Source organism: Haemorhous mexicanus, chromosome 13, assembly GCF_027477595.1.
Source record: "Haemorhous mexicanus isolate bHaeMex1 chromosome 13, bHaeMex1.pri, whole genome shotgun sequence".
NCBI classification, from domain to species: Eukaryota; Metazoa; Chordata; class Aves; order Passeriformes; family Fringillidae; genus Haemorhous; species Haemorhous mexicanus.
In genome coordinates, this window is record NC_082353.1 from 4,112,692 (window position 1) to 4,183,071 (window position 70,380).

Consider the following 70,380-nt stretch of genomic DNA (forward strand, 5'->3'; position numbering starts at 1 on the left):
GGGACAGGGGGACAGCGAACCCCGGCCTCGGCCGTGCCCGGAGGCTCGGGTATGAGGGATCCCCTGCTGGGGGGGGACATTGAGGGCTGGGGACATCCCTGAGGGTTGGGGACATCCCTGAGTGTCCCTGTCCCCTCCTGCCCACCCCGGACCATCCCAGGGATCCCACAGACGGACTGGGGATGTCCCTGAGTGTACCTGTCCCCTTCGCACCCACCCATGGGTCCTTCCTGCCCACCCTGGACCATCCCAGTCCCCAGAGGGTTGGGGACATCCCAGGGAGGGTTGGAGACATCCCAGGGAGGGTTGGGGACATGCCGAGTGTCGCTGTCCCCTCCCGCCCACCCCGGACCATCCCGGGGACAGCTGGGGACCCCCCGAGTGTCGCTGTCCCCTCCCTCCCACCCCGGACCATCCCGGGGACAGCTGGGGACCCCCGAGTGTCGCTGTCCCCCCGCACCCACCCGCGGCTCTCTCCGCGCTCCTGTCCCGCAGCAGCAGCCGCTCCATGGCCTCGATCACCTGGGCACAGGGCACCGCTGTCCCCGTGTCCCCAGCGCCGTGCCAGGCCTCCGCGCCCAGCCCGCGCAGGGCTGGGGGGCCGGGCGGTGTCCCCAAACGCGTCCTTGTCACCCGAGGCGCGTCACCTTGTCCTGCTGCCGCAGCGCCCGCTGCAGCGCCCCGGCCTCGGCCGCCCTGTCCCGGCACCGCCTCAGGGCCAGCTGCCGCTGCTGCCGCTGCCGCCTCTGGAGCAGCACCAGCTCCTTCTCGCGGTCGTTCTTCTGCGGGAGAAGCCCCGGCAGTGCCGGGCACGGCCCCGAGCCCCGCGGCAGCCCCGGGGTGCCCGCCGTGCCCGCGGGGCCGTACCCGGATCAGCTCGTTCTGCAGCCGCTGCACCCGGTCCCGCAGCGCCCGCAGCTCCGCCGCGCCCGCCGCCAGCTCGCGGGACAGGGTGGCTGCGGGGACAGCCCTGTCAGCACCCGCGGTGGCTGCGGGGACAGCCCTGTCACCACCCGCGGTGGCTGCGGGGACAGCCCTGTCAGCACCCGCGGTGGCTGCAGGGACAGCCCTGTCAGTGCCCAGCATGGCCCTTCCCAGCCCCACGGTGACATGCCATGTCTCGGTCACCCACTCGGGGTGGCAGTGCCCAGCATGGCCCTGCCTGTCCCCAAGGTGACACACCACATCCCGGTCACCCACCCAGGGTGGCAGTGCCCATCTCACACCCCAGGGTGGCTGTAAGGAAGCACTGTGTCCCTGTCACCCCGTCACTGTCACCCACTCGGGGTGGCAGTGCCCAGCATGGCCCTGCCCGTGCCCAGGGTGACATGCCATGTCCCTGTCACCAGGCAGGGTGGCAGTGTCCCGCGTGCCCTGCCCGTGCCCGGCACACACCCAGCCTGTCCAGCAGCTCCTCCCGGGTCAGCACGTCCAGGTCACCCTGGAGGTGGCACTGAGTGTCCCAAAGAGGTGGCACTGGGTGTCCCATGGAGGTGGCACTGAGTGTCCCATGGAGGTGGCACTGCTGTGCCCGGTGTCCCCATGGAGATGGCACTGGGTGTCCCATGGAGGTGGCACTGGGTGTCCCATGGAGGTGGCACTGCTGTGCCCGGTGTCCCCATGGAGGTGGCCCGCGGTGGCAGTCACCGAGCGGGGCTGGCTGTGACAAGGCAGTGCCACCACCAGGTGTCTCCTTCGCACAGCGGCTCGCGGGCTGGCGCTGCTCTGGGGACACTGGCACTGTGACACCGACACTGTGACACTGAAGCTTGTGACATTGGTGACACGCTGACCCTGTGACATTGGAGACACTGACACGGGGACACCGGCACTGTGACACTGACATTGGTGACATTGGGGACATTGGGGACCTTGACACTGTGATACTGTGACACTGACCCTGTGACACTGACACGTGTGACACGGTGACACTGACACGGTGGCGCTGACCCTACGACACCGACTCTACGACACTGACATGGTGACACGGTGACACTGTGACACTGTGACACTCACACGGTGACACCGGGGACACGGACACGGTGTCACTGCCATTGTCACACTGCCATTGGTCACGCGCCCACCCGGCCCCCCGGCGTGTCCCCCCCAAATGTCCCTCGGTTCCCCCCCGGGTGGGGGGAGGGGAGGGGGAGCGATCCCAAAGGATCAGGGCGTTACTCCCGATCCCACAGCAGCGATCCCAAAGGATCCAGGATGTTATTCCCGATCCCACAGCAGTGATCCCAAAGGATCAGGACGTTATTCCCAATCCCACAGCAGTGATCCCAAAGGATCAGGGCGTTATTCCCAATCCCACAGCAGTGATCCCAAAAGATCCAGGACGTTATTCCCACAGTCCCAGGCTCTGGGATCAGGATTGGATTTCCCTGCCCCGATCCTGCCCCTGAGCTCATCCATCCCAAAAAAAGGGGCTGGAACTTCCAGGGGAGCAGAACAGCTCCCAAAAACCCCAAATCCTGGAGAAAGGGGTCTAAAAATTCCACAAAAACCCCACTGTCCCAAATCTCCCTTCCGTGCCAGGAAAATCCCATTTTCCAGGGGTTTTTGGGGCCGTGAATGGCTCTGCTGGAATGACGCTGATGATCCCGATGGGATGTGATCAATAATTCCCAACCCCATCAATCAATTCCCAAACCAAGGCTGGGAAAGGGGAGCCAGGAGAGGGAGTGAGGAGTGGGATGGGAACATCATGGGAAAAATCTGGTGTGGGGATGGAAACGGATCTGTGCCCTCCATGGATCCATCCATCCATCCATCCATCCATCCATCCATCATCCATCCATCCATCCATCATCCATCCATCCATCCATCCATCATCCATTCATCATCCATCCATCCATCCATCCATCCATCATCCATCATCCATCCATCCATCCATCCATCCATCCATCCATCCATCCATCATCCATCCATCCATCATCCATCCATCCATCCATCCATCCATCCATCCATCCATCCATCCATCCATCATCCATCCATCATCCATCCATCCATCCATCATACATCCATCCATCCATCCCTCCATCCATCCATCATCCATCCATCCATCCATCCATCCATCCATCCATCCATCATCCATCATCCATCCATCCATCCATCCATCCATCCATCCATCCATCCATCCATCCATCCATCCATCCATCCATCCATCCATCCATCCATCCATTATCCATCATCCATCCATCCATCCATCCATCCATCCATCCATCATCCATCCATCCATCATCCATCCATCCATCCATCCATCCATCCATCCATCCATCCATCCATCATCCATCCATCCATCCATCCATCATCCATCCATCATCCATCCATCCATCCATCCATCCACCATCCATCCACCATCCATCCCTCCATCCATCCATCCATCCATCCATCCATCCATCCATCCATCCATCCATCCTTCCATCCATCCATCATCCATCCATCATCCATCCATCCATCCATCATCCATCCATCCATCCATCCATCCATCCATCATCCATCCATCCATCCATCCCTCCATCCATCCATCCCTGGGAACTGCCGGCAGGCACAGCTCGGGGCGTGGCCGCTCTCTGTCGCGACTCAGCCGTGTCGGCGACACCGGCAGGAGCCGCTCGCCCTCCCAGTCCCCGCCGAGCCCCCCCGGCCCTGGCCGCTGCCCGCGGGGCGGGGACGGCGGGACGGGGCTCGGGAGCGGGAAAGGCGGGCGGGGGAGGCGGGGATCGATCCCTGCCCGATCGATGGCTCCTGCCCGGGCCTCGGGGCACACCGCGCTCCCCCGATCCCGCTTTTCCGCGGCGGGAACGCTCCGGGAGCGGGATGCGGGAGCAGCGTCCCCCCCACTTCGGTGCCCGTCCTCCCTCGGGGCTCAAGGCGCGCTGAGCGCCCGCACGGGCCGGCATCGCCCTGGAATTCCCGCGTGGATCGGGAATAGCGGCGCGGGAGTCTCCCACCTGCTTTTCCTCCATCCTCCGAGGGATGCGCGGGCAGGACGGGGGGAGCCGCGCCCCGACGGCATCGCCGCCGCTCCGGGGGAGCCGCTAAGCAGCGGCGGAGCGGCGGAGAACGCCCGCGGGCCGAGCAGCACCGGCGCCTCCGCTTTTTTGGGGGGATATTTCTGTATTTTCGGGGATAGCGGCGGTGCGGGAGCGGCCGCGGGCGGCGCCGGCCGGGTGGGTGGGTGGGTGGTGGGCTGGGAGAAGGAAGGGGGTGGCGGGCGGGCGGCGGGGGAGGCTGGCAGAAATGCAAATCGCTGCCTCTCGCTGTGCCTCGGCAGCCCAGAGCCCGCACGGCCCCGCCGCCGCTCGCAGCTCGGCCTCGGCAGGCGCGGGGGCAACGGGCGGGGTCCCCCCGGTCCCCCCGCCCCTCGGCCGGCTGGCAGGAGGAGGATGAGGAGCGCCGGGAAGGGCTGAGGGGTGGCGGAGAGGCACCTAGGAGAGGGTGAGTGGCGGGAGACAGGGGGACAGGAGAGGGGGAATAGGGCGGGGATGAAGTAGGGAGACGGGGGAGAGAGGGAGGGGAGAGCTGGAGGGAAGGGAGAGGAGAGGGAAGCGAAAGAAATAATTGGGGAAGGAGAGATGAAAGCAGAGGATAAAGAAAATGGAGGTTAATTAGTTGGTTATTTAGCGGGGGGCGGGGGGAGTGAGGGAGGAAAAGCCTGATAGAGCCGGGAAAAAGAAAGTGAGAAGGGTGGGAAGAGCGGGCTGGGAAAGAGGGAAAGAAAAACCTGATCGAGACGAGAAATAGAGAGTGAGAAGGGTGGGAAGAACCGGCCAGGGGAGAGGAAAGGAAAACCTGATCCAGCCGGGAAATAGAGAGTGAGAAGGGTGGGAAGGGGAGAAGGAAAAACCTGATTGAGCCGGGAAATAGAGAGTGAGAAGGGTGGGAAGAGCCGGCCGGGGAGGAGGGAAGGAAAACCTGATCGAACCTAGAAATAGAGAGTGAGAAGGGTGGGAAGAGCCGGGCAGGGAAGGAGAGAAGGAAAAACCTGACCGAGCCGAGAAAAAGAGAGCGAGGAGGGTGGGAAGAGCCAGCAGGAAGGGGAGGAAAGCGGGGGAGAGGGCGAGGAGGGGATGCGCGGGAGGCAGCGGGCGGCAGCCGGGGGGAGCCGGGCACAGACAATGGGGCGCGGCCCCGCCGCCTCCACCTCCCGCCGCCGGGCGGGGCCGGGGCGCGCTGGCGCTGAGCCCCGCGCTGTCCCCTGCCAGGGGGACATGGCCCCACTGCTGGCGCTGCTGCTGGCGGCCCTGCTGGGCTCGGGCCGGGCGTGCCCGGAGCCGTGCGCTTGCGTGGACAAGTAGCAGGTCGTGCCCGCGGGGCTGCCCTCCAACGTGACCACCCTGAGCCTGTCGGCCAACAAGATCAGCTCGCTGCCGCGCGGCGCCTTCGCCGAGGTGACCCAGGTGAGCTCGCTGTGGCTGGCGCACAACGAGATCGCCACCATCGAGCCCGGCGCGCTGGCCGTGCTGGCGCAGCTCAAGAACCTGGACGTCAGCCACAACCAGATCGTGGAGTTCCCCTGGCGGGACCTGCGCAACCTGAGCGCGCTGCAGCTGCTCAAGATGAACAACAACCGCATGGCAATGGTGCCGCCCGACGCCTTCCGCACGCTCAAGGACCTGCGCTCGCTGCGCATCAACAACAACCGCTTCGCCACGCTGGCCGAGGGCATCTTCGACTCGCTGGGCTCGCTGTCGCACCTGCAGATCTACAACAACCCCTTCGAGTGCTCCTGCGCGCTGCAGTGGCTGAAGCGCTGGATGGAGAGCACGCTCATCTCCATCCCCGAGAAGGACTCCATCGCCTGCGCGCTGCCCGAGCGCCTGCGCGGCGTGCCGCTGGCCAAGCTGCCCGAGCTGCGCTGCGCCGCGCCCGCCGTCAGCATCGGCTTCTCGCCCGACCTGGACGCGGCCGAGCTGCCCGACGGCCTCACGCTGAGCCTGCACTGCGCCGCCAGCGGCTCGCCGCCGCCCGAGCTGCGCTGGAAGATCCGCACGGCCGGCCAGAGCCTGGAGCTGGGCGGGAGCGGCCCGGAGAGCGCGGCCAAGGAGGAGCCGCGGCCGGAGCCAGAGCGCTTCGTGGCGTTCAAGAACGGCACCTTGGTGATCCCGCGCCTGAGCAAGCGCGAGGAGGGCACCTACACCTGCGTGGCCACCAACGAGGTGGGCAGCAACCACTCCTCGGTCAGCGTGGCGGTGGCGGGCCCGCAGAAGTACCCGCCGGCGCCCGGAGGAGACCCGCTGGGAGGAAAGGGGCAGGCGGGCGACAAGAAACCCGACGCCGAGGCGGCCAAGAACAGCGTGCTGACCCCGGAGGAGAGGGGCAAAGGGCTGGGCCCCACCCGGCAGAGCCGGCCCGGCTCGGCGGCGGGGCCGGAGCCTGAGGGCCGGGGCCGGGTCCCGTTGGAGCCGCCGGGGCTGGAGAAGAAGTGCGGGGCCTCGGCGGGCGGCTCCAAGTACATCTCCAACCACGCCTTCAACCAGAGCGGCGATTTCAAGCGGCACAGCTTCGAGCTGGGCGTCATCGCCCTGGACGTGGCCGAGCGCGACGCCCGCGTGCAGCTGACGCCCACCCAGCCCGGCGGGGGCCACCTGGGCGTGCTCTACCTGTGCCAGCAGGGCCGCCAGGGCCACGCCCTGCTGCAGTGGTCGCAGATCGAGGCCGGCGTGAACTCGTACTGGTTCCAGGGCCTGAGCCCCGGCACCAACTACTCGGTGTGCCTGAGCTCGCCGGGCGAGGAGTGCCGGGTGCAGGTGGTGTTCACCACCAAGAAGGAGATCCCGTCGCTCATCATCATCGTGGTGGTCAGCATCTTCCTGCTGCTGCTGGCCACGCTGCCGCTGCTGGGCGCCACGTGGTGCCACCTGCTCGCCAAGCTGCAGGCCAAGCCCTACAAGCTGATCATGAAGGCGCAGAACCCCGATCAGATGGAGAAGCGCATGGCCGCCGACTTCGACCCCCGCGCCTCCTACCTGGAGTCCGAGAAGAACTTCGGTCCCGGCGAGGCCGAGGCCGAGGAGGAGGAGGAAGAGGAGGAGGAGGAGGCGGGGGATGAAGAAGGAGCGCGGTGGCGGCGCGGGAGGGAGGGGGAAGGCGCGGCGGAGCTGGAGCGGGAGGAGAGCGTGGCCGCCAGCTCCATGGCGGAGTCGCAGTCCAAGGGAGGCGCCGAGGAGTTCGAGGTGCGCTCCGAGTACAGCGACAAGCTGCCGCTGGGCGCCGAGGCCGTCACCATCTCCCCGGAGATCAACGGCAACTACCGGCAGCGGCCCCGCTGAGCCCCCAAATCCCCCTGCCCCCGCTCCCACCCCCCGCTCCGCCCGGGGAAAAGCCTCCGGGAGCGAGCGGAGCCGCCCCCGCCTCTCCTCCCCCTCCTCCTCCTCCCCCCACTTCTCCTTCTCGCCCGGTGCCGCCGGGATGAGCCTCCCACGATTTCGTTTCCATTTCGGGCACCGGCGGTGCTCGCTGCCGGCTCGGCGGCGACAACGATTCCCTCTCCCCCGCCTCCCTCCGCCGCCCGCCAGCCCCGGGTTCGCTTTCCCCTCCGAGGAAAAAAACGAAAAAAACCCCGAGAAAACGGCTAAAAGCAAAAAGCCCGATAGCCCCAAATTCTCTTTGCTGGAATCGGTTCAGTCCGCGCCGCTCCTCGGTGCCCGGTGAGTCCCCTTTGCTCCCCGGTTCTCTCCTGTCGAGCCCGGAGCTGTCCCCGCCGAGCCGGGAGCGGTCCCCGCCGAGCCCCACCGAGCTCGGACCTGTCCCCACCGAGCCCGGAGTGTCCCCACCGAGCCCGGAGCTGTCCCCGCCGCTCTCCGGTGGGTGCCCACCACGCTCCGGCACATCCCGATTTTCCCCGGCGGGTGCAGACATTCCAGGTCCCCTCCACTCCCGGGCGTTTTTCCCCCCTCCTTGATGGATCCTGGGGCTCCTCGGTCCCCGCCACTCCTGGGCTGTTCTCTCCAGCCCCCGATGGATATTGGTGCTCCCCGGTCCCCGCCACTCCCGTTCCCGGTGGGTCCCGGTGCTCCCAGGTCCCCGCCACTCCGGGGAGCTGATCCCCGGTCCCCGCCCTCCCGTTCCCGGTGGGTCCCGCTCTCCCCGTTCAGCACCGGGCTCGCCGGGACAGCTCCGCGCCCCCGAGGCGCCCGGGGCTCCCCGATCCCCGATTCCCGGTCCCCCATCTCCGGTTCCCGGTCCCGTCCCCTCCCCTCGGTGTGTTTTGGGTAGAGTAGCCTTGTAGCCAAGTGTGTGTGCCGCAGACGCGCCCGGAGCCCGCGGCCGAGGTGGCCACGGTGGCCACGGTGGCCACCAGCCCCGGTGCCGCTGGCGCCGGTGCCGCGGAGAGCCGCGGGCGCTTTCTCTGCGCGCTTCTGTCCGTGACGAGTCAATAAAAGGGATTGAAAGTGGAGCCGCCTCCGTGCTTGGGGGGAAAAACCGGGATTTTGTCCCCAGGGCGGTGAGGGGACAGCCAGGAGGTGGCACCGCCACGGCCGCCGCCTTTTATGTGTGCTACGCATTTTTTTTAATATCGTGAAAACATCAATTCATTTTTTCCGGCCATAAAGCAGGCACGGAAACCGCGTTTGCGTGCGAACGGAATCGCCCAAATCCATTAAATCTTCCCTATAAATTCACTCCGGAGAGGAAAAAAAAAGGAATTCCATTTTCCCCCGGTGAGCGTCGGAATCCGCTGGAGCAAGGAAACATCCCACGGATGTGTGTTTTCCATCGTTTTATGGACCATTTTCTGTCGTTTTCCAGATAATTCTCTATCATTTTAATTATAATTTCCACCGTTTTTATGTAATTTCAGATGTGCTTTCCATCATTTTAGGTATGTTTTTATCATTTTAGGTATGATTTCTGTCATTTTAGGTGTCTTTTATTTATCATTTTATCTGTAGCGCATTTAATTTTTGATGGAATTCCTGCAATCCCACCTCTCTTTTCTTTTAAAAACCACCCCAAACCTCGCGCTTTTTTGCCTTTTTCTCCCCAAACTCCCTTCCCTGCTGGTGCCACCTCTGTCCCCAAGGGCTCCCAGCCCTCATCCCAAAATTCCCGCTGGATTTCTGCTCCCAATCCCATCCCACCGATGAAATCCCCCCCCCCCCGGCAATCCAACATTCCTTTCTCCAGGGGCAAATATTCCCCAAATCCCTCCTGAATCCCCCCAGATTCCCCCCAAATCCCGGGAGCCCGAGACTGCCCCAGGTGGTCGGATCCTCCTGGCAGAGCCTCGATATTCCCATCATAGTTGACATTCCCATCATTGTTGCCATTCCCATAATTAATTGCGGATATTCCCGCAATTGTTGCCATTCCCATAATTAATTATGGATATTCTCATGATTGCCGGCGTTCCCATAATTGTTGATATTTCCATAATTGTGAATATTCCCATAATTGCTGATATTCCCATAATTGAGCGCGGTGCTCGGGAGTCACGGCGGGAACGGGAAAAGAACAATCAGTCCGGCTGCCTTTAATTAGGGAACCGCGGATTCCTGGGAATCCGGAATGAGCCCGGGATTTGCTGCTCTCCAGGAGGCCACAAATAAACGGGGGGGAGGGGGGGGGGTGGGGATTTGCATTTTTCCTGGAAAAAATTCCTGCTGGGAATGGTTAAAGTATCCACGGAGTGCTCGGAATTCCCAAAAATCCTCTGGTTTTATCTCCACGGCTGGAATGAGCGGAGAGTTCCCCAGGGAATCCCAGCCCTGCAGCGAGAATGGCCCAGTTTGACCAGATGGGAATGTCCCAGTTTGACCAGTTGGGAATGTCCCAGTTTAACCAGTCAGGAATTCCCAGTTTGAGCAGCTGGAATGTCCCAGTTTGAGCAGTTGGGAATGTCCCAGTTTGAGCAGTCGGGAATGTCCCAGTTTAACCAGTCAGGAATTCCCAGTTTGAGCAGCTGGAATGTCCCAGTTTGAGCAGCTGGGAATGTCCCAGTTTGAGCAGTTGGGAATTCCCAGTTTCAGCAGTCAGGAATGTCCCAGTTTGAGCAGTTGGAATGTCCCAGTTTGACCAGTTGGGAATGTCCCAGTTTGAGCAGTTGGGAATGTCCCAGTTTGACCAGTCAGGAATGTCCCAGTTTGAGTAGTCGGGAATGTCCCAGTTTGAGCAGTTGGGAATGTCCCAGTTTAACCAGTCAGGAATGTCCCAGTTTGAGTAGTCGGGAATGTCCCAGTTTGAGTAGTCGGGAATGTCCCAGTTTGACCAGTTGGGAATTCCCAGTTTGACCACTTGGGAATTCCCAGTTTGAGCAGTTGGGAGTTCCCAGTCTGACCAGTTTGGGGTGGACAGGGACCGTTCCCATTCCCATTCCCGTGTGGGATCTGCAGGATGAAATCCCCACAATCCCAATCTTCCGACCTTTTCCCAGGAATTCTCATCAGGGATATGAGGAGGTGGTGCCATCCCTGGTGCCATCCCCTGGTGCCATCCCCGGTGCCATCCCTGGTGCCATCCCTGGTGCCATCCCCTGGTGCCATCCCCAGTGCCATCCCCATTGCCATCCCTGGTGCCATCCCCTGGTGCCATCCCCATTGCCATCCCTGGTGCCATCCCCTGTGCCATCCCCATTGCCATCCCTGGTGCCATCCCCAGTGCCATCTCCAGCGCCATCTCCAGTGCCATCTCCAGTGCCATCCCTGATGCCATCCCCTGGTGCCATCCCCGGTGCCATTCCTGGTGCCATCCCTGGTGCCATCCCCGGTGCCATCCCCGGTGCCATCCCTGGTGCCATCCCCGGTGCCATCCCTGGTGCCATCCCCTGGTGCCATCCCTGGATTTGGGAATTTTCTCCTCCCTCCTGACCCAGCCCTGGCCCCACAACCCCTCTGTGGGGTCACCCCACCACCCTGTGTCCCCAAACCCTGTCCCCAAAGACTGACACCTCTCCCTGTCCCCAAACCTTGTCCCCTCTCCCTGTCCCCAAACCTTGTCCCCTCTCCCTGTCCCCAAACCGTGTCCCCAAACCCTGTCCCCAAACCCTGTCCCCACTCCCTGTCCCCACTCCCTGACCCCAAACCCTGTCCCCAAACCTTGTCCCCAGTCCCTGTCCCCAAACCCTGTCCCCACTCCCTGTCCCCAAACCCTGTCCCCACTTCCTGTCCCCAATTCCTGACCCCAAACCCTGTCCCCAAACCCTGTCCCCTCTCCCTGTCCCCAAACCCTGTCCCCAAACCTTGTCCCCAAACCCTGTCCCCTCTCCCTGTCCCCAAACCTTGTCCCCAAACCCTGTCCCCTCTCCCTGTCCCCAAACCCTGTCCCCAGTCCCTGTCCCCACTCCCTGACCCCAAACCTTGTCCCTAAACCTTGTCCCCAAACCCTGTCCCCAAACGGGGGATTTTTGGGGGATTTTTGGGGTCAAGGGTTTGGAAGGGGGACAAGATTTTAGGGGATTTGGGGCTCAGGGGTGTGGGGGGAGAGGTTTGGGGGGATTTGGGGGAGCAGGGGTGTGAGGTGTGGGGTTTTAGGGGATTTTTGGGGGAGCAGGGGTGTGAGGTGTGGGGTTTTAGGGGATTTGGGGTGCAGGGCTGTGAGGTGTGGGGTTTTAGGGGATTTGGGGGTGCAGGGCTGTGAGGTGTGGGGTTTTAGGGGATTTGGGGTGCAGGGGTGTGAGGTGTGGGGTTTTTAGGGATTTGGGGGAGCAGGGGTGTGAGATGTGGGGTTTTAGGGGATTTGGGGAGCAGGGGTGTGAGGTGTGGGGTTTTAGGGGATTTGGGGGAGCAGGGCTGTGAGGTGTGGGGTTTTAGGGGATTTGGGGTGCAGGGGTGTGAGGTGTGGGGTTTTAGGGGATTTGGGGTGCAGGGGTGTGAGGTGTGGGGTTTTTAGGGATTTGGGGGAGCAGGGGTGTGAGATGTGGGGTTTTAGGGGATTTGGGGGGAGCAGGGGTGTGAGGTGTGGGGTTTTAGGGGATTTGGGGTGCAGGGCTGTGAGGTGTGGGGTTTTAGGGGATTTGGGGTGCAGGGGTGTGAGGTGTGGGGTTTTAGGGGATTTGGGGTGCAGGGGTGTGAGGTGTGGGGTTTGGGGGGATTTGGGGTGCAGGGGTGTGAGGTGTGGGGTTTTAGGGAATTTGGGGTGCAGGGGTGTGAGGTGTGGGGTTTTTAGGGATTTGGGGTGCAGGGGTGTGAGGTGTGGGGTTTTTAGGGATTTGGGGGAGCAGGGGTGTGAGATGTGGGGTTTTAGGGGATTTGGGGGGAGCAGGGGTGTGAGGTGTGGGGTTTTAGGGGATTTGGGGTGCAGGGCTGTGAGGTGTGGGGTTTTAGGGGATTTGGGGTGCAGGGGTGTGAGGTGTGGGGTTTTAGGGGATTTGGGGTGCAGGGGTGTGAGGTGTGGGGTTTTAGGGGATTTGGGGGAGCAGGGGTGTGAGGTGTGGGGTTTTAGGGGATTTGGGGTGCAGGGGTGTGAGGTGTGGGGTTTTAGGGGATTTGGGGGAGCAGGAGTGTGAGGTGTGGGGTTTTAGGGGATTTGGGGTGCAGGGGTGTGAGGTGTGGGGTTTTAGGGGATTTGGGGTGCAGGGGTGTGAGGTGTGGGGTTTTAGGGGATTTTTGGGGGTGCAGGGGTGTGAGGTGTGGGGTTTTAGGGGATTTGGGGTGCAGAGTTGTGAGGTGTGGGGTTTTAGGGGATTTTTGGGGGTGCAGGGCTGTGAGGTGTGGGGTTTTAGGGGATTTGGGGGAGCAGGGGTGTGAGGTGTGGGGTTTTAGGGGATTTGGGGGAGCAGGGGTGTGAGGTGTGGGGTTTTAGGGGATTTGGGGTGCAGAGGTGTGAGGTGTGGGGTTTTTAGAGGATTTGGGGGGAGCAGGGGTGTGAGGTGTGGGGTTTTAGGGGATTTGGGGTGCAGGGGTGTGAGGTGTGGGGTTTTAGGGGATTTGGGGTGCAGGGGTGTGAGGTGTGGGGTTTTAGGGGATTTGGGGTGCAGAGTTGTGGGTGGAAGGGGTTTTAGGGGATTTTTGGGGGTAGGGGCATGGGGGGAGAGGTTTTGGGGGATTTTGGGGAGCAGGGCTGTGACATGATGGGGTTTTGGGGATCAGAGGGGTCGAGTTACAGGGATTTGGGGGATTTGGGGGGGCAGGGGTGTGGGGGGGAAGCTGTTCTGGGGGATTTGGGGGGTGGAAGTGTGGGGCAACAAAGTTTTTTGGGGATTTTGGGTGACAGGGATTTGGGGTGATGGGGTTTTAGAGGATTTTGGGGGACAAGGAATTGTGGTAATGGGATTTTAGGGGATTTTGGGGGTCAGCGGTGTAGGGTGATGGGGTTTTACAGCATTTTGGGGGACAGGGATTTGGGATAAGGGTTTTTTAGAGGATTTTGGGGCTCACGGATGTGGGGTAATGGGTTTTAGGGGATTTTGGGGAGCAGGGAATCGTGGTAACAGGCTTTTAGGGGATTTTGGGGGGCAGAGATTTGGGGTGATGGTTTTTTAGGGGATTTTGGGCTCAGGGGTTTGGGGTGATGGTTTTTAGGGGATTTTGGGCTCAGGGGTTTGGGGTGATGGTTTTTTAGGGGATTTTTGGCTCAGGGGTTTGGGGTGATGGTTTTTTAGGGGATTTTGGGTTCAGGGGTTTGGGGTGATGGTTTTTTAGGGGATTTTGGGCTCAGGGGTTTGGGGTGATGGTTTTTAGGGGATTTTGGGCTCAGGGGTTTGGGGTGATGGTTTTTTAGGGGATTTTGGGCTCAGGGGTTTGGGGTGATGGTTTTTTAGGGGATTTTGGGCTCAGGGGTTTGGGGTGATGGTTTTTTAGGGGATTTTGGGCTCAGGGGTTTGGGGTGATGGTTTTTTAGGGGATTTTGGGCTCAGGGGTTTGGGGTGTTGGTTTTTTAGGGGATTTTGGGCTCAGGGGTTTGGGGTGATGGTTTTTTAGGGGATTTTGGGCTCAGGGGTTTGGGGTGATGGTTTTTTAGGGGATTTTGGTCTCAGGGGTTTGGGGTGATGGTTTTTTAGGGGATTTTGGGCTCAGGGGTTTGGGGTGATGGTTTTTAGGGGATTTTGGGCTCAGGGGTTTGGGGTGTTGGTTTTTTAGGGGATTTTGGGCTCAGGGGTTTGGGGTGATGGTTTTTTAGGGGATTTTGGGCTCAGGGGTTTGGGGTGATGGTTTTTTAGGGGATTTTGGTCTCAGGGGTTTGGGGTGATGGTTTTTTAGGGGATTTTGGGCTCAGGCGGTTGGGGTGATGGTTTTTTAGGGGATTTTGGGCTCAGGGGTTTGGGGTGATGGTTTTTTAGGGGATTTTGGGCTCAGAGGTTTGGGGTGATGGTTTTTTAGGGGATTTTGGGCTCAGGGGTGCGCGCTAACGGGTTGGAGGGGATTTTGGAGGAGCCGAGGACGGGCCCCGCGGGCGGGCGCGGGTCGGTGCCATGGAAAACAATCCCGGCCCGGGGGACGGGGAGGGGACGGGACGGGAGGAGGAGGAGGAGGAGGAGGAGGAGGAGGAGGAGGAGAAGCCGAGGAGGGCCCGGGAGCGGCGGGGCCGAGTCCAGCGGAGCGGGGACACCGGGGCTCCACCGGCGGTGACGGGGCGGGGGGCGCGGGCTCGGGGAGCGGGGCTAGAGCGGGGAAAACCGGGGAAAAGTGGAGAAAAAAACTCCGGGAAAGGAGGGAAGGAAGGAAGGAAGGAGGCAGGGCGGTTATTCACGGCCCTGGAATGCGCCGGGAGGCGGCGGGGGAGCCCCGGGGGGCTCTGGAAAAGGGGTGGGATGCCACCCGGAGCTCCAGGAGGGACAAAATTCCGGGATTGCCCTCCCCAGTCGCCGGGAGATGGGGTCTGTCCCTCCCTGGGCACCCCGAAATGTCACCTGGAGCTCCCCCAGAGCCAGCGGGGCGCCTTTGCCACCCCTCAGATGCCGATGGGGTTTATTCCCGAGAAATTCCCGCTGGGCATGGCATGGCTGGGAATGGAGGGCAGGGCAATTCAGACAGAGGGGTCTGGCTGCCAGCTGCTGGGAATTCCGAGCAGGAACGAACCTCTGGAGTGCCCTGGAAAAGTCACCGAGAGGGGAATGAGGAGTTAAGTGGGGAAAAATTCCCTTCCCGAGAATTCCAGCGGCCACGGGGACCCCGCAGCCCCTGGCTGAGAGAAGGGGCCGGGTTTTTTCCATGACACGGTCTGCGAGCCCGCTGGAAATCCCGAAAATTCCGTGATTTATGGGAGGGCCGGTTGGGTAAGAGCTGCGGTGGCTCCGTTCCTCCTCAGCCCAGCGGGAGGAACCCGGAACCCCCCGGCTCCCGCTCCTCGTCCCAAACAAGGTTTCATCCCAAACCCGGAAAAGGTTTTCCAGAGGGGGAAGGACGAGCTCGAGGGGGAGAGGGAGAGCTCCCCTGCTGGGGCCGGGATTTAGGGAATCTCCCGAACGGCTTTTGCCAGCTGGAATTGCTTCCCATCCCGGCTGTTTGGCCGGGCTCATTCCCATCTCTGTCCCCGGCAGGACGCGAGGATGAGGCCGCTGCTGGGCGTCCTGGCGCTGGTGACACTCCTGTCCCCGGGCCTGGCCTGTCCCACGCCGTGCTCCTGCTCCACCAAGAAGAACGGGCGGCTGCTGGCCGAGTGCGCCTACCGCGAGCTGCGGGACGTCCCGCGGGGCCTGTCCCCGAATGTCACCATCCTCACGCTCTCCGCCAACCGCCTGGGCCGCCTGGGCCGCGCCTCGCTGGCCGAGGTGCCCGAGCTGCAGTCGCTGTGGCTGGGCTACAACCACATCTCCTCGGTGGAGCCCGGCGCCTTCGCGGCCCTGCCGCACCTCAAGAACCTGGACCTGAGCCACAACCGGCTGGCGGATTTCCCCTGGCAGGACCTGCGCAACCTCAGCGCCCTGCAGATCCTCAAGCTCAGCAACAACCGGCTGGCGGCCGTGCCGCGGGGCGCGCTGGCCGGCCTGCGGGAGCTGCGCTCGCTCTGGCTCAACGACAACGAGCTGGCCACGCTGGCCCGCGGCACCTTCGAGGGGCTGCCGGCGCTGGCGCAGCTGCAGCTCTTCCACAACCCCTTCAACTGCTCCTGCAAGCTCTTCTGGCTCAAGGAGTGGGCGCACGACACCTCGGTGGTCCTCTCCAGGGCCGGCTCCACGCTGTGCGCCGCGCCGGCTCGGCTGCGGGGCCGGCCGGTCACCGACATCCCTGGCGCGCTCTGCGTGCCGCCCTCGGCCCAGCTGACCTACCTGTCCGGCCCGGCCGCGGCCGGCCCCCGGGACGGGCCGACGCTGACCCTGCACTGCAGCGTGGCCGGCAGCCCCCCGCCGGAGATCCGCTGGCAGATCCGCACGGCCGGCCGCCGCGTGGACATCCGCGGGCCCACGGTGGCGCGGGACGGCGGCGCCAAGGCCGGCCGGCAGCGCTTCCTGGCCTTCAAGAACGGCACCATGGCCATCCCCGACTTCGGCAAGGAGGACGAGGGCACCTACACCTGCGTGGCCGTCAACGACGTGGGGACCCGCGACGTGTCCGTCAACGTGGCGCTGGCCGGCTCGGCCAACCCGGCCGAGGAGCTGCCCCGCGACGACCCCCAGGCCGGGCACCCCGGCGGGCACAGCTGCGCCAAGGGGGACGAGCTGGACCCGTCCGGCATGGGCGAGAAGTTGGTCATCGTCTACCGCGTGTCCGGCCAGGCCCGGAGCGGCGCGGGAGCCCGGGAATTCCGCCTGGGAATCCTGCCGCTGGCTCTGGGGCTGCTGCTCTGGTGAAGGGCGAGCGGCGCCTCGGGATTCCCGTTTTTCCGTAGTTTTTCCTCTCGTAGTGCCTTTGCTGAGCTTCTGGCATCCGGGAGCGCTCCGGAGCCCGACGGGGCCGCGGCAGGCCCGGGGCGGGTGCTCCAGCCCTCGTCGTTCCCGTTCCTAGAGGAGCTCAGGGAACGTGGGGCGGATCCAGCCGGGATCTGCCACCGATTCCTGGCTGTCCCCGCTTCCCGCTCTTCTCCCTGCCCAGATCTGAGGCGGCCACAGGAGGTGACAGTGGTGACAATCCCACCCCAGAGCCACCACAACTGCCACCGGGGAGGGATCCAGGGATAAAACTCCGGGGAATGGGGTGCTGGGGGACACGGATGGGACAGAGGTTTGGGATGGACCCACAGCCTTGGATCAGGAAGAATTTCCTGGGTTTTATCCCTGTAGGAGCATTCCGAGCACCTCCAAGGCCTTGGAATGCCGCAGGAATCCCCAAAACCCCCTGAGCGCCATCCCAAAAACCCCTCTGGGCTGGGCCCACCAGGCTTGAGCCAAAGATTCCCAAACGTTCCCAGCGGGAATGGGGTAAAGATTGGGAACAGCAGAGAAGCTGAGCTGCCTTGAAGCCATACACATTCCCTGAGTGCTCCAGAATTCCTGGTGGGACAAATATTCCTTCTCCAGGTGTCCCGGGAAACCCCCGGGGGATTTTGGGAATGTCCATGGACCCCGGACTGGGACACAGCTCCGGAATTCCCAGTGGGATCTGGGCACGCCCTGCAGCCCCCTGCCCTTGTAACGCCCTGTAGGGACAGCAATAAATGCCTTTAATTAATGCCTTTAATTAAGAAATACCCATCATAAACACCTGTCATAAAGAAACAATTTTAATAAATACCTTGAATTAATAATTACTTTTTTATAAACACCTTGAATAAACTCTTTTTTTTTACCTAAACCAGCCGGGGTTCGCTTGGTCTGTGCATCCCAAAATCCCAAAACCCCCCCGAGCCGGCGGCTCCTGGGCTCCCCCAGATTGTCCCCAACCCTCCTGGATCAGGGGACACTTCCGTCATTCCCAGCTATCCCAAATCCTTCCCAGCGCTGGAGAATACCCAAATCCTTCCCAATTCCGGAGCACCCCAAGAATCCCCCAAATTTCCCTGTTCCCCCTCACCTCAAACCTGGAAGGAACCCCCAAAATCCTGGGATACCCCAAAATCCCCCCCTGCAGCAGCTGGGAATGGAAGTGACCCCAAAAGCAGAGCCTGGAGCTCTCCAGCGCCAAAATTCCTTATCCAGAGGGATTTTAGGGAAAGGGCAGCCGAGGTCTCTGTGGGGAGCTCCTGGATTCCCATAAATTATTCCCACCTTGGGATAAAAACCGTGGCCCCAGTGGAAGTGTTGGGTTTGTTTCGCAGGATCTGACTTTTAAACTCCATTTTATCCCTGGGAATAGCGAGATCCAGGATTATTCCTGAAATTCCAGCTGGGAAAGGGGCGATGAGGATGCAGATTTGGGGTTTCCAGCCATATGCACCAGGAAGGGGAAGAAATTCCCAAATCCCGCCCAGGGCGCTGCTGCTGTCCCAAAAACCACACGAATTCCAAGGATCTCCAGGGAGCCTTGGGTGGGGCTGTGGAAACTGATCCCGAAATTCAGCCCCGCCTGTGGAACGGAACTGCCACAGATTTTAGGGATTTTTAAAGGGATTTTAGAGATTTTTTGGGATTTTTAAAAGAGATTGTTGGGATTTTAAAAGGGATTTTAGGGATTTTTGAAGGGGTTTGAGGCTGCCTTTGGAGCTGCAGGGGTCGGGATGGGCCGGGAGGGAATCCTGGGAAAAGGGAGGGGACTTCTCAAGGAAACCCCAAAACATGGGAATCACCCCCAGTGCCCCCAAACCACCCTGAGGGTGCCAAGAATATTCCAGAGGGAGGGAATGGGGTCCCTGGGATCCTGAGGAGAGCAGCTCTGGCCACTTCCAAAGGAATCCCAGGATGATCCAGCAGCTCTGTGTGGGGTGGGCTGAGGATTCCCAAGGGAATCTTGGGGTGTTTGGGACCCACCAAGAGCCTGCTCGTTCCAGCTCAAAAAGTTGGGAATTCCGGGATTTAACAGCAGGAAGAAGTGATCAAGCACCACCTTGTTCCCATCCTGTTGGTGTTTTATCCCCAAAATTCCCCATTCCCATTCCCACCCTTTTCAAAGGAACATGAAGGGAGAGATTTTCCCATAAAACCGCCCTAAAGCGGGATCACGGATCAGATCCCGACATTCCCAGCTGGAGCAGATCCCTGAAAGCTCTGCTGGGCAGGGTCATCCCAACCATTCCCTGGATTCGGGGCTGGCGTGGTACCAAATCCTGCTGGAAGGGGGAATATCCAAGGAAAACTGCACATCCCGGGAGTAGGAACGAGGTATCCGTTTATTCTCCTTCCCCTGCTCTTCCCAGCGTGGCTTTCCATGGATCCCAGCCCTGGAAAACCCCGGGATCGACACGAAACCGGGAATGGAAGAGGACGGGGAGCAGGGTGGGATTTGATCCTTCAATAATTGGGGAAAAAAACGTCCCAGGAGTGGATGTGGAGCCCAGATGGAGCCGAGAGCGGGAAGGGAGAAGACGGGAATGGGAATTTTCTCCCACGTGGAGCTGCTGGGTAATTCCCGGTGGTTGAGAATTCTTTTGGCCGGCTGGGGATCCCTCCGAGCTCCTCTCCCAGTTCCCTGGGAATTGTCCTGTGCTGGAAAAGCTGCTGAGAACCAGGCTGGTTGCAGGAGTGAATCCCAAAATAATTTTGGGATGCTGGGAGCGTTTTCCTTGTCTCGGCTCCATCCAGGCTGGGCTCAGAGGAGTGATCTCTGGAGCTCCGGAGTGGCTCGGCGTGGATTTAGGGATAAACCCTCGGAGAGAGTCCAGAGGCTGGGAAAGGGCACGGGAAGCGCCCGAAATTCGGGGATGGGAGATGGGTGATGGGATGGGATTCCCAGGAATTCAGGGCCTGGGAACGCCGAGCTGGGCACCGTTGGCTGCGGGGTCGGCCAGCGCGGTTTTTCGGGAAGCGGTCAGTGAGGGGTTGTGCAGGAGCGTGTAGGCCACCCACCAGCGCGCCCGGATCCGCCGGCTCCGCGCCCTTCCCGGAGCCGGGCGCTTGGGATGCATCAGCTGGAGGCCTGGAAGGAGACGGGAGCAGCAGGGAGAGGATTCAGGGCCTGGAAAAGCACCAGGAGAGCGGGAGAGAGGTTGGGATGAGGTGCAGAGGGATGGATTCCTGCTGGGAAAGGGGAGATTGGGACGGAATTCCTGGCTGGGATGGAATTCCCAGAGGAGCTGTGGCTGCCCCAGGATGCCTGGAAGTGCCCAAGGAAAGGTCGGAGGGGGTTTGGAGCAACCTAGGATAGTGGGAAGTGTCCTTGCAGGGCTTTAAGGGCCTTTCCAACCCAAAGTGTTCCAGGATTCCAGGATGCCACTCCCAGCCCCATTTTCCTGGAGCCACCAAGATCCCACCACAGCCCAAAGAGCCCCATCCCTATCCTGGAGTGGGATCAGTCCATGGATGGATGGATGGATGGATGGATGGATGGATGGATGGATGATGGATGGATGGATGGATGGATGGATGGATGGATGGATGGATGGATGATGGATGGATGATGGATGGATGATGGATGGATGGATGGATGGATGGATGATGGATGGATGGATGGATGATGGATGGACGGATGGATGGATGGATGATGGATGGATGGATGGATGGATGGATGGATGGATGATGGATGGATGGATGGATGGATGGATGATGGATGGATGATGGATGATGGAGGGATGGATGGATGGATGGATGGATGGATGGATGGATGGATGGATGGATGGATCCGTGAATCCATGGATGGATGGATGGAGGTGTCCCCACACCGACCAGAAGTGCCACCCAGAGGTCACCATCCTGTCCCTTCCCCCCAGTCCCCCCGGTGCCCCCAGGTCCCACCTTCCTCCAGCTGGGTGTCCCGGGGCGGTGCCGGCGGCTCCGGCCGGCCGGGCTGGAGCAGCAGGAAGCAGAAGGCCTTCAGCAGCGGGTGGCACTGGCTGACCTCCACCCTCAGGTAGTGGCAGTAGGTGCGGTACCCTGCGGGGACACCGCGCCCTCACTGGGGACAGCATTCCCCATTCCCACCCCGGAGCCCTGGTCTCCACGCTCTGGTCTCCATGCTCCCACAATCCCAGCGGGAACAGGAGGGGTGGGCCTGAGCTCCCCTGAGGTCCCCTCCCCTTAATCCCAGGAGGTCCCCTGAGGTCCCCTCCCTGTAATCCCAGGAGATCAGGTAAAATCCCAAACCTACTTTTTCATCCCCACTTTTTTGGGAATACAAATGTAGGCCCCAGCTGGCACCACCCGCTCCAGATGTTCCATTCCCAATGGTCTGAAGTCACCCTCAATCCCAGCAGGAAAAACAGAGGAAGGCTCGATGTCCCCCAAGGTCACCCCTCCTTTATCCCAAGACACAAGGTAACAGCTGGTGGAACCCCAAAGGTCATTCCCAATTTTTTGGGATCAGCCAGGAATTGGGAGAAGCCACCTGCTGCCATCGTCCCATTTCCAAGCCACCCTCAATCCCACAGGAAAAACGGGAGAAGCCCTGAGGTCCTTTCTTCTCCATCCCAGGACATGAGGTGACCTCTGGTGAAGCTCCAAGGTCACCACTAATTTTTTTGGGCTAAAAAGCAGGAATCAGGAGAAGCCACCTGCTCCAGGTGTCCCATTCCCAGCGTTTGGGGCCACCCTCAATCCCAGCACCTCCGGGTCCCCATCCCAAACCCCGTGGTGGGACGAGGACCCCGCTGGTGGCACGGTGACCTCTCGCCGTCCCACCTGGGTCGAAGGTCTCCACGCCGCGGTGCAGCAGGCTGACGTCCAGCCGGCAGAAGTGGACGGCGTTGTAGAGGCCGGAGATGACCACGCGCCAGACCGCGGCCATGGCGCCCACCAGGACGTTGGTGGGGAAGAGCAGGAAGGTGACGATGGACAGCGCGCGCCTGCGGGGCACACGGACCACGGGATGGCCCTTCCCGGGAAAACTCCGGCCACCCCAAACCTCCCGGCCCAGCCCGCGGCCAGCCCGGGTGGCTCCATCCCGCTGGGAGAAGCCAATGTCCTGCCAGGCTCCTGGAGAACCGTCAGGAGCTCCTTGTCTCCTTGGAGAGTGAAGAACCGGCCAAAATGCGGGGATGGGATTTTGGGATGGAGGCCACCAGCTCCAGGAGAGCATCGCTGGCCTGCCAGGAGGACACCTGGGTCCCTCTGTCACCCCGGTCTCGGGTGGTGGCACCATCCCTGAGTGAGGGACATCTGCCGGTGGTTTGGGATGGACACCAGGAGAGTCTCTGTGCCCTGCCAGGGGGTGGTACAGGACACTTGGGTCCCTCTGTCACCTTGGTCACGGGTGGTGACACCACACCTAAGTGAGGGACATCGGCTGGTGGCCTGGGATGGACTCCAGGAGAGCCACGCTGACCTGCCAGGGGGACACCTGCGTCCCTCTGCCACCCCGGTCTCGGGTGGTGACAACATGTGGGAGTGAGGGACAACATCTGCCGGTTTGGGATGGGCACCAGGAGAACCTCTGTGCCCTGTCAGGGGGTGGCACAGGACGCCTGTGTCCCTCTGTCACCTTGGTCACGGGTGGTGACACCACCCCTGAGTGGGGGACATCTGCCAGCCGTGACTGACCCCACCCGGCCGATCCTGAGGGATCTGGGCCTGCCCAGCCTTGGAAACAGGGCCGGTGGAGCAGGGCCACCCCCGCTGGTGTCACCCCACCAAAATCCAGGCCAGAACATCTGGAGAAACCTCCGTGGGAGCCTGGAATTCCTGCCAACCCCCACCCTGGGGACAACGGGGGACAATGGGGGACGATGGCGGTGTCCCCGTACCTGTTGGTGATCTCCTTCTGCAGGGAATGCTGCTCCAGGAACTGGAAATGGGCCAGGAGGTGCTGCATGAGCACAGCCACCACCAGGGTCAGCCAGAAGGGCCTGGAAGGGTGGGATGGACACTGGGAATGTCCCAAAACACCGGGAATGTCCCAAAATATCGCCACAGGCAGGAATCCCCAGTGGTGTTGGAAAAACCCCAAATGGAGCATCCCAAACCTATCCAGGACCATTCCTTGGGGTTTCCAGCCCTTCCCAGCTCACCACGTGTTCCGGATCACCCCAAAGAGAGGGATGGACACCAGGAATGTAACAAAACACTGGGAATGTCCCAAGGCACTGGGAATGTCCCAAGGCATCGCCCCAGGCAGCAGAAACCTCCAGTGGGGTTGGAAAGACCCCAAATGGAGCATCCCAAACCCCTCCACGGCCATTCCTTGGGGTTCCCAGCCCTTCCCAGCTCACCACATGTTCCGGATGATCCCAAAGAGTGGGGAGCTGGTGCCGAGCTGGAGCGGGATCACCACCAGGAAGGTGAAGGCCACGAAGCAGAGGAAGAAAATCACCTGCTGGATCAGGAGACCTGGAATGGGAACACGGAGCGGGAATCTAGGATGGAAAAACGGCTCTCATTCCCCAAATCCCTGCACGGGGCTTTCCCGCCAATCCCATAAAAACCCCGCCAGTCCCCAAAACCAGGTCCTCATTCCCAAGGGATTGTTCCCACAATTCCTGGGGGTGGAGTGCAGATTTTCCCTCTTTTTGGGGTCCCCCTCCCCATTCCCAGGATGATCCAGGCTGGGATGGGGACGAGGAGCCCCCAGAATGCGCCGAGGATCAGAGGCTTCCAGAGCTTTTCCCACCTAAATATTTGGGATCGAGCCAAACCCAGGCATCATCCCACCCCTTCTTCCTCTTGGAATTCCAAACACAATTTTTCCAATTACTTTTCCATTTTTTCCTGATTCCCAACCATCCAGCATTCCCAAAACTCGGCAGATCACGTTTGGGGAAAAGAGGATTAAAACCCTCAGAGAAATGAAACAAAACCAGGGAACTGCTGCTTAATCCTGAGGAAAATTGGGATGTCTATCCCATGATCCCAAAATTCCATTACCCAGGCATCATCCCACCCCTTCCTTCTCTTTGAATTCCCAACCCAATCTTTTCTGATCTTTTGGCAGTTTTTCCAATTATTTTTCCAGTTTTCTCCCAATTCCCAACCATCCGAGACTCCCAAAATCAACCAGATTCCATTTGAGGAAATGGGGCTAAAACTCTCCCCCGGAAAAGGGGCGAAAATAGGGAATTGTCACTTAATCCTGAAAAAAATCGGGATCCCCCATCCTGTGATCCCAAAATTCCATTACCCAGGCATCATCCCACCCCTTCTTCCTCTTTGAATTCCCAACCCAATCATTCCAATTATTTTTTCCTGGTTTTCCCAATTCCCAACCACCCCATGCTCCCAAAATCAGCCAGATTCCATTTGAGGAAATGGGGCAAAAACAGGGAATCACTGCTGAATCCTTAGGAAAACCGGGATCCCCCATGCCGTGATCCCAAAATCCCGGTACCCAGGCAGGCAAAGGCAGCCTGGAAGCTGGAGAAGGCCATCCAGCAGACGAGGGATTCCCGGGAAGGCCGCAGGATGTGGGCCTTGGAAAACACGTCCAGCACGGCGCCCTGGTAGAGCGCCCGCAGGTTGGACCTGGATGGAAAACGGCCCCGGATTGATCCCGGCCCGGGAACGGGGGACAGGGACATCGGGAATGGGGACATTGGGAATGTGAACGTCGGGAACGGGGGCGGGGACATCGGGAATGGGAACGTTGGGAATGGGAATGTTGGGAATGGGGATGTTGGGAATGGGGATGGGAACATCGGGAATGGGGATGGGAACACTGGGAATGGGGGCAGGGACATTGGGAATGGGAATGTTGGGAATGGGGGTGGGAATATTGGGAATGGGGATGGGGACAGAGGGAATGGGGATGGGAACATTGGAAATGGGAACATTTGGAAAGCGGCCAGGAACATCAGGAATGGGGCTGGGAACATTGGGAATGGGGATGGGGATATCGGGAATGGGAACACTGGGAATGGGAATGTTGGGAATAGGAATGTTGGGAATGGGGGTGGGAATATTGGGAATGGGGATGGGGACAGAGGGAATGGGGATGGGAACATTGGAAATGGGAACATTTGGAAAGTGGCCAGGAACGTCAGGAATGGGGCTGGGAACATTGGGAATGGGGATGGGGATATCGGGAATGGGAACACTGGGAATGGGAATGTTGGGAATAGGAATGTTGGGAATGGGGGTGGGAATATTGGGAATGGGGATGGGGACAGAGGGAATGGGGATGGGAACATTGGAAATGGGAACATTTGGAAAGTGGCCAGGAACATCAGGAATGGGGCTGGGAACATTGGGAATGGGGATGGGGATATCGGGAATGGGAACATTGGGAATGATGGTTGGAATATTGGGAATGGGGTCAGGGACATTGGGAATGGGCATGGGCACATCAGGAATGGGGAACAGGGATATTTGGAATGATGATGGGAATATTGGGAACGGGGATGGGAACATTGGGAATGGGGCCAGAGACACTGGGAATGGGGATGGGAATATCGGGAATGGGGCTGGGAATATTGGGAATGGGGATGGGGACATCAGAAATGGGGATGGGGTCATCGGGAATGGGGACAGAAGGAATGGGGATGGGAACATTGGGAATGGGGACAGGGGCATTGGGAATGGGCATGGGGACATCAGGAATGGCAATGGGAATATTGGGAGTGGGGGCAGGAATATCGGGAATGGGGATGGAGATATTGAGAAAAGGGATAGGGACGTTGGGAATGGGAACATCGGGAATGGGGATGGGGAGGTTGGGAATGGGAATATTGGGAATGGGGCCAGGGATATTGGGAATGGGCATGGGGATATTGGGAATAGGGATGGGGACGTTGGGAATGGGGATGGGGATGTTGGGAATGGGGGCAGGACATGAGGAATGGGGCTGGGAATATTGGGAATGGGAATAGGAACATTGGGAATGGGGCTGGGAACATCGGGAAGGGGAATATTGGGAATGGGGCTGGGGGTATTGGGAATGGGAATATTGCGACTGGGAATGGCAGGCCTGGGAATGGCGGGAGCAGGGCCGGCCCCACCTGTGCATGCCCAGGCTCCTGAGCAGCATGGCGCAGGTGAGCAGGCAGCACAGCACCAGCGAGCAGATGTAGCACACTGCGGAAAAACGGGAAAAAAATCCTGGATTTGGGATCAGGAGCAATGCCAGGAGCAGGGTTTTGCTGGGAATTGTGCCTTGGAAATGAGGGATTGGCACCGTGCCTCAGTTTCCCTCCTTTTGTCACTCTCTCCTTCAGCTCCCAAGGGGGGATGGAGGGGACAGAGAGAGGGAAAAGGGGATGGGAAATCTGGGAAAATCCCTGGAGCAAACTGGGATGGGGGTCTTGGGAAAAGGGATCCACAGGAAAGTGGGAGGAGGGAAAAAATGGGATGAGAGAGGTTTGGGTATCCAGGAAAAGCCCCAGAAATCCTCCCTGGAGCTGGTGGGATCCCAAGGAATGAGGGGAGCACCCCTGGTATTCCCTGGTCCCTGGAATTCCCTGATCCCTGAAATTCCTTTATTGAAATTCCCTCATCCCTGAAATTCCTTTATCCCTGGAATTCCCTCATCCCTGTTATTCCATGATCGCTGGAATTCCCTCATCCCTGCTCTGCCTTCATCCCTATTCCCTCATCCCTGAAATTCCCTGATCGCTGCTATTCCCTGATCCCTGAGATTCCCTAATCCCTGGAATTCCTTCTTCCCTGCTCTTCCCTCATCCCCCATCCAAGGATTTCCACTCTCCAGGGATCCAGGCCCATCTGTTCACTTCCAGCACATTTCCAAGCCCGCAGCATCTGCTGGCTCTTCCCTCTGGCTCTTCCCTCCGGCTCTTCCCAACGGCTTTTCCCGGAGTCTCTTCCCGCCTTGGCACGCGCCAGCCTGGCACAGCCCCATCCCTGTCAGCTGCTCCCAAAATCCCTCCGGAATCCACCCCATCCCATCCTCCAGGTGGGGAATCTTCCGAAGGTCCCTCTGGAATCTGCCCCATCCCATCCTCTGGTGCAGGAATCTTCTGGAAATCCCCCCGGAATCTGCCCAATTTCATCCTGCGGGTGAGGAACCCTCCTGAAATCCCCCTGGAATCTGCCCCATCCCTGCCAGCCACTCCCAAAGTCCCCTTGGATTCTTCCTCATCCCATCCTCCCAGAATCCCTCTGGAATCCTCCTCATCCCGTCCTCTGGGCTGGGAATCTTTTGGAAATCCCTCTGGGATCTGCCTCATCCCATCCTCCCAAAATCCCTCTGGAATCAACCCCATCCCATCCTCCAGGTGATGAATCCTCCCAAAATCCCCCGGGAATCCATCCCATGGAATCCACCCCTTCCCATCCTCTGGAAATCCCCCTGGAATCTGCCCCATCCCGTCCTCCCAAAATCCCCCTGGATTCTCTCCCATCCCATCCTCTGGCCAGGAATCTCCTGGAAATCCCTCTGGAATCTGTCCTGTCCCATTCTCCCGAAGTCCCCCTGGAATCCTCCCAGTCCCTGCCAGCCACTCCCAAAATCCCCTTGGAATCCACCCCATCCCATCTTCCCAGAAACCCTCTGGAATTTGCCCCATCCCATCCTCCCAAAATCCCTCTGGAATCCGCCCCATCCCATCCTCCAGGCGGGGAATCCTGGGGAAATCACTCTGGAATCCCCTCTGGAGTGTGGCTCTGGCCGGGATCTGGATTGGGATCGGGATTGGGATTGGGATTGGGATTGGGATTGGGATCAGCATCCAGATTGGGATTGGGATCCAGATCCGGATTGGGATCTGGATTGGGATCAGGATTGGGATCTAGATTGGGACTGGGATCGGGATTGGGATCAGGATCGGGGTCTAGATTGGGACTGGGATCGGGTTTGGGATGAGGACCTGGGCTGGGATCAGGATTGGGATCAGGATCAGGATCCAGATTCGGATTGGGATTGGGATCAGGATCCAGATTGGGAACAGGATGGGGATCAGGACTGGGGTTGGGATCAGGATCCAGATTGGGATCAGGATTGGGATCGGGATCAGAATCCAGATCCGGATTGGGATCGGGATTGGGATCAGGATCGGGATTGGGATCAGGATCCAGATCCAGATTGGGATCGGGATTGGGATCAGGATTGGGATTGGGATCAGGATCGGGATTGGGATCAGGATCCAGATCCAGATTGGGATCGGGATTGGGATCAGGATCTGGATTGGGATCAGGATCGGGATCGGGATCAGAATCCAGATCCGGATTGGGATCGGGATTGGGATCAGGATCGGGATTGGGATCAGGATGGGGATTGGGATCAAGATCGGGATCGGGATCAGGATCCAGATCCAGATTGGGATGGGGAAGGGGGTTGGGGTGGGGCTGCACCTTCCAGGGCCCACAGGAAGTGGCGGGCGGTGCGCAGCTCCTGCTCCATGTCCCCGGGCGCGGCCGCGCCCTGCGAGGGCACCAGCCCGAACTGCACCAGCAGCACCACCACGTCCTTGGTCATTCCCGCACGGACAATCCGCAGCGTGGGCACCACGGCCACCAGCAGCAGCACCGCCACCTGCGGGATTTCAGGATTTACCGCTCGGATCCCCCGGGATTTCGGGATTTGTGGCTCAGATCCCACAGGATTTCGGGATTTACAGCTCAGAGCCTGCGGGATTAACAGCTCAAATCCCACGGGATTTACGGCTTGGATCCCGTGGGATTTTGGGATTTACAGCTGGGATCCCACAGGATTCACGGCTCAAATCACACAGATTTTGAGATTTACGGCGTGGATCCCGTAGGATTTAGGAATTTATGGCCTGGATCATGCAGGATTTATAGCACGGACCCCGCAGGATTTAGGGATGTATGGCTCAGATCCCACAGGATTTTGGGTTTTACAGCATGGATCCCAGGGGATTTAGGGATTTACAGCCCAGATCCTAAAGGATTCATGGCTCAAATCCAGCGGGATTTTGTGATTTATGGTCGGATTCCACAGGATTTTGGGGTTTACGGCTTGGATCCTGCAGGATTTACAGCTCGGATCCCACAGGATTTCAGGATTTATGGCTCATATCCTGTGGGATTTAGGAATTTATGGCTCGGATCCCACAGGATTTACTGCATGGGTCCCATGGGATTTATGGATTTACAGCACAGATCCCATGGAATTTAGGGATTCATTGCCTGGATCCCACGGGAACTAAGGCTTGGATTCCATGGGATTTGGGGATCTACAGCTTGGATCCTGCGGGATTTGGGGATCTACAGCACAGATCTGCAGGATTTCAGGATTTACAACTCAGCTCCCGTGGGATTTCAGGATTTATGGGAGCGCGGAATTCTGGAAAGAATTTTAACACCATTCCCAGGTGACACCCAGGATCCTCCAGGAATGTCACCTGGTAGACGGCGATGAAGGCCACGGTGACGGACACCACCAGCTTCAGCGGGATCCGGAATCCTGGAGGGAAAAGTTGGGAATTTGGGGTGGTGGAGCAGGATCAGGTTGCACCCAGCAAAGGGAACACCCTTTGGAATGGGTTTTCCACAGGGAATTCCTGCTGGAATGGAGAGTCGGGAATGGACGGATGGCTCCATCCTGCTTTTCCATGGAAACTCGGGATATTCCCTGTCCCCTCCATGGATGGGAATGGCTCTACATTCCCAGGATTTCACTCCCTCAGTGCAGGGCAATTCCCTTTTCCAGCCCCTGCCTGCTCCCATCCTTCCCTGGCCAAGCTTTCCCAGGAAAACCATGGCTGCCCCAAACTCCCTGGAATTGTCCCAGGACCCTTTTTCCATGGATTTATGGGGCCTCCATGGGGATCCCATCACTCCCAGGACCCCTTTTCCATGGCTTTATAGGGCCTCCAGGGTGTTCCCATCATTTCCAGAACCCTTTTCCGTGGATTTATGGGCCCTCCATGGGTTTCCCACAATTCTATGGATTTATGGGGTCTCCATGGGATCCCCATCATTCCCATCACTCCCAAGACCCCTTTTCCATGGATTTATGGATCCCCGCCCCAAGCACGGCTGGATTTGGGCTCCAAGCCAGGCCTGGTTGGACAGGGCTTGGAGCAACCCAGGATTTTGGGAATGGCCTGGCTGATCCATAAATCCCAACCCCAACCATTCCCGGATTCCATGGGATTTTCCAGGTGCCCACCTTCCTCCGGAATGTAGACGTAGGAGAGCAGGTAGGAGCGGATCCGGGAGCTGAGGCTCTCATCGATCTTGACAGAGCTGTGGGAGGTGGGGGAGGGTGACATTCCCGACCTTTGGGAATGGGATTTGCCGGGAATGGGAATTGTTGGGAATGGGATTTGCTGGGAATGGGAATTTCCATCCTTACCTCCCCTTCCGGCCCCGCTTGGACAGCAGGGCCTTGAGGTACTTCCTGTAATAGCTTTTCCCGGAAATCTGGGGATAACAGATGGATTTGGGGTGGCAGAGCTGCCCTGGCCACCCCCTCATCCCAGGAGGATCCCAACAGGAATTCCCGACCCCAGGCCGGCGTAAGGAAAGTGAGGCATTGGTACGGAAAAGTGGGAATAAAGTGGGATTTTGTTCCCAAACCCCTCTGGGATCCTTCGCTCACCCCTGCCGGGGTCACCTCAGGCCTTTCCCGCTTTTCCCTCCTCTCTTCCCAACAAAGCTCTGAGCTCTGGGGATTATCCAGGAAAAGGAGGAGAGCCCGGAGCCGGCCTGAAGGGAGCCATTGTTGCTGGGAGCCTCTTGTGTAAGGGATTTATCCCGGAGGAATTTCCTGACCCTGCTGCTGGCGTGGGGACAGCAACGAAGAACCCACACGGCAGGGCCGGGAGGGGAACGCATGGAGATCCTGATCCCAATCCCAATCCCAATCCCAGTCCCGGGATAGCAACTGAGAACCCCCAGCAGCAGGGCCAGGAGGGGAATGTACGGAGATCCCGGTCCTGATCCCAATCCCAATCCCAATCCCGATCCTCATCAAGCTTAACACTGATCCCGATCCTGATCCCGATCCCAACCCTGATCCCAATCAGGCTCTCAATCCTGATCCTGACCCTGATCCCAGTCCCAATCCTGATCCTGGTCCCAGTCAGGCTCTCAAACCCGATGCCAATCCCAGCCCGGATCCTGATCCTGATCCCGAGACCAATCCCAGTCCCAATCCTGATGCCAATCCTGATCCCGATCCCAATCCCAAGTTCCCAAGCTCCCAAATCCCGATTTCCCGTGTCCGTACCCACGGCTCGGGGCTGTCCCCGCTGCGGAGGCTGCGCAGGAGCAGCGCCGGGTACCAGAGGCTGAGCAGGGACAGGGACAGCAGCGCGGGGACATGGGACAGCAGCGAGTACAGCCCGTGGATCTGTGCGGGGACATGGGCTCACTGCCACCACCCCTGGGGACACGGGCTCACTGCCACCGCCCTGAGGTCACTGCCACCACCCCAGGGTCAATGACACTACCCCTGGGTCGCTGCCACCACCCCCAGGGACATGGGGTCACTGCCACCACCCCAGGGTCAATGACACCACCCCCAGGGACATGGGGTCACTGCCACTGCCCTGGGGACACCGCATCACTGCCACCACCCTGGGGACACTGCCACCCCCCTGGGGACGCCACCACCACCACCCCCAGGGACACCACGTCACTGCCACCACCCTGGGGACACTGCCACCCCCCTGGGGACACCACCACCACCACCCCCAGGGACACCACGTCACTGCCACCACCCTGGGGACACTGCCACCCCCCGGGGGGCGCCACCACCACCACCACCCCCAGGGACACCATGTCACTGCCACCACCCTGGGGACACTGCCACCCCCCTGGGGACGCCACCACCACCACCCCCAGGGACACCATGTCACTGCCACCACCCCGAGGACACTGCCACCCCCCCGGGGACACCACCACCACCACCCCCCAGGGACACCACGTCACTGCCACCACCCCGAGGACACTGCCACCCCCCCGGGGACGCCACCACCACCACCCCCAGGGACACCATGTCACTGCCACCACCCTGGGGACACTGCCACCCCCCTGGGGACGCCACCACCACCACCCCCAGGGACACCACGTCACTGCCGCCACCCCGGGGACATGGGGTCAGGTCACTGCCACCAGCCCAGCCAGGGGACACTGCAGGGACACACTGGGGGCTGGCCAGGGAGCCACGGTGCCTCAGGGCCACTCCAGGAAGCCACCTCCACCTGGGGCCACCTCGCTGTTCTTTTCCCGGCCTTGGGGCCACTCTCGGTGGTGACAAGGGAGCCACAACCCCTCGGGGCCACCTCAGGAGGTGACAAGTAAGCCATGACACTTCAGGGCCACCCCAGCAAGCCGTGCCACCTCAGGGTCACTCAAGGAGGTGACAAGGCAGCCAAGACCCCTCAGCGCCACCCCAGCAAGCCGTGCCACCTCAGGGCCACCGCGGTGCCACCCACCTGGGGCTCCAGGGGACACTGCGCGCGGCGCCAGGCCTGCGCCCCGCAGTGTCCCCAGGCCAGCAGGGTCCCCGCGGCGTAGCCCAGGCGGTGGCGGGGGGCCGGCGCAGGCCAGCAGGGGCGAGTACAGCGCCGGGAAATAGAGCAGGGCCAGAACCTTCCAGAACTCTGCAGGGACACAGCGCCGCCTCAGCGCGCGGCACCGGGGGACACACCGACAGGGGGACACGGCCACCGCCCGGGACACTGCCACTGCCCTGGGACACTGCCACCACCTGGGACACTGCCATTGCCCTGGGGACACTGCCACTGCCCTGGGACACTGCCACCACCTGGGACACTGCCATCACCCTGGGGACACTGCCACCACCCTGGGGACACTGCCACCACCCGGGACTGCCATCGCCCTGGGACACTGCCACCGCCCTGGGACACTGCCACCGCCCTGGGGACACTGCCACCACCCAGGACACTGCCATCACCCTGGGGACACTGCCACCACCCGGGACTGCCATCGCCCTGGGACACTGCCACCGCCCTGGGGACACTGCCACCACCCTGGGGACACTGCCACCACCCGGGACTGCCATCGCCCTGGGACACTGCCACCGCCCTGGGACACTGCCACTGCCCTGGGGACACTGCCACCACCCAGGACACTGCCATCACCCTGGGGACACTGCCACCACCCGGGACTGCCATCGCCCTGGGACACTGCCACCGCCCTGGGGACACTGCCACCACCTGGGGACACTGCCACTACCTGGGACACTGCCACCGCCCTGGGACACTGCCACTGCCCTGGGACACTGCCACCACCCGGGACACTGCCACCACCCTGGGACACTGCCCCACCCTGGGACACTGCCCCACCCTGGACACTGCCACCACCCGGGACACTGCCATCGCCCTGGGGACACTGCCACCGCCCTGGGACACTGCCACCACCCTGGGACACTGCCACCACCCTGGGGACACTGCCACCACTCGGCACACTGCCACCACCTGGGACTGCCATCGCCCTGGGACACTGCCACCACCCGGGACACTGCCATCGCCCTGGGGACACTGCCATCACCCTGGGGACACGGCCATCACCCTGGGGACACTGCCCCACCCTGGACACTGCCACCGCCCTGGGGACACGGCCACTGCCCTGGGACACTGCCACCGCCCTGGGGACACTGCCACCGCCCTGGGACACTGCCACCGCCCTGGGGACACTGCCATCCCCCCAGGGATACCGAGTCACTGCCATCGCCCTGGGGATGCTGTCACCACCCTGGGGACACGGGGTCACTTCCACCAGCCCAGCCAGCCCTTCCCAGGGATGGGATTTGGGGATTCCGAGCCCTTTGTGGGGTGGGGAATTTGGGAATTCTGAGCCCTTCCCATGGATGGGATTTTGGGAGTTCCAAGCCCTTCCCAGGGATGCCATTTGGGAATTCTGAGCCCTTCTGAGAGTGGGGATTTGGGAATTCCAAGCCCTTCCCAGGGATGCCATTTGGGAATTCTGAGCCCTTCCCAGGTGGGGATTTGGGAATTCCAAGCCCTTCCCAGGGATGCCATTTGGGAATTCCAAGCCCTCCCCAGAATGGGGATTTGGGAATTCTGACCCTTCCCAGCTGGGGATTTTGGCAATTCTGAGCCCTTCCCTGGTGGGGATCTGGGAATTTTGACCCTTCCGAGGGATGGGATTTGGGAATTCTGACCCTTCCCAGAGTGGGGATTTGGGAATTCTGACCCTTCCCAGAGTGGGGATTTTGGGTGTTCCAAGCCCTCCCCAGGGATGCCATTTGGGAATTCTGTGCCCTTCCCAGAGATAGGATTGGGCATTCCAAACCCTTCCCAGAGTGGGGATTTGGGAATTCTGACCCTTCCCAGCTGGGGGTTTTGGCAATTCTGAGCCCTTCCCCGGTGGGGATTTGGGAATTTTGACCCTTCCGAGGGATGGGATTTGGGAATTCTGTCCCTTCCCAGAGTGGGGATTTGGGAATTCTGACCCTTCCCAGAGTGGGGATTTGGGAATTCTGACCCTTCCCAGAGTGGGGATTTTGGGTGTTCCAAGCCCTCCCCAGGGATGCCATTTGGGAATTCTGAGCCCTTCCCAGAGATAGGATTGGGCATTCCAAACCCTTCCCAGGGTGGGGATTTGGGAATTTTGACCCTTCCCAGCTGGGGGTTTTGGCAATTCTGAGCCCTTCCCCGGTGGGGATTTGGGAATTTTGACCCTTCCGAGGGATGGGATTTGGGAATTCTGACCCTTCCCAGAGTGGGGATTTGGGAATGCTGACCCTTCCCAGAGTGGAAATTTGGGAATTCTGACCCTTCCGAGGGATGGGATTTGGGAATTCTGACCCTTCCCAGAGTGGGGATTTGGGAATTCTGACCCTTCCCAGGTGGGGATTTGGGGAATTCTGACCCTCCCCAGGGATGCCATTTGGGAATTCTGAGCCCTTCCCAGAGATAGGATTGGGCATTCCAAACCCTTCCCAGGGTGGGGATTTGGGAATTTTGACCCTTCCCAGGGTGGGGATTTGGGGAATTCTGACCCTTCCCAGAGTGGGGATTTGGGGATTCTGACCCTCCCCAGGGATGCCATTTTGGAATTCTGAGCCCTTCCCAGAGATAGGATTGGGCATTCCAAACCCTTCCCAGAGTGGGGATTTGGGAATTCTGACCCTTCCCAGAGTGGGGATTTTGGGTGTTCCAAGCCCTCCCCAGGGATGCCATTTGGGAATTCTGTGCCCTTCCCAGAGATAGGATTGGGCATTCCAAACCCTTCCCAGGTGGGGATTTGGGAATTCTGACCCTTCTGAGGGATGGGATTTTGGAATTCTGACCCTTCCCAGAGTGGGGATTTGGGAATGCTGACCCTTCCCAGGGTGGGGATTTGGGAATGCTGACCCTTCCCAGAGTGGGGATTTTGGGTGTTCCAAGCCCTCCCCAGGGATGCCATTTGGGAATTCTGTGCCCTTCCCAGAGATAGGATTGGGCATTCCAAACCCTTCCCAGGTGGGGATTTGGGAATTTTGACCCTTCCGAGGGATGGGATTTTGGAATTCTGACCCTTCCCAGAGTGGGGATTTGGGAATGCTGACCCTTCCCAGAGTGGGGATTTGGGGAATTCTGACCCTCCCCAGGGATGCCATTTGGGAATTCTGAGCCCTTCCCAGAGATAGGATTGGGCATTCCAAACCCTTCCCAGAGTGGGGATTTGGGAATTCTGACCCTTCCGAGGGATGGGATTTGGGAATGCTGACCCTTCCCAGAGTGGGGATTTGGGAATTCTGACCCTTCCCAGAGTGGGGATTTGGGGAATTCTGACCCTCCCCAGGGATGCCATTTTGGAATTCCGAGCCCTCCCCAGGATGGGATTTGGGCGCTCTGAGTCTCACCGCGGGCGGCGGGTGTCCCCATGGCGGGTGTCCCCATGGATGTCCCCATGGATGTCCCCATGGATGTCCCCTCGGCGGGCGGCAGCAGGGGCAGCGGGCGCGGGTCCGTCAGGATCCGGCCGAGCTCGGAGCAGAGCAGCGCGAAGCCGGCGGCGGCCACGGCGCGGTGCCCGTCCTGCTCCAGGAGATTCCCGGGGCTGCAACGGCCCCGGTCGGGAATGCCGCTCCTCCCGGGGGGGGACTGCGGGAATTCCCAGCCCTTCCCAGGGAGGGACTGCGGGAATTCCCAGCCCTTCCCAGGGAGGCCACTCTGGGAATTCCTGCTCCTTCCCAGGAAGGGGATTTTGGGAATTCCTGCTCCTTCCCAGGAATGGGATTTTGGGAATTCCCGCTCCTTCCTAGAAATGGGATTTTGGGAATTCCTGCTCCTTCCCAAGAATGGGATTTTGGGAATTCCTGCTCCTTCCCAGGAATGGGATTTTGGTAATTCCCACTCCTTCCCAAGAATGGGATTTTGGGAATTCCCGCTCCTTCCCAGGAATGGGATTTTGAGAATTCCCGCTCCTTCCCAGGAATGGGATTTTGGGAATTCCTGCTCCTTTCCAAGAATGGGATTTTGGGAATTCCCATTTCTGCTCCTTTCCAAGAATGGGATTTTGGGAATTCCTGCTCCTCCCAGGGAGGCACTTTGGGAATTCCTGCTCCTTCCCAGTAATGGGATTTTGGGAATTCCCTTTCCACGGAGGGGATTTTGGGAATTTTGAGCCCTTTGCAGGGATGGGATTCAGGAATTCCGTGTTGTTTCCAAGGATGGGTTTTGGGAATTCCAGGTCCTCTCCAAGGACCTCCAAGGTCTTCCCAGGGAGGGACTTTGGAAATTCTGGGTCCTGTCTAGGGATGAAATTTTGGGCATTCTGAGTCCTTTCCAGGGAGGAATGAGCAGGGTTTTGGGAATTCGGAGCACTTTCCATGGAGGGGATTTTGGGAATTCCAAGTTGTTTACGCGGATGGGATTTGGGAATTCTGAGACCTTTCCAGAGTGAGGATTTGGGGAATTCCAAGTCCTTTCTAAGGAAGGATCAGCGGCGTTTTGGAATTCCGAGCAGTTTCCAGGGAGGGGATTCGGGAATTCCAAGCCCTCTCCGAGGAAGGGATTTTGGGAATTCCAAGCCCTTTGCGGGGAGGGATCAGCAGGATTTTGGGAATTCCTTACCTGAGCAATCCCGGGACGCCGTTCCAGCAGCTCAGGTGGAGCCGGCGGCGCTTGACCAGGAAGGACAAGGCCAGGATCACGGCCAGCTGGAAGGGGATGGAAATCCATGGAAAAGGGGCCTGGAGCGCCGGGAACCCCATGGACACCCCATAAATCCATGGAAAAGGGTCCTGGGAATGATGGGATCTTCATGGAGATCCCATAAATCCATGGAAAAGGGTTCTGGGAATCATGGAAAATATGGGCACGCCATGGTGACTCCATAAATCCGTGGAAAAGAGACCTGGGCGTGGTGGGAATGATGGGAATGATGGGATCCTCATGGAAGTCCCCATAAATCCATGGAAAGGAGATCTGGGAATGGTGGGAATGATGGGAATGATGGGATCTTCATGGAGATCCCATAAATCCATGGAAAAAGGGGCCTGGGAATGATGGGAACCCCATGGAGACTCCATAAATCCATGGGAAAGGGATCCTGGGAATCATGGAAAATATGGGAACCCCATGGAAACCCCATAAATCCATGGAAAAGAGACCTGGGAATGATGGGAATGATGGGATCCTCATGGAAGTCCCATAAATCCATGGAAAAAGGATCCTGGGAATGATTTGGGAGGAATTTTGGAGTTCTCATCCCACAGGGAAGCGAAATCCCAGAAATCTGGGAATTCTGGGATGGCTTGGGGGGGAAAATCCATCCAAGACGAATGGGAATGGAATGTGGGGACACAGGATTGGGTTTTTTTCCCGGGAATTTTGGGGTGGGGGTGGGGATGTTGGGGTGGATACTCACGGAAATGGGAGCCATGACGGCGTGGTACAGCTGGGGGGAGAGTGTGGGGCGGCATTCCGGGATGGCGTCGGGAAAAAGGCTGGAAAAATGGAAAAATCCCGGATTCGGGGGGCTTGACCCTAAAAGGGCCGGGGAAAAACGGGGAAAATCCCAGATTTTGGGTTTGACCCTAAAAGGGCCAGGAAAAATGGGGGAAATGGGGAAAATCCCAGATTTTGGTGAGATTAATCCTAAAAGGGCCGGGAGAAATGGGATAAATCCCAGATTTTGATGGGAATAAATCTGGGAATGACAGGGCTGGCCCAAAAAATCCCAAGGCCAAAAATCCAGGAATGAATCTGGGAATGACCAAAAATCCCAGGATTTTTAGAGGGTCCAAAACTCAGGGAAGGGAACTTGGGGACATTTTGGGGACATTTGGGGACACTCTGGGAATATTTTGGGGGTAGTTTTGGGACATTTTGGGGACACTTTTGGGGCCACTTTGGGGACATTTTGGGGACATATTTGGGGACACTTTTGGGGACATTTTTGGGGACACTTTTGGGGCCACTTTTGGGGGCACTTTTGGGGATATTTGGGGACACTTTTGGGGCCACTTTGGAGACATTTTGGGGGCATTCTGGGGACATTTTGGGGACAATTTTGGGGTCCTTTTGGGGCCACTTTTGGGGCAAATTTTGCAGACATTTTGGGGACATTTTGGGGACATTTTGGGGACACTTTGGGGACACTTTGGGGACACTTTGGGGACATTTTTGGGATACTTTTGGGACACTTTTGGGGCCACTTTTGGAGACATTTTTGGGGCCACTTTTGGGCCATTTTGGGGACACTTTTGGGGATATTTTTAGGGCCATTTTAGGAGACATTTTAGGGGACACTCTGGGGGACATTCTGGGGACACTTTGGGGGACCTTTTGAGGCCACTTTTGGGGACATTTTGGGGACACTCACTCATCGTGGGGCGTGGACTCCGTGGATTCGTAGATGTACCAGTCGGATCCCAAATCCTCGTCCAGGAAAATTCCCGGCTCCGGGGGGGAATCCCGAAATCCCACGGAGCCGTTGGGGGCCATGGCTGCCCCTCCCCCGCCGGGATCCCCGCGGCTGGAGAAGCGGGAAAAACCCCGGGAAAGTGGGAAAAACCCCAGGAAAGTGGGAAAAATAATGGAAAAGTGGAGAAAAAGCTGAGAAAAACAGTGGGAAAGTGGGGAAAATGCCGGGAAAAATGGGAAAAACACAGGGAAAAACACCAGGAAAAGAGGGGAAAAAATGTGGGGAAAATTCTTGGGAAAGCGGGGAAAAATTCCAGGAAAAGAAGGATGGAGGCTGGAAAACTGGGATGGGAGCTGGAAAAATGGAAGGGGGCTGGAAAAGTGGGAAAGAAGTGGTGAAAAGTGGGAAAAAAGGCAGGAAAAGAGGCAAAAATGCTGGGAAAAGGGATGGGGGATGGAAAAGTGGGAAAGAAGCTGGGAAAAGGGGGGAAAATGCTGGGGAAAGGGGGGGAATGTGTGGGGAAAAGAGGGAAAAATGCTGGGAAAAGCAGGAAAAATGCCGGGAAAAGCGGGGAAAAACCGGGAAAACGGCTCTGATCCCAAATCCCAGCTGATCCCCGTTGTTCCCGCAGCCGGGGGGGGGGGGGCGGGGGCCGCTCCCAGGGCCGATCCCGAGGCTCCGGAGCTGCTCCCGCCTTTGTTTGGGTTTTCCTGGGAATTCTCGGAGCTGGAAAAGCGGCGCGAAGGTCGCGGGGGGAAGGGGGAGGGACAGCGGCGCTGTCCCCAAAGTGCCACCAGCGGCGACATGGTGAGCCCGGGAACTGTCCCCAGCCCCATCCCGGGAATTCCGGGTCAGTTTGGCCGGGACAAGGCCAGAAATGTCCCCAAGTGCCACCCGAGGGCTTGGGGACATCCCAGGGCTTGGGGACACCCCGGGAGCAGCTCCGGGATGGCCCTTCCCGATGTCCCCAAGGGGGAGCGGGAGCAGCCCCGGGGACATTCCGGGGACACGGCTCGGGAATGTCCCCAAGGGACGGTGGCAGCAGCCTCAGGGACACCCCGGGATTTGGGGACACCCGAGCTCTGGGATGTCCCCAGTGTCCCCAGGGCTGCGAGGGGACAGCTGGGGCTGGCTCTGCTCCAGCCCTGGAATTCCCTCAGGATTGGGATCGGGACTGGGATGGGGATCGGGATTGGGATTGGGATTGGGATGGATCCAAGAGATCCCGGCAGCTGCTCCCCAGCAGTGGCACTGTCACCAACTGCCACCAGCTGTCACCCCCTGGCACCGCTGGCACAGCAGCCCCGGCAGCTTTTCCTGGGATTTCCCCTGTGCCAGGATGGAAAATTTGGGATTTGTGCCTCCCCTCCCAAAAATCCACCGGGAATCAGAGCCCGCCCCCTCCACAGTCCTTGTCAGGGTGATCCCAAATCCCAAATCCCAAACCTCAAATCCCAAATCTCATCCCAATCCCAGATCCCACCCCAGATCCCATCCCAAATCCCATCCCGGGTTTGGGAGCTGGGAATGGGCTTTGGGATTTTGGGAATGGGGTAGGGGATTCGGGAGTGGGCTTTGGGAATTGCCTTTGGTATTTTGGGAATGGGGTTTGGGATTTGGGATTTTGGGAATGGGGTTTAGGAGTTCCTGATTTTTTCAGCCTCCCAGGACACAGGGAACAGCTCATTCCCGACTTTCAGGACAGGGAAGGCTCATTCCCGATTTCCTGGGAACTCTCATTCCCGGCTCATTCCTGATTTTCCACCTCTGGAGCACCCCGGGAATTGTCCCCCACCATGGAATTGGATCCCTCAGCTCCCTCCTGACTCCCGAAATCCCAAAAAAAAGAGGCGGGAACGCCAAGATCCCAGCGGGATCCGCATTCCCGGCCGGGCCCTTCCCAGCTCCCGCGTTTTCCTTGGAATCCGATCCCGCCGCTCCTCCCGCGACCTTGGAGCGCTCCAGGGAAACTCCCGCCCATCCCCCAGCCCCTGCTCCCGGGAACTTCGGGATCCGGGATAAAACCGGGAATGAGATCCTGGAGGGAATTCCCAGAATGAAACCGGGAAGAGGAAAAGGATCCAGGAGGGAATTCCAAGATCCTGGAATGAAAGTGGGAGTGGGAAAAGGGGATCCAGAATAAAACCGGGAATGGGATTCAGGAGGGAATTCCCAAATCCTGGAATTAAACCAGGAGGGGGAAAAGGGGATCCAGAATAAAACCGGGAAGGGAAAAGGGATCCAGGAGAAAATTCCCAGAATAAAGCTGGGAATGGAGAGGGGATCTAGAGGGAATTCCCAGATCCCAAAATAAAACCAGGAATGGGATCCAGGAGGGAATTCCACAAACCCAGAACAAAACTGGGAATGGGAGAGAGATCTGGGAGGGAATTCCCATAATAAAACCGGGAATGGAAAAGGGTCCGGGAGGGAATTCCCAGATCCCAATCCAGTTTTTAATCAAAATGATCCAAATTTCATTCCCGGCTTTTCCAGGGAATTCTTGGGCTGGGGGGTTGGGATCATCATGAATTGCCCTAAATTCCCAATCCCAATCCCTGCAAATCCCAAAAGTGGATTTAGGATCAGATCCCACCCCGGCACCCCCCAAAAGACCCAAACTCGGCGATCCCAAAACGATCCCAAAAAAGCCGTGGGAACAAAGGGCCAGAGCTCCTGAACCCCCAAAGCCTCTCCCAGGTTTTTTTGGGGAAAAACCTCTGGAAAAGCAGCCCTGGAGCGCTCCAAACCCCGCAAACATCTCAGAGATTCCCAAGGGATTCCGGGACCATCCCAAGAGATTGAGGAGCTCCTGGAGGTGCTTTTCCCAACCCCATTCCCGAGCCCACCCCAAAATCCCCGTGGTTCCCCCATTCCCAAAATCCCGGGAGAGCCGGGAGCTGCTCCAGCTCTTCCCAACCCCATTCCCAACCCCATTCTTGATCCCATTCCCAACCCCATTCTTGATCCCATTCCGGTTCTCCTTGATCCCACCCCAAAATTCCCCCTTAAATCCTTGCAGTTCCCCCATTCCCAGAACTCCGGGAGCTGCTCCAGCTCTTCCCAATCCCATTCCCATTCCCAACCCCATTCCCGTTCTCCTTGATCCCACCCCAAAATTCCCCCCTAAATCCTCAAAGTTCCCCCATTCCCAAAATCCTGAGAGCTGCTCCAGCTTTTCCCAACCCCCTTCCCGACCCTATTCCTGACCCCATTCCCATTCCCAACCCAAAATTCCCCCAAAATTCCTCCACTTCCCCCATTCCCAGAACCCCAGGAGCTGCTCCAGCTTTTCCCAACGCCATTCCTGACCCCATTCCCAATCCCAACCCCATTCCCGACCCTGTTCCCAATCCCATTCCCGACCCCATTCCAAATCCCACCCCAAAATCCCCACAGTTCCCCCATTCCCAAAATCCTGGGAGCTGCTCCAGCTCTTCCCAATCCCATTCCCAACCCCATTCCTGATCCCATTCCCAACCTCATTCCCAACCCCATTCCTGGTTCTCCTTGATCCCACCCCAAAATTCCCCCCAAAATCCTCAAAGTTCCCCCATTCCCAGAATTCTGGGAGCTGCTCCAGCTTTTTCCAACCCCATTCCCAACCCCATACCAAATCCCACCCCAAAATCCCCACAGTTCTCCCATTTCCAAAATCCTGGGAGCTGCTCCAGCTTTTCCTAACCCCCTTCCTGACCCCATTCCCAATACCAACCCCATTCCCAACCCCATTCTCAAGCTCTTCCCAATCCCATTCCCAATCCCATTCCCGACCCCATTCCAAATCCCACCCCAAAATCCCCACAGTTTTCCCATTCCCAGAACCCTTGGAGCTGCTCCAGCTTTTCCCAACCCCCTTCCCAACCCCATTCCTGACCCTATTCCCAACCCCATTCCCATTCTCCTTGATCCCACCCCAAAATTCCCCCCAATTCCCTGCAGTTCCCCCATTCCCAGAATCCCAAATCCTGATCCTGGGATTCTGCAACCCCCAGGGAAAGGGAACCCGGGGGTTAAACCCATGCTGGGAGCTGGAATTTGGGATTTTTGGGGGGATTTTTGGGAATTCCCACCGCCCCCGGGCAGGATTTGGGTCCTCTGGGGGTGAAATCCCTGCGGGGGGGGGGGGGGGGGGGGGTGCGGAATTTGGGATTTTTTTGGGATTTCTCTGATCCTGGAATGACAAGAGACCCCAGGCAGAGGGAAACCAGGGGTGAAATCGCTGCTGGGGGGGCGGAATTTGGGATTTTTGGGGAATTTTCCTGATCCTGGGAATCTGCAGCCCCCGGGAAAAGGGGAACTGGGGGTTAAACCCCTGCAGGGGGGGCGGAATTTGGGATTTTTGGGAATTCCGGCACCCCCTGGGCAGGATTTGGGTGCGCTGGTGGTTAAATCCCTGCTGGGGTTGGGAGGGTCGGAATTTGGGATTATTTTGGGAATTTTTGGTGGGAATTCCCGCACTCCCCGGGCAGGATTTGATCCCAAATTCCCACCTTGGAATTCTCAGCCGAGCCGGGAGAGGAAACAACCCCAAGACCGCGGAAAGGGGGAGGGGAAAAGAGGGAAAAACCCCAAATCCCGGTTTACCTTTTCCTTCTCTCCTGCTTCCCCTCCTTCCGGCCGCGCCTGCGACTCCCCCCGCCGAGCCGGGCTTTGCTAAGCTCGGTCTAAAGGCCGGCCCGGCCCGGCCATGCAGCTCGGGAGGCTCCGCAGGCTCCGGGAACTGCGGGAACTTTGGGATTTTGGGAAAACTTTGGGATCTTTATCCCCTCCATGGAGGCTTGGCCGGGGGCCAGGCGCGGGGCTTGAGGGATTTAAACCCGGCCCAGCGGGGCTTGGGGCTGAGCTTTGGGGGGGAGGAGGCGGCTCCCAGCTTTTCCCGGGATTTGGGATTCGCTGGGATGGACGGGGAATGTCGGGAATGGGATGGGAACTTCGGGATGAGGAGCGGCGGGAGCGGAGCGCGATCCGTTCCCCAAATCCCACAAATTTCTTGGGGTTTTTTTCGGGAATTTGGGGCCAAACCCCTCCCGGGATGGAGGAGGAAGAGCAGGGATCGGGATGGGGATCGGGATGATCCCACAGGGACTGGGATGGGCAAAACGGAGCCCGATCCTTTCCCCAGATCCCCAGGTTTTATTGGGATTTGTTGAGAATTTCGGGAAAAAGCTCCTTGGGATGGAGGGGGAAGGGCAGGGGGAGAGGATCCCAATCCTTTCCCCCAAATCCCACAAATTTTTTGGGTTTTTTTGGGAATCTGGGGCCAAACCACCCTGGGATGGAGGGGGGAGCCCATCCGTGGGATGGAGGGGTTGGAACGATCCCACAGGGATTGGGGTGGGCAAAGCTGAGCCCCTCCTTTCCCCTAAATCCCACAAATTTATTGGGATTCCTTGGGAATTTGGGGGCCAGACCTCCTTGGGATGGAAGGGGAGCGCAGGGATTGGGATGGGAACTTCCCTCATCCTTATTGGGATGAGATCCAGGGAAAGCTGAGCGAGATCCTGTCCCCAAATCCCCAAATCCCATGGTTTTCTTAGGATTTCTTGGGAATTTCTGGATCCTTTCCCCAGATTCCCCAAACCCTCCAGGTTTTTTTGGGATTTTGCCTCTCCTGGCACATCTGGGAGGGGAATTTGGGGAAAAACATCCCTGGGATGGAGGGGGGAATGCAGGGATTGGGATGATCCTACAATGCAGGGATTGGGATGAGCCCACAAGGATCAGGATGATTCCACAGGGATTGGGATGATCCCACAAGGATCGGGATGATCCCATAGGGATTGGGATGATCCTACAAGGGTTGGGATGATCCCACAGGGATTGGGATGATCCCATAGAGATTGGGATGATCCCATAGGGATTGGGATGATCCTACAAGGGTTGGGATGATCCCACAGGGATTGGGATGATCCCACAAGGATCGGGATGATCCCATAGGGATTGGGATGATCCTACAAGGATTGGGATGATCCCACAGGGATTGGGATGATCCCATAGAGATTGGGATGATCCCGCAGGTATTGGGATGATCCCACGAGGATTGGGATGATCCCACAAGGGTTGGGATGATCCCACAGGGATTGGGATGATCCTACAAGGATCAGGATGCACAAAGCCGAGCCCGATCCTTTCCCCAAACCCCAAACCCCAAATCCCAAATCCCGCCATTTTCTCGGGATTTCTTGGAAATTCAGGGACACCAAAGCCCGGGATCATGCCCAGGGATCCCATAGAGAACGTGGGAAAGGGACAGAGAAGATTTTGGGATGCCAAGAGGGCGGGAGCGGCCCCGAGCCCATCCCCCATCCCACAAATCAGGGAAAAACCTCGGGAATGTGGACAAATCCCCACGTGACGCCAAATCCCGGCAAAACTCATCCGGGCGGAAAATCCCGTTGAATTTTTAGCCCGAGCCTCGTGACCCCGAGGGATCTTTGGGATTTGTTTTGCTTTTCCCACTTTTCCCAGGGTTGGTTTTAAAGGGAAAACGCTGCTGGAGGATCCCAGAGGAGATTCCTGGGAAATGGCTGGAATTCCGAGTCCTCGGGGGTTTTCCTTAATCTCAAATGAAAATATTCCTGGGGAAATCCAACCCGATTCCTGGCAGGACCACCAAACCCCTCCAGATATCCTGGAAAAGTTGGAATTCCAGGAATTCCAGGAGTTTGGTGTTTTTTCCTGGGAAAGGGGCTTCAATTTGGGGCTGCTGGGACCTCGAGGGTGGCCCTGGAAAAGCGGGAATGGGAAAAGCAGGAAAAGCATCTTGGATTATCCAGGGACACGTCCAGGGATGGGAATTCCAGGAAATTCCCTCGGGAGCTTCCAGCCATGGGGAATTCCCATTTTTCCAGTTTTATCCTGGAGCGCTGGACAAGGATCCAGGGAATTCCAGCATCACCCATCTCACCCTCATCCCAATTCCATGGGATCCTCATCCCAGTTCTGTGGGATTCCATGGGATATTCATCCCCATATCAGTGGATTCTTCATCCCAATTCCCATGTCATCCTCATCCTAATTTCCATGGAATCCTCATCCCGATTTCTGTGGTATCCTCATCCCAAATTCTGCTCTATCCCAGTTTCCAACTCATCTCAATTTTCAGTTCATCCCAGTTCCCTCCTCATCCCAAATACCATGGAATCCTCATCCTGATTCCCAACTCGCCCCAATTTCTGTGGCATCCTCATCCCAAATTCCGCCTCATCCCAATTTCCAACTCATCCCAATTTCCATGGAGTCTTCATCCCAATTTTTGCCTCATCCTCATCCCAATTCCACGGAATTCTCGTCCCTATTTCCGTGGCATCCTCATCCCAAATTCCACTTCATCCTTATCCCAATCTCCATGGGATCCTCATCCCAAATTCCGCCTTATCCCGACTCCCACCTCATCCCGATTTCTGCCTCATCCTCATCCCAAAGGACCAGGAGGCTTCCAGGGAGGTGTGGGATTTATTTGGGAATTCCAGCCGAGGGATTTTGGGGCTGGGATTTTGGGATCAGGAATTTTGGGGGGTCAAGAATTGGGGCTGGAATTCTGGGGCCAGAATTTCGGGGCTGGAATTTTGGTGCCAGGATTTTGGGGTCTGGGATTTTGGGGCCGGAATTCTGACTCCGTGCCTTGCAGGTGCCTGGGGAATCCCCCCAAAAAAATCCCAAAACTTCCCTCCCCGGGGCCTCCGGCGCCATTTGATCCCAAAGCTTCCCCACCCCCCCCCCCCCACCCGGGATAATCCTGTTGTTTCAGGCCTGGAATGTGGGATTTTCATGGAATGTGGAGCTGTCTGGAACAGGAGCCACCTGCGACCCGGCTCGCCTTTCATCCCGAAAAATGTGGGAACTTCATCCCAAAAAAATGTGGGAACGGGCCTTGGAGGAGGCTCCAGCATTCCCGAAAAACTCTGGAGTTCCCAGGAATGGGATGGATCAGGGATGGATCCTGAATTCAGACATGGCTGGTCCAGAATTTGGAAATCTCTCCCTGAATTCCCAGGATCTGGAATTTGGGAATCTCTCCCCAAATCCAGACGTGGCTGGTCCAGAATTTCCAGTCTTTCCCTGAATACCCAGGATTTGGAGGATCCAGAATTTGGGAATCTGTCCCTGAATTCCAGCAGGGCTTGGGGTGTCCAGAATTTGGGAATCTTTCCCCAAATTTCCAGGGCTTGGAGGGTTCAGAATTTGGGAATTCTCAATTACAGCCTCAGGAATTCTGGCTGCTCGGAGGTCCCGGAGCCCCGAAATCCCGGGAATTCTGAATTCCGGTGCCACATCCGTCGGTTCCGCGTTCCCGGCGGGAATTCCACTCCGGCTGATGGATGGGAAAGGCCTCAGCACCAGGATAGTGATTTCCCATCCTTTCTCCAGAGCCTTTGGATGATGAATTCCCGGGAATTGGAGCCTTTGGATGATGAATTTCTGGGAATTGGAGCCTTTGGATAACGGATTCCCTGGCACGGAGCGGCTGCTGCCCCAGATCCAGGATTATCCCATGGATCATTCCCAGCAGCAGGGAGGGAAAAAGAGGGGGGAAAAAAAGGAAAGGAGGGAAAAGAATGAGGGAATAAAAAGGGAAAATGAGGGGGAAAGAGAGGGAATAAAGAGGGGGAAATGTGGGGAAAAGGAAGGGAAAAAAGGGAAAAAGAGAGTGGGAAAAAGGAGGGGGGAAAGAGGGGAAATGGAGGGGAAATGGTGGGGGGGAAAGTGGGAAAAAATTGGGAAAAATCAGGGAAAATGAGGGCAAAAAAAAAGGAAAAAAGGGAATAAAAAGGTGGAGAAAGGAGGGGGAAAGAGGGAAAAAAAGGAAAAAAAAAAGGAAAAGGTGGGGGGAAAGGAGGAAAAAAGAGGAAAATGGTGGGGAAAATATTGGGGAAATCTTGGGGAAAAGGAGGGGGAAAAGTGGGGAAAAGGAGGTGGGGAAAAAGTGGATTTGGGATTTGTGGAGCTTCCAGGGGTTGGAAAATGGGATCAAAGCCACTCCTGGCTCCGTTCATGTCGGGGTTTGCCCCTCTGGATTTTCCATGGAAAAATTCCAGCTCCTGGAGATTCCAGGGGTTTGGAAAACAGGACCTTCCTGGGAGAAAAATCCCAGGGAAAAAGAGGGAAAAACTTCCCTGGGAGCAGGATGGGAATGGGCCGGCACAGAGAAGGAATCCACTTTTTCTTTTCCCTAACAAATGAGGGCGGAAAAGTCCTTGGATGGAAAAGCTGGGAAATCTCCAGGTTTTCCATTGGCTTGCCTGGAAAAGCACAAATTCCCAGATTTGATTCCCACAATTTTCCGGCATCATGGTCCTGGAAGTGTCACGGGAGCAAAGGAAAAGTGGGGCAGGAGGGGGAGGGAATGGGAGAATTCTGGGAAGAGAATTCCGGGCAGGAATGGGGACGAATTCCATTACAGAACAGGTGGATTGGGAATCGGCCCCGGAATTGGGAAGGAAAATTAATTTGGAGATTTGGAATCCTGAGGCCATTCCCGATGGATCTCCAGGGAAATTCCGGGAGTTGGGATGGGACGTTAGGAGGAGGGAATGGCTGGAAAAATGCTGGGATCGTTAACGAGCTCTGGTCCAGGGGGAAATTCCCTAAAAATCATCATTATGAGGAAATAAACAGGATTTATCCAGCTCAGCCTGGATCCAAGGAAAATCCCAGCTGGATCCAAGGAAAAATCCAGCCTGGATCCAAGAGAAAATCCTGGCTGGATCCAAGGGAAAATCCTGGCTGGATCCAAGGAAAAATCCCGACTGCATTCAAGGAAAATCCAGCCTAGATGCAAGGGAAAATCTGAGGGAAAATCCTGGCTGGATCCAAGTGAAAATCCTGGCCAGATCCAAGGAAAAATCCCAGCTAGATCCAAGGAAAAGTCCCAGCTGGATCCCAGGAAAATCCTGGCCAGGTCCAAAGAAAAATCAATCCAAGGGGAAATCTCAGCCTCAATCCAGGGGAAAATCCCAGCTGGATCCAAGGAAAATTTCCATCCTTGGATGTTTGTGTTGTTGGGCCAGCCCTGGCCGTGCTGAGGGCTTTTTCCAAGGAATTTTTGGGATTTTCCAGCAGATCCAGCACATTCCAGTGTTCTCCTCCCATCCCACTCCTGGCAGCTCTGAGGAATCCAAGATGAGAAACCTCGGAGACAATGGGAAAAGCATCCATGGAAAAGGGGTGGATCCGGTTGGATTTTCCCTTTTCCCAAGATCCATCTGGGTCTGGGAGCAGCATTTTTCCCATCCGGACACTTTTCCCGGTTTTCCACCCCTGGAGCCAGGCCGGGGCTGCTCCTGGAATTAATGGGGCCAAAATGAGAATTCCAGGATCTAATCCAGTCAATGGAAATGGGGAATGGAGATGGGATCGGGAATGGGGCAGATCCATAGGGATGGGATGGGATAGGATGGGATGAGATGGGATGAGAAGGGGGCAGATCCATAGGGATGGGGGCAGATCCATAGGGATGGGGCAGATCCATAAGGATGGAGCAGATCCATAGGGATGGGGCAGATCCATAGGGATGGGGCAGATCCATAGGGATGGGATAGGGCAGATCCATAGGGATGGGGCAGATCCATAGGGATGGGGCAGATGCATAGGGATGGGGGCAGATCCATAGGGATGGAGCAGATGCATAGGGATGGGATGGGGCAGATCCATAGGGATGGGATGGGATAGGATGGGATGAGATGGGATGAGAAGGGGGCAGATCCATAGGGATGGGGCAGATCCATAGGGATGGGGGCAGATCCATAGGGATGGGATGGGGCAGATCCATAGGGATGGGATGGGGCAGATCCATAGGGATGGGAGCAGATCCATAAGGATGGGGGCAGATCCATAGGGATGGGATAGGGCAGATCCATAGGGATGGGGGCAGATCCATAGGGATGGGATGGGGCAGATCCATAAGGATGGGGCTGTCACAAGATTTGCTGGGATATCCCAAGGGATCCATTGGATTTCAGCATCCCAGGCTCTGGGATATCCCGACCATTTTTTGGGATGCCCTGGCCGTACTCCAGGAAATCCTGGCCCAATCCCAGGACATCCTGACCATTCTTTGGGATGCCCTGGCTGGATTCCAGGATATCCCAACCCCGGGATGCTCCAGCCCTTCCCCCTCCCGCCCGTGTGCCAATGCCGCCTGTTTAAATCCGTTATTCCCGTTATTCCGCTCCGGGCGTTTAGCGCCGTGAACGGAGCCTGGGGAGCCATCAGGCAGGAAAAACATTCCCAGCCTCTCCATCTTCCTCCGGAATTTATGGAGTCTCGGGAGTGGGATAAAGCTGCCACGTTCCCAACAGCCGCTCGTAAATCACCGGCACCGGGGAAGGCGTGGAGCAGCGGCTGCTCCTGGATCGCTCCCGGATTTATCCTGGACTTATCCCAAATCACTCCAGGATTTATCCCAAATCATTCCCAAATTTATCCAGGATTGCTGCTGGATTTATCCTGTATCACTCCCAGATTTATCCTGGATCACTCTCAGATTTATCCCGGATCGCTCCTGGATTTATCCCTGGCAGTTCCCAGATGTATCCCAGATGGCTCCTGGATTTATCCCAAATTGCTCCCAGGTTTATCCAAGTCTGGGGGTTCTCTCCGAAGGGTCCTGGGGTGGTTCAGGGACCAGCAGCTCCTCCTGGAGCATCCCGGCTGGAATTGGAGCCACGGGGGGAACACTGATCCCAAAAATTCCGTGAGAACCCAAAAAGCAGTGGGAAAAGCACAGCCAGGAGTGGGCAGGGAGCCATTCCCAGATATCCCAGAACCATTCACAGATATCCCAGGGATGTGGGGCTGCCATTCCTGGATATCCCAAAGCCATTCCCAGATATCCCAGGGCCATTCCCAAATATCTCAGAGCCGTTCCTGGATACCCCAGGAATTCCAGGCTGCCATTCCCAGATATCCCATAGCCATTGCAGATATCCCAAAGCCGTTCCAGATATCCCAGGGATGGGGAGCTGCCATTCCTGGATATCCAAGGAATTCCAGGCTGCCATTCCTGGATATCCCAGAGCCATTCCCGGATATCCCAGCAATTCCAGGCTTCCATTCCTGGATATCCTAGGAATTCCAGGCTTCCATTCCTGGATATCCAAGGAATTCCAGGCTGCCATTCCAGATATCCCAGGGCCATTCCAGGATATCCCAGCAATTCCAGGCTGCCATTCCCAAATATCTCACAGCCATTCCCAGATATCCCAGCAATTCCAGGCTTCTATTCCCAGTTATCCCCGGGATTTCAGGTTACCATTCCCAGATATCCCAGAAATACTGGGCTACCATTCCTGGTTATCCCAGCAATTCCAGGCTGCCATTCCCAGTTATCCCAGGAATTCCAGGCTGCCATTCCCAAATATCTCAGAGCCATTCCTGGATATCCCAGCAATTCTGGGCTTCCATTCCCAGATATCCAAGGAATTCCAGGCTGCCATTCCCAGATATCTCATCAATTCCAGGCTTCTATTCCAGGATATCCCAGGAATTCCAGGTTACCATTCCCAGATATCCCAGGGATGTGGAGCTGCCATTCCCAGATATCCCGGGGATTTCAGGTTGTCATTTCTGAATATCCCAGCAATTCCAGGCTGCCATTCCCAAATATCGCACAGCCATTCCAAGATATCTCAGGAATTCCAGGCTGCCATTCCCAGTTATCCCAGGAATTTCAGGCTGCTATTCCCAGTTATCCCAGCAATTCCAGGTTGCCATTCCCAGATATCTCAGAGCCATTCTCAGATATTCCAGGGATTTCAGGTTACCATTCCCAGTTTTCCCAGCAGTTCTGGGCTGCCATTCCCAGTTATCCCAGCAATTCTGGGCTGCCATTCCCAAATATCTCAGAGCCATTCCCAGATACCCCAGCAATTCCAGGCTGCCATTCCCAGTTATCCCAGAAATTCCAGGTTGCCATTCCCAAATATCTCAGAGCCATTCCCAGATATCCAAGGAATTCCAGGCTGCCATTCCTGGATATCTCAGAGCCATTCCCAGATATCCCAGCAATTCCAGGCTGCCATTCCCAGATATCTCAGAGCCATTCTCAGATATTCCAGGGATTTCAGGTTACCATTCCCAGTTTTCCCAGCAGTTCTGGGCTGCCATTCCCAGTTATCCCAGCAATTCCGGGCTGCCATTCCCAAATATCTCAGAGCCATTCCCAGATACCCAAGCAATTCCAGGCTGCCATTCCCAGTTATCCCAGAAATTCCAGGTTGCCATTCCCAAATATCTCAGAGCCATTCCCAGATATCCAAGGAATTCCAGGCTGCCATTCCCAAATATCTCAGAGCCATTCCCAGATATCCCAGCAATTCCGGGCTGCCATTCCCAGTTATCCCAGCAATTCCAGGCTGCCATTCCCAGTTATCCCAGCAATTTCAGGCTGCCATTCCCAGATATCTCAGAGCCATTCCCGGATATCCCAGCCATCCCGGGCTGCCATTCCCGATCCAGCCGCGGCCGCTCCCGGCCGGCAGCGATTCCTTCCCGCAGCTCCGCTGGGGCCCGGGAAGTGTTGATGGAAAAACAAATTATTCCGGCTGCAGGCGCCGCTAATCACCCGCGCCGTGAATAATTAATGACCCTCGTTAATGAGGTGCTCAGGGCGGCCGGGAATGAAGGCTCTGGGAATGCTCGGCGGGATCCAGGGATGCTCCCAACATCCCGGGTTTTGGAGCCGCCGCCCTGGGGACACCGGGAATGTCTTTTCCTTCCACCCCCACCGGGAAGGAGCAGCGAATTCCTGGTTTGGGAGGAGTTTTCCTCCCTGGAAAACAAAGCAGGGAAACAAATTCCAGGAGGGAATTCTGGGGCCCCCGTTGGATTTGGGGTTTTTTTAGGGGTGGTCGGGCCTTGGAGGTTTTTGGGATGCTCTGTACCCCCGATGAGAGCAGCTGCCGGGAAAACCGGCTGGGTTTTTTGGGAAGATGGGAAAATACTGTGGTGGGGGTGAGAGTGAGAGCTGGAAAACCAGGAATGGTAAAGAAAATCGGGAAAAATCCACAACCAAATGTCCCAGCGCTGGGTCCGGAGCCGGGAACGTTCTGAGGTGTGGGAACAATGAGAGCAGGGCTGGAATTCCCAGCTGGAATTCATCCAGCTCGGCTTGCAGGGAGCGTTGGGCTAAGCTTGGCTCAGCCAAGCTGATCTTAGCTGAGACCTGGAGCAGTCTGGGATATCTGGGAAGTGCCCCTGGAATGGGATTGGAGCAGTCTGGGATATTTGGGAAGTGCCCTTGGGATGGGATTGGAGCAGTCTGGGATATTTGGGAAGTGCCCCTGGAATGGGATTGGAGAAGTCTGGGATATTTGGGAAATGCCCCTGGAATGGGACTGGAGCAGTCTGGGATATCTGGGAAGTGCTCCTGGAATGGGATTGGAGCAGTCTGGGATATTTGGGAAGTGCCCCTGGAATGGGATCAGCTCTGGATTCCCTTCCCACCCAAATCCTTCCGGGATTTTCGGGATCGGAGAACGCAGGGACCGGGGGGATCCAACAGAGCAGCCCTGCCCTGATTCCCACCCGGAATTCCGGCTCCCTGTGCCTGGAATCCCTCAGGATGGATCGGGACCCTCCCTCTTCGGGAAGCTTCTGCTCCCTCGGTGTCACCTTCTGTCACAGCGCCTGTCCCCAGCGAGGAAAACCCCGGGAAGACTCCCGGGAAAAGCGCTGATCCCGGCGTTTCTCCGGCTGTCGCTGGGCAGATTCCCAGATTTCCATCGCCGGCGGCTCCGGAGCTTTGGGCTCGTGATTCCAAAGGCTGGCAGGTCACGGAAGGGAACAGCCACCCCCGCGGGGCCGGGGGACACGGGAGGGACACGGGAGTGACATGGGAATGACATGGGAGGGACACGAGAGGGGCATGGGAATGACACAGACCTGGGGGTCAGGACAGAGCCACCCCTGGGAATGACACCAAAGTGACACGGAAGGGACATGGGAACGACACGGGAGGGACACGGGAGCGACAGGAGAGTGACACAGACCTGGGGATCAGGACAGAGCCACCCCTGGGAGTGACACCAAAGCGACACGGAAGGGACACGCGAGTGACACAAGAGGGACACGGGAAGGACACGGGTGCGCCACGGGCCGGGGGTCAGGACAAAGCCTCGCCTGCGGTGCCGGGAGTGCCACCGAGTGACCCGGGGTGACGGGACAGGGGGTGACCCGGGGTGACAGTGGGTGACCCGCGGTGACAGCGGGTGACAGGCCGGGGTCAGGCCGGGCCCGGCCCTCCCCGCGCGATTTGCGGGCGCGGCTCTGAGGAGCCCTCGGGGCCGCAGCGGGGCCGGGGCCGCACGCACAGGGCGGCGGTTCCGGCCTTGATCCCCCCGTTCCAGCTCTTTATCCGGGAATTCCAGCTTTTTATCCCCGAATCCCAGCGATCTACCCCTGAATTCCATCTTTTTATGCCTGAATTCCAGGGGTTTATCCCCCAATTACAGTTTCGCATCCCTAAAATTCAGCTTTTTAACCCCCCAATCCCAGTTTTTAATCCCCCAATTCCAGCTTTTCATTCCTGAATCCCAATTTTTTATCCCCAGTCCCGGTTTTTCATCCCTGAATCCCAGATTTTTATCCCTGAATTCCAGCTTTTTGACACCCCATCCCAGCTTTTATCCTGGAATTCCAGCTTACTATCCCTGTATTTCAGGTTTTTTATCCCCCTAAATTCCAGATTTTTATCCAGGAATTCTGGCTTTTTATCCCCAAATCCCAGCTTTTTATCCCCCAATCCCGATTTTTTATCTCTGAATTTCCTTTTTTTTATCCCAAAATTCCAGCTTTTTATCCCCGAATTCCAACCCTTTTATCTGGGAATTCCAGGATTATATCCCCGAATTCCAGCTTTTTATCCCCGAGTTCCAGCTTTTTATCCGCAATCCCGGTTTTTTATCCTCGAATCCCAGTTTTTCAAGGCCCCCGATCCCGGTTTTTCCGGGCCCGAATTCCAGTTTTTAACCCGTGCCGTGCCGGGCGGCGCTGCCGCGCCAGACGCGCCGTCTCGCACCCGCCGGGCCGCGGGGGGGGCGGCAGCTGCCGGCAATTAACGAGTTCATTAATTAGTGCCGGGGGCTCCCGGCCCAGTCCCTGTCCCCAGGGGGGTGGGGGGGGGGGGGACAGGAGGTGGCCCAGGGGGTGGTGGCAGCTCGGAGGTGGCCCAGGGGTGGTGGCAGTGGCCAGATCCCTCAACAGGCTCTGATCCCAATCCCTGTCCCCAGGGGTGGCAGGGAGGGGACAGGAGGTGGCCCAGGGGTGGTGGCAGTGGCCAGATCCCCTTGAAGGGCTCTGATCCCAATCCCTGTCCCCGAGGGTGGCGGGGAAGGGACACGAGGTGGCCCAGGGGGTGGTGGCAGCTCGGAGGTGGCCCAGGGGTGGTGGCAGTGGCCAGATCCCTCAACAGGCTCTGATCCCAATCCCTGTCCCCGAGAGTGGGTGGGAGGGGACAGGAGGTGGCCCAGGGGTGGTGGCAGTGGCCAGATCCCCTTGAAGGGCTTTGATCCAAATCCCTGTCCCCGAGGGTGGCGGGGAAGGGACACGAGGTGGCCTAGGGGGTGGTGGCAGTGGCCAGATCCCTCAACAGGCTCTGATCCCAGTCCTTGTCCCCGAGAGTGGGTGGGAGGGGACAGGAGGTGGCCCAGGGGTGGTGGCAGCTCAGAGGGACACCGGGTGCCATGCTGGGCTGGGCTGGGGATGCTGTGGTGTCCTCCCAGAGAGGGTGGCACCGCCGTGACATTGTCACATGCGTCGGGGTCCACGGGCTCAGGGGGGGGCCGTGGTTACCAGGACATGTTGGGGACACTGTCCCTGGCCTGGTCCCCAAGCCACGCTCTTGAGGAGCTCTAGGGGCCATGGAAGTGTCCCTGAGACACTGTCCCCACTCTGTCCCCTCCCTGCCAGCTGTCACTGCCAACCAGGGGACAAATTTGGGATGTGACAATCTCTTGGGGACACTGTTCGTGATCTGTCCCCGCACGCCAGGCTCTCAACATCAATCAGGGGACAAGTGTGGGACATGGGGACATTCTGGGGACACTTTCCCTGGCTTGGGGACACTCTTGGAGACCTCTTGGGGGCCATGCAGGTGTCCCTGAGACACTGTCCCTGCTCTGTCCCCTCCCTGCAGGCTGTCACCACCAACCAGGGGACAAATTTGGGATGAGGGGAGGAGTTGGGGACACTGTCCCCAGTTTGTCCCCTCCCTGCAGGCCCTCACCGTTAACCAGGGGACAAGTTTGGGATGTGACAATCTGCTGAGGACGCTGTCCCCAATTTGTCCCCTCGCTGCCAGATGTCACCGCTAACCAGGGGACAGGAGGGACAGGGAGGAATTCCGGAATTCCCAGGGCTGGAAATGCAGAATGGAGCTGGGGTTGGGAAAATTAAAATAAAATAAAATAAAATAAATGAAAAATAAAATGAAATGAAAAATAAAATAAAATAATAAAAAATAAAATAAATGAAATGAAATTAAATTAAAGAAAAGAAAAGAAAAATAGTAAAATAAAATAAAATAAAGCAAAATAAAATAAAATGAAATGAAATAATAAAATAAAATAATAAAAAATAAAATAAAATAAATGAAAAATAAAAAAATAAAATAAAATAATAAAAATAAAATAAATAAATGAAATTAAATTAAATAATAGAGAAAAGAAAAGAAAAATAATAAAATAAAATAAAATAAAATAAAATAAAATAAAATAAAATAAAATAAAATAAAATAAAATAAAATAAAATAAAATAAAATAAAATAAAATAAAATAAAATAAAATAAAATAAATGTTGATAAAACGAACTTGATAAATAAAAAGGAGTTTGATAAATAAAAGAGGGATTGATAGATGGAAGGGGATTTGATAAATAAACTAAAAGAGGGGCTGATAAATTCAATAAAAGGAGTTGATAAATTCAATAAAAGGAGTTGATGAATTAAATAAAAGGAGTTGATAAATTAAATAAAAGGGGCTAATAAATTCAATAAAAAGGGTTGATAAATTAAATAAAAGGAGTTGATAAATTAAATTTAAAGGATTTGATAAATTAAATAAAAGGGGCTGATAAATTAAATAATAGGAGTTGATAAATTCAATAAAAGGGGAGTTGATAAATTCAAAAAGAGGTAAATAAAATAAGATTAAATTAAAATAAAATAAAAAATAAAATAAAATAAGATTAAAATAAAATAAAATAAAATAAAATAAAATAAAGTAAAAAAATAAAATAAATCAAATCTAGGAGGGTGTGGGGAGGGAGGCAGGGTGCAGCAGGAGCAGCTCGTGCATTATGCAGGAGCCGGGGGAGCCAATTAACGGCCAGGCTTCGATCTGCGGCCCCAGCGCCCGGCCTGGGGCTGCATTCCATGGAAAACCAGGAAAAGCTGCTCCTTTTCCATGGAAAAATGGCAAAAGCGCCTCCTCTCCATGGAAAACCAAGGCGAAACAGCTCCTTTTTAATGGAAACGGAGAAAGCAGCTCCCTTTCCGTGGGAAAACGGGAAAAGCAGCTCGATTTCCAGGGAAATGTGAGGTCAGGGCCTCTTTTCCGTGGAAAAATGGGAAAAGTGGCTCCTTTGCCATGGGAAAATGGGAAATGCAGCTCCTGGTCCATGGGAAAATTGGGAAAGCAGCTCCAGGATCAAGACGCACTGGCAGGATGGCGTTTTCAGGGAATCTCCCCAGGCAGGATTTCCACTTTTCCAGGGAAATGGAGCCCCCACTGCTGCTTCACCCCCACTGGGCCAGGGAACATTCTGGAACGGCGGCAGCCATGGCAGGGAGAGGGACACGGGGCTGGGAAAGGGTGGGAATGGCATGGATGGATGGATGGATGGATGGATGGATGGATGGATGGATGGATGGATGATGGATGGATGGATGGATGGATGGATGGATGGATGATGGATGGATGGATGATGGATGGATGGATGGATGGATGGATGGAGGGATGGATGGAGGGATGGATGGATGGATGGATGGATGATGGATGATGGATGATGGATGGATGGATGGATGGATGGATGGATGGATGGATGGATGGAGGGATGGATGGATGGAGGGATGGATGGATGATGGATGGATGGAGGGATGGATGGATGGATGGATGGAGGGATGGATGATGGATGGATGGATGGATGGATGGATGATGGATGGATGGATGGATGGATGGATGGATGGATGATGGATGATGGATGATGGATGGATGGATGGATGGATGGATGGATGGATGGATGGAGGGATGGATGGATGGAGGGATGGATGGATGATGGATGGATGGAGGGATGGATGGATGGATGGATGGAGGGATGGATGGATGGATGGATGGATGGATGGATGGATGGATGATGGATGATGGATGATGGATGGATGGATGATGGATGGATGGATGATGGATGGATGGATGGATGATGGATGATGGATGATGGATGGATGATGGATGGATGGATGATGGATGGATGGATGGATGGATGGATGGATGATGGATGGATGGTGGATGGATGGTGGATGGATGGATGGATAGATGGATGATGGATGATGGATGGATGATGGATGGATGGATGATGGATGGATAGATGATGGATGGATGGATGGATGATGGATGGATGGATGGATGGATGGATGGATGGATGGATGGATGATGGATGGATGGAGGGATGGATGGATGGATGGCTAAATGGGTCCATGGATCCATGGATTCTTGATGGATTAATGGATGGCTGTGGGATACCTGGAGGAGTTTTTCCCCCTGGATTTTGGCCGTTGTCCATCCCCCTGTGCCCTCCGTGCCCCTCGTTCCCGGGATGTGCTCCAGCACTGGCCCTGTCCTCATTCCCTGCCCTGACCCTGCTGGGTCCCTCCAGCTGTTCCAGGGTCGATATCCCGAGCCATGTGATCATTGCTGCTCCATCCCCACGTTGCCATGGCAACCGGGTGTTTTTTGGGGATGAGGACCTCAGAGGGCCCTGTCTGTCACCACAGCGAGGGAGCTGGGAGCTCTGGGACTGTGCTCCAGGGAAAAATGGGATTTTATGGAAGTGGCAGCCGCAGATCCCCCCCAAACTCTTCCCATCCCAAAAGGATGTGATCCCAGCGTCCCAGGGAATTCCAGGGATTCGGGGAGGGAAAGGGAGCCTGGAAAAGTGGTGGGAGATCCCTGAGAGGATGGGACATGGATTGGGATCTTCCTTTTGGGATACTCCAGGGTCCAGGAAGCGCCTTGGCCCCCCTCCTCACCCGTGGATATCCCAAATATCCCCCATTCCTGCCCCCAGGGGTTCCTGGAGTTCCCAAATGCCCCATTCCTGCTTCCAGGGGCACCTGTGTCCCACAAATCCCCCATTCCCACCTCCAAGGACTGGAGGGTTCCTGGGCATTCCCAAACCTCCCATTCCCACCTCCTGGGGTCCTTGGACGTTCCCAAATCTCCCATTCCCATTTCTGGGGGTTCCTGGACATTCCCAAAACCCCCATCCCCATTTGGACTTTCCCAAATCCTCCATTCCCATTTCCAGGTGTTTGAGGACATTCCCAATCCCCCGTTCCAAATCCCCCATTCCCAAATCCCCCATTCCCACATCCCCCATTCCCAATCCCCCATTCCCAAATCCCCCATTCCCATTTCCAGGTGTTTCAGGACATTCCCAATCCCCCATTCCCAATCCCCCATTCCCACATCCCCCATTCCCAATCCCCCATTCCCAAATCCCCCATTCCCACATCCCCCATTCCCACATCCCCCATTCCCACATCCCCCATTCCCAATCCCCCATTCCCAAATCCCCCATTCCCATTTCCAGGTGTTTCAGGACATTCCCAATCCCCCATTCCCAATCCCCCATTCCCAAATCCCCCATTCCCAAATCCACCATTCCCAATCCCCTGTTTCCAAATCCCCCATTCCCAAATCCACCATTCCCAATCCCCCATTCCCAAATCCCCCATTCCCAAATCCACCATTCCCAATCCCCTGTTTCCAAATCCCCCATTCCCAAATCCACCATTCCCAATCCCCCGTTCCCAAATCCCCCATTCCCACATCCCCCATTCCCAAATCCCCCGTTTCCCATCCCCCGTTCCCAATCCCCCGTTCCCGTTTCCCGTGTCGGAGCCTCTCCCTCCCCCTCTCCCAAGGACTCCGGGGTGACCTTGGAGCAGACCCAGGCCCCAATTAAGGTAATTAGCGCAATTAGAGCCTCGGGGCCCTCCCGCTCCTTTCAGCGCCCACAAAGCTCCTCAAGGCCGCGGCACCGCCAGCTGCTCCGGGGCCGGGGCTGCCCTGGCCCCTGTCCCCAAGGCTGCTGTGTCCCCCCATGGCTGCCCTGTCCCCCTGTCCCCAAGGCTGCTGTGTCCCCCCATGGCTGCCCTGTCCCCCTGTCCCCATGGCTGCAGTGTCCCCCTGTCCCCATGGCTGCCCTGGCCCCTGTCCCCATGGCTGCTGTGTCCCCTGTCCCCATGGCTGCTGTGTCCCCCCATGGCTGCTGTGTCCCCTGTCCCCATGGCTGCAGTGTCCCCCTGTCCCCATGGCTGCCCTGGCCCCTGTCCCCATGGCTGCCCTGGCCCCCTGTCCCCATGGCTGCTGTGTCCCCTGTCCCCATGGCTGCCCTGGCCCCTGTCCCCAAGGCTGCTGTGACCCCTGTCCCCATGGCTGCTGTGTCCCCCCATGGCTGCCCTGTCCCCCTGTCCCCATGGCTGCCCTGTCCCCCCATGGCTGCCCTGGCCCCTGTCCCCAAGGCTGCTGTGTCCCCTGTCCCCATGGCTGCTGTGTCCCCCCATGGCTGCCCTGGCCCCTGGCCCCTGTCCCCAAGGCTGCTGTGTCCCCCCATGGCTGCCCTGGCCCCTGTCCCCAAGGCTGCCCTGGCCCCCTGTCCCCATGGCTGCTGTGTCCCCTGTCCCCATGGCTGCCCTGGCCCCTGTCCCCAAGGCTGCTGTGACCCCTGTCCCCATGGCTGCTGTGTCCCCCCATGGCTGCCCTGTCCCCCTGTCCCCATGGCTGCCCTGTCCCCCCATGGCTGCCCTGGCCCCTGTCCCCAAGGCTGCTGTGTCCCCTGTCCCCATGGCTGCTGTGTCCCCCCATGGCTGCCCTGTCCCCTGGCCCCTGTCCCCAAGGCTGCTGTGTCCCCCCATGGCTGCCCTGGCCCCTGTCCCCAAGGCTGCTGTGTCCCCCCATGGCTGCTGTGTCCCCTGTCCCCATGGCTGCAGTGTCCCCCTGTCCCCATGGCTGCAGTGTCCCCCTGTCCCCATGGCTGCCCTGGCCCCCTGTCCCCATGGCTGCAGTGTCCCCCTGTCCCCATGGCTGCCCTGGCCCCCTGTCCCCATGGCTGCTGTGTCCCCCCATGGCTGCCCTGTCCCCCTGTCCCCATGGCTGCCCTGTCCCCCCATGGCTGCCCTGGCCCCTGTCCCCAAGGCTGCTGTGTCCCCTGTCCCCATGGCTGCCCTGGCCCCTGTCCCCAAGGCTGCTGTGTCCCCTGTCCCCATGGCTGCTGTGTCCCCCCATGGCTGCCCTGGCCCCTGGCCCCTGTCCCCAAGGCTGCTGTGTCCCCCCATGGCTGCCCTGGCCCCTGGCCCCTGTCCCCAAGGCTGCTGTGTCCCCCCATGGCTGCCCTGTCCCCTGGCCCCTGTCCCCAAGGCTGCTGTGTCCCCTGTCCCCATGGCTGCCCTGTCCCCCCATGGCTGCCCTGGCCCCTGTCCCCAAGGCTGCTGTGTCCCCCCATGGCTGCCCTGGCCCCTGTCCCCATGGCTGCAGTGTCCCCCTGTCCCCTTGTCCCCACCTGCCCTGTCCCCCTGTCCCCACCTGCCGTGTCCCCTTGTCCCCACCTGCTGTGTCCCCTTGTCCCTGAGCTGTGGGGAAATAGAATAGAATAATATATAAAATATAACATAGAAAACAGAAAATAGGAAACAGAAAACATGATAGGATGAAATAAAATACAAAATATAAAACGTTAAAAATCGAGTAAAAAATAAAATCAAGTAAAATAACATATAAAACATAAAATATAAAATATAAAATATAAATATAAAAAACCAAAATACAATACAACAAAATGAAATGAAATGGAATGAAATGGAATGGAATAAAATAAAATAAAATAAAATAAAATAAAATAAAATAAAATAAAATAAAATAAAATAAAATAAAATAAAATAAAATAAAATAAAATAAAATAAAATAAAATAAAATAAAATAAAATAAAATAAAATAAAATAAAATAAAATAAAACCCTGATGACCCCCAAGCCGTGCCCTCCCCTCGGTTTCCCGCTGGGGTGAGGATGGAGCGGTGCAGGGCTGGGATATCGGGAGTGCTGGGAAAAGTGGGCTGAGGGCCCAGGAAATGGATCTGCCTGCAGGGATAATAGCTTGGGATGGGATAAATCCTTATCTTTTACCTCTTAGCATCCCTTATCACCTCGGATAATCCCTCACCATCAGCTCTTATCTCTTATCACCCCTTATCACTCTCTATAACCTCTTATCATTTCTTATCATCCCTTATCTCCCATTATAAAATCTTACCATCCCTTATCACCCCTTATCACCCTTATCAGATTTTATAGTCCCTTATCACCCTTATCAGATTTTATAGTCCCTTATCACCCTTATCAGATTTTATAGTCCCTTATCATCCTTCATCATCTGTTATCAACTGTTATTTCTTATTATGCCTTATCATCCCATAATGATAGTGATGGAGAATCCATCCTGGAACATCCCAACAGGAATGGGATGGAGAATCCATCCTGGAACATCCCCTGGGAATGGGATGGAGAATCCATTCTGGAACATCTCCTGGGAGTGGGATGGAGAATCCATCCTGGAACATCCCCCATGGGAATGGGATGGAGAATCCAACCTGGAACATCTCCTGGGAGTGGGATGGAGAATCCATCCTGGAACATCCCCCATGGGAATGGGATGGAGAATCCATCCTGGAACATCTCCTGGGAATGGGATGGAGAATCCATCCTGGAACATCCCCTGGGAATGGGATGGAGAATCCATCCTGGAACATCCCCTGGGAATGGGATGGAGAATCCATCCTGGAACATCCCAACAGGAATAGGATGGAGAATCCATCCTGGAACATCTCCTGGGAGTGGGATGGAGAATCCATCCTGGAACATCCCCCATGGGAATGGGATGGAGAATCCATCCTGGAACATCCCCTGGGAATGGGATGGAGAATCCATCCTGGAACATCCCCTGGGAATGGGATGGAGAATCCATCCTGGAACATCCCCTGGGAATGGGATGGAGAATCCATCCTGGAACATCCCCCATGGGAATGGGATGGAGAATCCATCCTGGAACATCCCCTGGGAATGGGATGGAGAATCCATCCTGGAACATCCCCTGGGAATGGGATGGAGAATCCATCCTGGAACATCCCCTGGGAATGGGATGGAGAATCCATCCTGGAACATCCCCCATGGGAATGGGATGGAGAATCCATCCTGGAACATCCCCCATGGGAATGGGATGGAGAATCCATCCTGGAACATCCCCTGGGAATGGGATGGAGAATCCATCCTGGAACATCCCCTGGGAATGGGATGGAGAATCCATCCTGGAACATCCCAACAGGAATAGGATGGAGAATCCATCCTGGAACATCTCCTGGGAGTGGGATGGAGAATCCATCCTGGAACATCCCCCATGGGAATGGGATGGAGAATCCATCCTGGAACATCCCCTGGGAATGGGATGGAGAATCCATCCTGGAACATCCCAACAGGAATAGGATGGAGAATCCATCCTGGAACATCCCCCATGGGAATGGGATGGAGAATCCATCCTGGAACATCCCAACAGGAATGGGATGGAGAATCCATCCTGGAACATCCCCTGGGAATGGGATGGAGAATCCATTCCAGAGAATCCCAGGAAAAAATCCAGAAAGTTCCCATTCCTTGGACCCTAATTCCAGAACATTCCTTGGCTCTAAATCCAAAGCATTCCTTTTCCTTGCACCCTAAATCCAGAACATTCCCATTCCTTGCACCCTAAATCCAAGATCATTTTCTTTCCTTGGACTCTAAGTCCAGGGCGTTCCCATTTCCTCAGATCCTAAATCCAGAATGTTCCCATTTCCTCAGACCCTAAATCCAGAGCATTCTCATTCCTTGCACCCTAAATCCAGAGTGTTCCCATTCCTTGGACCCTAAATCCAGAATGTTCCCGTTCCTTGGGCCCTAAATCCAGAGCGTTCCTATTCCTTGCACCCTAAATCCAGAGTGTTCCCGTTTCCTCAGACCCTAAATCCAGAGTGTTCCCATTCCTTGGGCCCTAAATTCAGAGCCTTCCCATTCCTTGGACCCTAAATCCAGAATGTTCCCATTCCTTGGGCCCTAAATCCAGAGTGTTCCCATTCCTTGGACCCTAAATCCAGAATGTTCCCTTTTCCTCAGACCCTAAATCCAGATTGTTCCCATTCCTTGGGCCCTAAATCCAGAGCGTTCCTATTCCTTGGACCCTAAATCCAGAATGTTCCCGTTTCCTCAGACCCTAAATCCAGAGCCTTCCCATTCCTTGGACCCTAAATCCAGAATGTTCCCGTTTCCTCAGACCCTAAATCCAGAGCGTTCCCATTCCTTGGGCCCTAAATCCAGAATGTTCCCATTCCTTGGGCCCTAAATTCAGAGCGTTCCTATTCCTTGGACCCTAAATCCAGAATGTTCCCGTTCCTTGGGCCCTAAATCCAGAGCGTTCCTATTCCTTGGACCCTAAATCCAGAATGTTCCCGTTCCTTGGGCCCTAAATCCAGAGCGTTCCTATTCCTTGGACCCTAAATCCAGAATGTTCCCATTTCCTCAGACCCTAAATCAAGAGCCTTCCCATTCCTTGGACCCTAAATCCAGAATGTTCCCGTTTCCTCAGACCCTAAATCCAGAGCGTTCCCATTCCTTGGACCCTAAATCCAGAGTGTTCCCATTCCTTGCACCCTAAATCCAGAGCGTTCCCATTCCTTGCACCCTAAATCCCGACCATTTCCTCTCCTTGGGCCCTAAACCCAGAACATTCCCTGGCCCTAAATCCAGAGCGTTCCCATTTCTCTGGACCCTAAATCCAGAGCGTTCCCGCTCCAGGCCTGTCCCCGTGGATGTCCCCACCCCACTGGTGACAGGGCTTGGGGCACCCCCAGCGGTTTGGGGTCACCAGGAGGACCCCAGGGGGACAGCGGAGACCCCTGAACATCCCACCGGCCCCGCTGACCTGTGGGGGAGCCGTTTAATGAACCGAGACAATTAACGAGGGATTAATTGATCCAGGTGGCCGGGACAGTGCAGATAAAGGGTCCCCAAACACCCCATAATTAATGAGCCCCAAACTCCCCATCATTAATTAATGAGCCCCAAGCACCCCATAATTAACCCTGCCATGCTAACGAGGCCCTCGTTAACATTCCCAGCCCTGGGCTTTTCCCTGTCCCCTCATCAATTCCGGGCTAATTAACCCCCAGAGCCCAGAATGGGATTTGGGATCAAGGGGATCGAAAATCCGGGAACAAATCCCCATTTCCCTGCAGCAGGGGCAGCCCCGTTCCCAAAAGTCTGCCATGAAATCCCTGCTTTGTCCCCAAAGAAAAACCTGGAAGGGCTGGGGAGGAGCTGGGGGTTTGGGATTTGGGGTTTGGGATTTGGAGTTTGGGATTTGGGGTTTGGAATTTGGGGTTTGGAGTTGGGGTTTGGGGTTTGGGGTTTGGAGTTGGGGGCTTGGGGTTTGGGGTTTGGAATTTGGGGTTTGGAGTTGGGGTTTGGGGTTTGGGGTTTGGAGTTGGGGGCTTGGGGTTTGGGGTTTGAGATTTGGAGTTTGGGGTTTGGGATTTGGGGTTTGGGGTTTGTGTCGGGCATCTGACAGCAATGGGGACAGGGATATTTGGGATCGGGATGTGGGATTCACCTCGTACAGGGAATAAACGGGAATTTTTGGGGTTTTCCCTTCCTGGGGGTGTTATTCCTGGCGATTATTTGGGATTTTGCATTCCCCAGGCAGAGGGGACCAGGAGGGACGATGATCCCACAACATCCCGCAGCAATCCCTCAAAATCCTCCCGGCCACATCCTGCAGCTTTTCCTGGATCTGAGACAAACCCCACGGAATTCGGGCCGGGATTTGGTTACAAAAGCGGCTCCTTACAAAACAACCCTTCCCCTGATCCCCGATCCCAACCAAAACCGGGCCATTTGGGGCATTTCGAGCCGCGGGGGCCTCCAGCTGTTCCCAGATGTTCCCCCCCACCCCACAGCTGCGGTGCCCAGGTGCCAAACCCCATTCCCGCCCTCCCCATCCCATCCACCCCGCCGAGCCCCAGCAGGAGCCCAGGACAAATCCTTTTCCCGGCCAAAAAGGGGAATGTCCCAATTTCCATATCAATGGGGCGCGGCACGCGAGCCGCGCTCCCGGCCCGGCCAGGCAGGAGTTAAGCCGCGCCTAGCTAGGCTGGGGGAAGGGAAGGCCGAGCGCAGCCGGCAGCATAAAGAGAGGGCGGTTTTCCCTCCCGTCAGCTCTTTGGTTTTTGTTTTTTTTTTTTATTATTTATTTTTTTGTCCCCGTTTCCATGAAAAGCTCCCACTCCCGCCTGTCACATCAATCGCGGCCCCGCGCTAATTGCAGGGGGGTGGCGATGTCACCGCGCCAGGGGACACGCGCGGCAGCCGGGGCGGGCACGGAGCAGCGGGAATCGATGGGAGTTTTAAGGGGAATTTTGGGGGTTTTCCCTTCCCGGCATGTGCTGGGATGGAGAAGTGGGGACAAACGGGAATTTAAAGGGGAATTTAAAGGGGAATTTTGGGGTTTTCCTGTCCCTGGGATGCGCTTGGCCATGAGTTCTCCTTGGGGAATGAAACGGGAATTTTTGGGGTTTTCCCTTCCTGGGATGTCCTGGCTGTGGGTCCAAGGGGTGCATGGTGGTTTTGTCCCAGTTTGGCGCTGGAGAGGTGAAGGAGCTGCCAGAATGGGATCCAGCCCCCATTCCCTGCCCCAAATCCCAGATCCATCCCCCTTTCCCTGCCACTTCCCAATCCTCTCATGGCCCCAAATCCCAAATCCATTCCCCCATTCCCTGCCCCAATCCCGGCTCCATCCCCCATTCCCTGCCCCTCCACAATCCCATTCCCTGCCCCAAACCCCAGATCCATCCCCTTTTCCCTGCCACTTCCCATCCCTCTCCTGCCCCCAAATCCCAAATCCATCCCCCATTCCCTGCCCCAAATCCCAGATTCATCTCCTTTTCCCTGCCACTTCCCATCCCTCTCCTGCCCCCAAATCCCAAATCCATCCCCCATTCCCTGCCCTTCCACAATCCCATTCCCTGCCCCAAACCCCAAATCCATCCCTCATTACCGGCCCCAATCCCTGCTCCAATCCCAACTCCTGCCATCCCTCCCTGCCCCTCAGGCTGCAGGACAAAGCCACCAAGGGGCCTTGGGGACATTCCCGCTGCCACCCCAGCCCTGCCGGTGCAGCTCCGAGCGCTCCTGATCCCGGTTTTAATTTGATTTTTCCCAGATTTTAGCGGGGCCAAGGGAGCCTCGTGTGACCCCTGATCCTGGGCTTTGGGAACAAGGCCGGCCTTGTGCCGGGCCAGGATTTTGGGATTTGGGGATTTTGGGATTTCAAGAAGGGCTGTTCCCCCTCCTGCTCATTAAGCAGCTGGGTGTTAATTAACCCCGGGGAGGAGTGGCTTCCTGGGCTCTTCCATTTGGGATTTCTCTGTCCTGGGGAGCTCTGTGTGCTCCTGAGGCCTGGCAAAGTCACTCTGTTCCCATAAAATCCACCTGGCGGGAACGGGATCCCCCAAATCCACCTGGTGGGAACAGGGCTGGGTGTGACCCCGTTGTGGGGCTGGCTGTGACCCCACAAGTTGGGCTGGCTGTGACCCCATTGTAGGGTTGGCTGTGACCCCACTGTGGGGCTGGGTGTGACCCCACTGTGGGGCTGGGTGTGACCCTACAGGGGCTGGGTGTGACCCTACTGCAGGACTGGGTGTGACCCTACAGGGACTGGGTGTGACCCTACAGAGGCTGGGTGTGACCCTACAGGGACTGGGTGTGACCCTACAGAGACTGGGTGTGACCCTACAGGGACTGGGTGTGACCCTACAGGGGCTGGGTGTGACCCTACTGCAGGGCTGGGTGTGACCCTACAGGGGCTGGGTGTGACCCTACAGGGGCTGGGTGTGACCCTACAGAGGCTGGGTGTGACCCTACAGGGACTGGGTGTGACCCTACAGGGGCTGGGTGTGACCCTACAGAGGCTGGGTGTGACCCTACTGCAGGACTGGGTGTGACCCTACAGGGGCTAGGTGTGACCCTACAGGGACTGGGTGTGACCCTACAGAGGCTGGGTGTGACCCTACTGCAGGGCTGGGTGTGACCCTACAGGGGCTGGGTGTGACCCTACTGCAGGGCTGGGTGTGACCCTACAGGGACTGGGTGTGACCCTACTGCAGGACTGGGTGTGGCCCTACAGGGACTGGGTGTGGCCCTACAGGGACTGGGTGTGACCCTACAGGGACTGGCTGTGACCCCATTGTAGGACTGGCTGTGACCCTACAGGGGCTGGCTGTGACCCCCATTGTAGGACTGGCTGTGACCCTACAGGGACTGGCTGTGACCCCATTGTAGGACTGGCTGTGACCCTACAGGGGCTGGGTGTGACCCCACTGCAGGGCTGGCTGTGACCCCACAAGCAGGAGCCGATCCCTGGGGATTTAGGGATCCGGACTCGCCTCCCGCCTGGTGTGACCCTGCCGGGAACATTTTGGGGGCGCTGAGCATCGCCCCCACCCCGAACCCCGCGGTCTGAGCCTTCCTCCCGCCTCTTCCCCCTCCCGCGGCCCGGAGCTGCCGGAGGGAGGGAGGGAGAGTGGAGGAGGAGGAGGGAGGGGAGGAGGGAAGGAGCAGCGACCTTCTCCTCCCCGCTCCTCAAGTGCCTCCGCGGCACCTTCAAACTCGCCGTTGCCGCGGCAACCGGAGCTCCCGGCCTCGCTTTTGTTCCCAAAACCGCGGAGGAGGGAGCGGGGCAGAGCCGGAGCAGCGGGAGCTCCGCTGGGCCCGCTCCTTCCCCGGGAGGGGCAGGGGAGATGGGGCAGAGCTCGGGCTGGGGCCGCTCCATCCCCGGGAATGGCAGAGCCCGGGGGCCAGAGCTCCATCCCCGGGAATGGCAGAGCCCGGGGGCCAGAGCTCCATCCCTAGAAAGGACATCAGGACTGGGGGGGCAGAGCTCCATTCCCGGGAATGGCAGAGCCCGGGGGGCAGAGCTCCATCCCCGGGAATGGCAGAGCCCGGGGGCCAGAGCTCCATCCCTAGAAAGGACATCAGGACTGGGGGGGCAGAGCTCCATTCCCGGGAATGGCAGAGCCCGGGGGGCAGAGCTCCATTCCCGGGAATGGCAGAGCCCGGGGGACAGAGCTCCATTCCCGGGAATGGCAGAGCCCGGGGGACAGAGCTCCATCCCTAGAAAGGACAGCAGGACTGGGGGGGCAGAGCTCCATTCCCGGGAATGGCAGAGCCCGGGGGGCAGAGCTCCATTCCCGGGAATGGCAGAGCCCGGGGGACAGAGCTCCATCCCCAGAAAGGACAGCAGGACCGGGGGGGCAGAGCTCCATCCCCAGAAAGGACAGAAGGACCGGGGGGGAAGAGCTCCATCCCCGGGAAGCGCAGCCGGGGGGGCAGAGCTCCATCCCCGGGGCCGGGGTCAGAGCTCGGGCCGGCCCCGGAGCACGGATCCAGCTGGTGGAGCACAGGTTGCTCCGTGAGCTGCATTTTGATGGCGCTCCGGAGCAGAATTCCCTGGATCAACAGGGCCCCGGGAGGCCATCAATAAAATATCGTGGAAAAGAGGCCGGCAGAATTCCGGCTAGGCCGTCAGGCGCTGGGTTGTCACCAAAATCAGGGCGGTTTTCCAGGAATTCTGGGTTGTTCGTGCACGGGAGGGACGCCCGGGTTTGGGGTCGGCACCGGCACGGATTTGGGATTTGAGGTTTCGGGAAGGAAATCCCTGCCTCCCTCCCCCTGCCCCGGCATGGATCTGGGATTTGAGATTTTTTGAAGGAAATCCCTGCCGGCTCCCCAGTGCCCGCCGTTTCCCGGGGATATTTCCCTAATTTAAACGTTTCTGGGGGGTTCGGTGGGATGAACACAAACACAGCCGCCGGGAATTTGTGGGATTGGCGGATCCCGCATCCCTGGCACTGCCGGGAGCCCGAGGAATGATTAATCCCGGCCATCTGGCCTGGCTGCCAGCCTCCTCCTCCTGCTCCCGCTTTTCCTCCTCCTCCGCATCTCTCAGGGCTCTCCCCCACACGCCCTGCCTCAGTTTCCCCACCTGTAGGCCGCGCTTTGTTCTCGGCGGGATGAATTCCTCCTGCCTGGGGGGGGATATGTTGGCAAAGGCCAGGAGGAGGAGGAGGAGGAGGATGAGGGGGAGGAGGGGGAGGGGGGAGAGCGGCCGCTCCGCTTTCAGAGGTTAATGGCTTTCCCTGGGCTCGGGATAATGGGATTCCAGGATCCCGCGCGTCCTCTCGCCTGTCGCTTCCCATCAGGTCCGCGCTTGGCTTCACCTTCAGCAGGACACCCCCTCTGCCCGCCTTTGGCGGTTTTTTTTTGGGATCCCGGGGGTTTAACCCTTCCCTGGCAGCAGGGAGAGCTGGAATTCCTGGCCGGGAGTTGGGGATTCTGCAGGGATCCACCTGTGGGAGCGCTGCGTGCTCCGCGCTCCCGGGGTGTTCCCATGGTGCCCAAAGCCACTTTTCCACCAAAAACGATGGATTTGGGCACGCTGGGCCACGAAGGGAACCCGCGGGGATGCAGACAGCCGCAGCCCA

The 70,380-nt window shown here is 57.4% G+C and overlaps 3 protein-coding genes across 3 annotated transcripts; 2 read left to right on the forward strand and 1 right to left on the reverse strand.

Moving 5' to 3' along the window:
- The first annotated feature begins 5,171 nt into the window (after positions 1 to 5,171).
- ISLR2 (immunoglobulin superfamily containing leucine rich repeat 2) lies at positions 5,172 to 7,326 on the forward strand. Its single transcript, XM_059858297.1, is given in 1 exon segment — positions 5,172 to 7,326. A coding segment is annotated over 1 exon segment (2,061 nt). The 5' UTR covers positions 5,172 to 5,219; the 3' UTR covers positions 7,281 to 7,326.
- Positions 7,327 to 14,418: 7,092 nt separating this feature from the next.
- Positions 14,419 to 17,618, forward strand: ISLR (immunoglobulin superfamily containing leucine rich repeat). The gene is made up of 2 exons (XM_059857982.1): positions 14,419 to 14,512; positions 15,428 to 17,618. The coding sequence occupies exon 2, from the start codon at positions 15,437 to 15,439 to the stop codon at positions 16,676 to 16,678; it is 1,242 nt and encodes a 413-aa protein (XP_059713965.1). The 5' UTR covers positions 14,419 to 14,512; positions 15,428 to 15,436; the 3' UTR covers positions 16,679 to 17,618.
- Positions 17,619 to 19,093: 1,475 nt separating this feature from the next.
- On the reverse strand, positions 19,094 to 43,273 carry STRA6 (signaling receptor and transporter of retinol STRA6). The gene is given in 19 exon segments (XM_059858431.1): positions 19,094 to 19,835; positions 20,651 to 20,788; positions 21,533 to 21,696; positions 22,594 to 22,695; positions 23,059 to 23,176; positions 24,171 to 24,304; positions 25,777 to 25,852; positions 28,085 to 28,265; positions 29,098 to 29,159; positions 29,868 to 29,944; positions 30,054 to 30,121; positions 30,930 to 31,052; positions 32,140 to 32,241; positions 32,243 to 32,307; positions 35,538 to 35,734; positions 36,751 to 36,836; positions 37,547 to 37,625; positions 38,504 to 38,656; positions 43,133 to 43,273. Coding segments are annotated over 18 exon segments (2,073 nt in total). The 5' UTR covers positions 38,626 to 38,656; positions 43,133 to 43,273; the 3' UTR covers positions 19,094 to 19,656.
- Between the last annotated feature and the right edge of the window lie 27,107 nt (positions 43,274 to 70,380).

Coding starts and splice junctions, on each gene's coding strand:
- ISLR (XM_059857982.1), top strand. CDS start 15,437: ATGAGGCCGCTGCTGGGCGTCCTGGCGCTGGTGACACTCCTGTCCCCG.